Source organism: Henckelia pumila, chromosome 4 (assembly GCF_033568475.1).
Source record: "Henckelia pumila isolate YLH828 chromosome 4, ASM3356847v2, whole genome shotgun sequence".
Taxonomy (NCBI): Eukaryota; Viridiplantae; Streptophyta; class Magnoliopsida; order Lamiales; family Gesneriaceae; genus Henckelia; species Henckelia pumila.
The window spans coordinates 30741130-30801220 of record NC_133123.1 but is presented as its reverse complement, the minus strand read 5'-3'; the positions used below and the strand labels follow the sequence as shown (position 1 = coordinate 30801220).

The 60091-nt window shown below is 31.4% G+C and overlaps 5 protein-coding genes and 2 long non-coding RNA genes across 9 annotated transcripts; 1 reads left to right on the top strand and 6 right to left on the bottom strand.

Annotated features, from left to right (window-relative positions):
* Window positions 1–10668: 10668 nt before the first annotated feature.
* LOC140860772 (peroxidase 10-like) lies at window positions 10669–12161 on the bottom strand. The gene is made up of 4 exons (XM_073263781.1): window positions 11952–12161; window positions 11612–11803; window positions 11367–11532; window positions 10669–11078 (listed from the first exon to the last, which is right to left on the bottom strand). The coding sequence occupies exons 1-4, from the start codon at window positions 12159–12161 to the stop codon at window positions 10669–10671; spliced, it is 978 nt and encodes a 325-aa protein (XP_073119882.1).
* Window positions 12162–14906: 2745 nt separating this feature from the next.
* LOC140867719 (uncharacterized) lies at window positions 14907–15808 on the bottom strand. The gene is made up of 2 exons (XR_012145242.1): window positions 15355–15808; window positions 14907–15281 (listed from the first exon to the last, which is right to left on the bottom strand). It is a non-coding gene; the product is annotated as an uncharacterized lncRNA (long non-coding RNA).
* A 4864-nt stretch (window positions 15809–20672) lies between these two features.
* LOC140863755 (mitogen-activated protein kinase kinase kinase 5) lies at window positions 20673–26479 on the bottom strand. Of its 3 annotated transcripts, none has more exons than XM_073267393.1 (11): window positions 25907–26479; window positions 24528–25271; window positions 24367–24454; window positions 23735–23797; window positions 23483–23646; window positions 23071–23146; window positions 22717–22776; window positions 22512–22637; window positions 22033–22236; window positions 21652–21749; window positions 20673–21517 (listed from the first exon to the last, which is right to left on the bottom strand). In XM_073267393.1, exons 1-11 carry the CDS (start codon window positions 26350–26352, stop codon window positions 21337–21339), a joined length of 2250 nt encoding a protein of 749 aa, XP_073123494.1. In that variant the 5' UTR covers window positions 26353–26479; the 3' UTR covers window positions 20673–21336. The 3 variants fall into 3 exon arrangements, with proteins under 3 accessions (XP_073123494.1, XP_073123495.1, XP_073123496.1); XM_073267394.1 differs by having other exon boundaries at window positions 24528–25268; XM_073267395.1 differs by having other exon boundaries at window positions 21376–21549.
* A 9052-nt stretch (window positions 26480–35531) lies between these two features.
* On the top strand, window positions 35532–37411 carry LOC140866487 (phosphoglycerate mutase-like protein 4). Its single transcript, XM_073271485.1, has 6 exons — window positions 35532–35787; window positions 35924–35974; window positions 36103–36213; window positions 36314–36445; window positions 36630–36705; window positions 36941–37411. Exons 1-6 carry the CDS (start codon window positions 35692–35694, stop codon window positions 37141–37143), a joined length of 669 nt encoding a protein of 222 aa, XP_073127586.1. The 5' UTR covers window positions 35532–35691; the 3' UTR covers window positions 37144–37411.
* Window positions 37412–50135: 12724 nt separating this feature from the next.
* On the bottom strand, window positions 50136–52577 carry LOC140860771 (transcription factor HHO6-like). The gene is made up of 5 exons (XM_073263780.1): window positions 52333–52577; window positions 51990–52225; window positions 50912–51191; window positions 50436–50512; window positions 50136–50213 (listed from the first exon to the last, which is right to left on the bottom strand). Exons 1-5 carry the CDS (start codon window positions 52547–52549, stop codon window positions 50136–50138), a joined length of 888 nt encoding a protein of 295 aa, XP_073119881.1. The 5' UTR covers window positions 52550–52577.
* Window positions 52578–55158: 2581 nt separating this feature from the next.
* On the bottom strand, window positions 55159–56097 carry LOC140860240 (uncharacterized). Its single transcript, XR_012143633.1, has 3 exons — window positions 56004–56097; window positions 55552–55628; window positions 55159–55246 (listed from the first exon to the last, which is right to left on the bottom strand). It is a non-coding gene; the product is annotated as an uncharacterized lncRNA (long non-coding RNA).
* A 107-nt stretch (window positions 56098–56204) lies between these two features.
* Window positions 56205–57596, bottom strand: LOC140860770 (transcription factor HHO5-like). Its single transcript, XM_073263779.1, has 3 exons — window positions 57337–57596; window positions 56991–57171; window positions 56205–56277 (listed from the first exon to the last, which is right to left on the bottom strand). Exons 1-3 carry the CDS (start codon window positions 57548–57550, stop codon window positions 56205–56207), a joined length of 468 nt encoding a protein of 155 aa, XP_073119880.1. The 5' UTR covers window positions 57551–57596.
* Between the last annotated feature and the right edge of the window lie 2495 nt (window positions 57597–60091).

Genomic DNA, 60091 nt, shown 5'->3' with positions numbered 1-60091 from the left:
ATATAATACAAAAATAGCTTATACTACAAGGAGATATTTCGTGAGATTTTCTCACGAAAATATATAGTGTGACGGTTGGACCTAATCTACATTTACAATGAAAACATTAAAGAATATGCGTTGGGTTATGTACTTAATTATGTGTTATTGTCTTATTGCTCATATGATTATTTAAACATTAAAAAATATTGAGTTTGTTTGGAGCAGCTATGGAATTAAAAAACACTCTTTTAAAAAATACTTATAAAAATGTTTTTTAGAATCTATAACTTCTAGTTTTGGATTTTGTTTCTAGTTATATTTAAAAATAAAAACAAAAATTCTTTTCAATTATATTAATCTAACTGTTAAATCAATTATTTTTTTTATTGAAAAAAAAACTTATAAAACCGAAGTTTTTAAAGTATTCTTCTTATATTACAACTTCTGCATCCAAATTAGCTCAAAAATTAATAAAACAAAAATAATCAGAATTAATATGGTGGTTATACTCATTTTTAATTATTATTTTTTTACTCAAAATCAATCTAAAAAAATTTATTACTTGTTTCATACACCAAAATTTAGGACAAAGTTATCTTATCTTCTCATCTCATCTCATCTCATCTCATCTCATCACGTAATTTATCAGGCAATCATAATAATAAAAATACATATTATTTCCAATATCCGTTTCTCATTGTTTTACTATATTATAATTGTATTTTATTTTTCTTTCTTATCATTTAAATTAAAAAAAGTAATAACTTTTATATTAAAATTTTGTTACCTCAATCATTGTGTACTTTTACAAATCACACAGATGGCGTGGACCAAAATAATCGTATACATAAGTAACATAACATGGTATGATTCCTTAAATGATACTTCATCTTCATGGGTCTTCATCAAATCTCCACATCAAAAGAATATTTCATAGTATTCTCTATTTTTGCATATATTTTATAATTTATTTTTATTATATAAATTAATGTGGTAAATTTAACTAAAATTTATAAAATTTCGTTATATTATGTAATTTTTTTATAAAATTTTAATTATCCTATCTTAATTTTTTTTTATCATATATGCCACAAATTATTTTAAAAGTATTATGTAAAATATTATTAATGTTTTTAAAAAACAAATAATATAAAGATTTTAAAAAACGCAAAAAAAAACGAAAATAATGATAATATAAACAAATAAAACATAAAATAACAAAACAAAAAGAAATAATTTTTTTTAAAAAAATATTTATACCGTTGTTGAAGAGTGCAACTCCAAATTTCACAACTTCAAAAAATTAAACAGCATTTTGCAGTTAATTATTGGAGCAAATTTTTGCCTTAATTTCCAGAAGCACGCTATTTTTGTGTGCTGCTAAATGGTCTGAACAGTTGGACTGGATTAAAACGCACATGGCATGGGAAAGGTAAAAGGCTGCAAAAGGTCAAGGTCATTAACGTACGAGCATGGAAAGGTAAAAGGTGGGAGCACAGGCATTAATATTTTTTTTCTTTTTTTCGAATCCAGTACATGCATTAATAAAAAAAAAATTGATTTTGAAGGGAATCTTATTTCACATGAGTTAGAGACACATTGACTCATACGAGAGTTAAATCGAGTAATGTGTATGAGTGGTAGGGACCTGAGGGAGGAAGCAATATAGTCAACCCCCAGAGAACATGACCCCCGCAATATTTCAATAGAAAATATTCTCCACGTACATGAGGATCGAACCTGTAACGCTAAATTTTTTTTTCCCACATTCAAGAAACAATATATATGGAATCATAAAATGTATTGGAGGTATTTGAATTACGTAATACAATTATGGGAAAACGATTTGATTGTATTAATCAAAGCATGTAATCTCAAAGATGTAGTTAAAAATAAATAATAAAAAAATCTCAAAGATGTAGTGAATTAGTGATGAAATATAAATGTATCCCTCAACATTATTTTTACTTTTTCATATATAATTTAAATAAAATATTTGTATCATAAAATTGACTTATAAAACCGTCTCAAATGAATTTTTATAATGAAATAATACCTTTATTTTGGCATAAATAAATCCTAAAAATCCTGTGCATAAAAAAAATCTAAAAATTATAAAGAAAGTTCAATATTGTAACAAAAATATTGTGACAAGCTTCACAAAGATTCCCATGAAACATGCATGTTAATTTTATAAGAAAATATATGAGTAGAGATCGTTTTACAAAAGACGTATTTTTATGTTTATACATGAGTGAAAGTTTAAATAGAAAGTTTCAGGATTTGAGTTTCTACGAGAGCGAAAAATATATAATTTTTTTGAAGACAATTTTAAAATTTATATTTAAAAATGAATCCTTAAGATGAATGTGATTCCTGAAAAACTGAATTTTTAAATAAGTAATTTAAACACCATAAACAAAAAGACGTCAAGTTAATTAATTGTATATATAGTCGCTTATAAACTATTGATTACGTTTTTTTTTTTTTGAAATGATCCTCGCGAATCCGTGAGATTAATTAATCTTGTTTATATTTACATAAAAAATAACATTTTTTATATGTGACTCAATTAAGTGATACATTTTACAAAATTTATCTGACCAACGCTAAGAAATAAGTAATTTGATTTTATTTCTTTTTTTTTTTGCCCACTTTTTTCAAGAAATGTTGGATATTTGAATTCACTAATAATTTTTCTTTAGAAATTAAAATCAAAGATTTACCAAATGTCTAATATCCCAATATAATTATATGTATGTTCTCTAAAGTTGAAAAATAAAACTAGTATTTTGACTTAAAATAAATATTGAAAATAAAAAACGTGAAATGTTGATTTTTTGTTTTTTGGAAAGGACGTAAATGTAATGTTTTATTTGCCGTAAAATTTGAAATTTAAATTCCTCGTTTTAGAAAAATATAGCATGATATTGCATATGAGAAAAGGAAATTTCTATATATCCTTATTTAAGTAAAGAAGGAAAATACAATATCATCAAACGACACGTGACGCTATATAATTTTTTTTTTTAAAAAAAAATCCTCAAGTTTTGTTCTGGGCTTCCATAGATCCCCAATTCCGAGCTCTCCATCTGAAAACTCCGAAGCCCGCTCCAAATTTCAAAGAGTCGGGATACAATGTCATGTTGGCGTACCAAACCACTACTACGCCTACCATGAATCCTCCCGCCGATGTCGTGTGGCAGTTCACGAGTTTGTTGAATGGAGAGCCGCCCGAACCTATTCAATGACGTTAGAATGTTCAATATATAGGCGTAAATCATCTTGGTAGCTAGCTAGTTTCATGGGTTGTTATGTTATTTTACCTTTTTTTCTTTTTTATGGAATTATATTGAATGGTATGTTTGTGGGTGAGCACAATTTTCTTTGTCAAACATTGCTCTAACTTTTTTTCTCTTGGTTCAAAATTCAAAATCTAACTGTGATTTTTGCGAAACAAAAGGTTAGCATGAAACTTAAAAGTAAGTTAAAATCAAAGTCTCATATTTTAACAAGTTATAATATTGAAATATAATAATCATATAAACAAAACATTACAACGGTTGAATTTCTCCAAAAAAAAAAAAAAATAACTGATAATGCAATGTTCAATCTAACTTTAATATGTGAAAAGTAATTAAAAAAATCCTCGAAATTAAGAAATTAAGCAATTAAAATAGCTAGATTAGAATAATTATTGACTTTGTTTATGCGTAGAAAATTTTTGACTTGTATAAGATGTAATATAATCGGGAGATCTATTGGCGGATTCTCGAACTCCAATAATTTTATCTATATGTATACTTGCAGATAAACTATTATACTGTGAGCTTGGACCAACAATATAATAAATAGAGGTTCATTAGTCTTTGATTTTATTTTAACTTTTTCTTTTCAAGAATTGCAGAATATTTGATTTCATTAATATATTTTTTCTTAAAAAAGAAGTACTGCATACCCAGTGAAAGGGCCCGTGTACTGATTAACATTTAATTATCAATCAATCAAGATTACTTAATGTAAACAGCGAAAACGAGTTAAAAATTTTCGATTAGGCCTACAAAATTTTCGACATGACCTATCTATAATTAGGACATCCCAAAACCTGTACAACATAACTACACTCGAAAATAGAGTCACGCGATCAATTTACAACCTATAGCCGCACTAGCCAGGACTAAATACATGCACAACCGATAAGGCTCAATCACACCAACATTAATTCAAAACAAAATTCAAACCATCAATACAGATACACGGGACATCTCCCCGGAACATGTAAAACTCCTTAATTTAACATATACATATATCTGGGAACTCACGCTACATCAACTCACTGGGTATCACTAGACGCTCCACCAGACGCATCAAATCCCCTGAACAACCTGCTATGGAATCACAAGCAACCACAACATAAAAAGAAAATAGGGGTCGGACCCCAGTACGACGAACTAGAAAAATTACGACAAATATAACTGACATGAATAAAATCAAGTAAAATGCAATGCAATGAGATGTAATGCAATACGTGACAGGTATCAATGAAATAAGGGATACCAAATGAAGTTCAAATAATTGTATCACAATAATATCAGTGGCCACCCGTGCCAGGAACGCAGCAGACCTCGAATCATTACTGCTAATCCACACACGTAGCATCAGAGAGTGACAGGAGCGACCCGTCCAGCCTCATGCTGTCATCAGAAGTGTCGTACGTAGCATCGAGAGCACAGTTGCTACCTGCTCGGTCTCGTGCTAACTCAGGAGTGCACTAAATAATGTCACTCGCTCCATCAATGACTCAATACATCTCAAGAGATCAATATCAATAGCAATCAAAAAAGTCAAGGCTCAACGTGCTATGAAAAACTGTTAACATGCTTATTTGACGAATATCCCTTAATATTTTCCAATAAAAATGTATTTTATTTTATTAAAAGAAATAGGGATTATTCTCAATTCTGCACATTAACAATCAATGTAAATGAGTGAATGCAATCATATAACTCACATAAGCACATAAAGCACGTTATCACTCATTACAAAATACTTAATATCATTACATGTCATTATATGCATCGTAATATAAACAACTCATACGTACCTTAACCAAGAAAGTACCAATGAATTAAATCCTCGGAATATGTCTGATAATATCAACTCAAACAGATCACCTCGAATCAATTGTAAGTTCATGATATCAGTAACCTATTGTTAAACAACAGAAATCGGTCTTTCTAATGTAATTTCAATTTTATTAATCAAATTCAAATCACTAACTTAACCAATGATTACTAAGTTATTACTAGACAAATAACCATGTACCATGAGATTAATCTGACTCTTTGTTAACTGAACAATTTGAAAATATCATTTAATATTTTCTCACATGATTTCACATCTATCTCATGCTAAATTCGATTATATGATAATATATCGTGTTTGGAGCAACCTCATGTTACTAATTTTAAATTGCACAGTCAGAAAAACTTAAGAACTCACCGTAATTTAGAGCTTACCAATTAAGATTAATTGTTCATTCCTTAAACAAGCTGTTAGCTAGGCTCAAGTCTTGAAGGAAACCGAAGAAAATGTAGCTTCAAGTTTTTTTTTTTTCCTTCTTCGACCTAGCTGAGACGTGTGTCTAAGTGTTTGGCTAAACTTATTAAAAAGAACTTATAAGTTCTTAAAGCTTAAAAGTTCTTTTACGAGCTTATAAGCTATTAGAACTTATTTTAAAAATAAGCTGTTAAAGTGTTTGGGTAAACTTATTTTAAACAACTTAAAGATGTTGATATGTTTGGTATTATAAGATCTTTTTATTGTCAAAATTATCAAAAAGGGTATAATTCTATGAAAATAATATTTCGAGTTATATATATACGAAAGTAGTTTTAAAATAGACCTATATTAAAAAATAAAATTGTTTTAATATTTTACTTTTAAAAAAATTTATGTGATTTGTAATTTTTTTAAAATAATGTTTAATATATAATGAGTGGAGGATAAGATGGAGATTTATTAAAATATTCAAGGATATTTTAAAGAGATAGAATATTAAAATAAGATCTTTTTTTAAAAAGTACCTCCCCTTACTTTTTTAAAAACAACTTATAAGCTGTCAAACAACTTATTTTGACAGCTTATAAGCTGTTTTTTAAAAAAATTTACCAAACACATTTTTAGAGCTTAAAAACTCTAAAACAGCTTATAAGCGGTTTGAAAGAGATTTTAAGCTCTGCCAAACATCCAAGTATATGCTAATGACTGAGATTTATCAGATGCCACGTATTTGTAATATATCCTAATATATATTAAGGCGGTTTGCACTCCTATATATATATATATATATATATATATATAAAATAAAAACATATCTATTCTTTTATAATTAGCATTTACCCACCATGGTGAAATTGCTATAATATATTAATCCACGTACGTATCTGATCAAATCAATCATTACATTTCAATTTTTTGTTGTCACACTTCACCTGATATACATGTCTCACACACACACACATACATATAGACTAATATCACATGATTTAATTACGTGGATTAATAATTTTACATCAACACTTCCAAATATATATTTCTTATATCTTATCAATTAATTATAAAATTAATATCGGATCCTTAAATGTCTAACACCCAAATCGAGACTTCAAACTTAAATTTTAAGGTCTAAAATTATATGTATGATATGTTCCGTAAAATTGCAAAATAAAATTATATTTGCTACTTAAATGAATATCGAAAATTAAAAAATTTGCAATTTAAAAACCTCATTTTAGAAAAATAGCATGATATTGCATTTGAGATAAGGAAATTTCTATTTATTCATTTAGATTTTTTTTAAATGATAAACAAGAAAATATAATATTTCTAAGAAGAAATATGGTATTTTGGGCAAACAATAAATGAAAGATAAGTGGGTATATCAATAGTATGTGACACCTCTGGGCTGAGACTCTGAAATAGGGGAGGGGCTATCACCCGGTGCACCATCCACCATTTATGGGGTTTGACTGTGTGTGATCTTCATCCGGTAGAGCATAGTCCTATCCTTAAAAGTGTGTCCATACTTCTATAATATCAGCCACCCTCTTGTTACAACTTACACGCATTGTGTGTTGAATAGTTTGTTTTTTAATAAAATTATATTTTAATTAAAGCTGTCAAATAAAAAGAGTTTTTTATATATTAAATACAAAAATTAGAGAGAAAAAAAAATAGTTAAATGAAAAAAAATAAGAAAAAAAATCATAATTGAGTAAAAAAATTGAGACAATAGAGAAAAGAGGTTTTGTGTGTGTGTTTGTTTTTCAATTTATATTTTATTTTTTAGGCGTATCAAGAGACCGAATTAAGGAGTTCTTATATAATAGATAGCAATAGATTATGGACAATGCTATGTGTACATAGAGTTGTATATAGAGGGTTATATGTCAATTAAATTAGAAAAGTATCTTAAATTTTTTTTTCTCTTCAACCTACAATTTTTTGTCCTCTAAAACCTTTCTCTAAAATATTATTATTTTTATTCTATTACTTACTTTTAGAATTAATTTACTGAGTTCAACAAAAATAATTATTTTATAATATTTAAAAAAATTATTATGAAAATATATATAACTTTTTACTGAGTTCAACAAAAATAATAATTGTTTATTTTTTTAGTAAATATATTTTATAATTTTTAAAATTTAACTTTCAAATTTAAATCATATATAAACAATATTTTATTATTATGTATTTAAATTAAAATATATTTATTATTATTATTATGTGTAATAGTTAATATTTTGTTAAAAAAACAAAATCAAAACTCAAACATGTAGGTTTGAATTGATCGAGTTAGTCGAGTTCGGATCGGTCGCTATTGATTTATTCGGGTTTGGTTTGAGAAATTTTTAAAAAATTTTTGTACTTACTTATAGATTAATTAAGAAGTATTTACTATATTTTTATATATTATATGTTTGAAAAACATTTATTATATATTATCATAGATTTTCCACATGTAATAATTATTTTTTAAAACATTAATTTTTAAAATTAATTTTTATTTTGTGTAGCAAGTATATTTTAAATTTTGTACAATTAAACTTTCAATTTAAATTATATAAAACTATATAAGTGAGATTTTGTTATTACGTATTTAAATTAATATATTGATTATTATTATTATGTGTATTTAATTATTTTGTTAAAAATAAAAAAAATCAAATATTTCAGGTCAACCCAAATCCCAAAACCTCAAAACCTTAATCCGATAATTTTCTGGTCAGCTCGGGTCGGGTTCAATTTTGACACCCCTAAAACTCACAATAAATAATAAAATAAAAAATAATAATATTTTCGTTAATAGTTTTTTTGAGCAAGACATACTATTGAAAATAAAGTTATTTTAAAATATTTTTGATATACTTTTCTAATTTATAGGACGTGTAACCCTCTATATACAATTCTATGTACACATAGCATTATCCATAGATTATTAACCCACCGTACCCCACACAACACAAGGGAGATCATCAATTTTTTTTAATTTTTATTATTAAATATGATGTATTTGATCATTTGTAAATTTTTATTTTTATTTTTATTTTTTTAATTATTAAATATTATTTATTTTAGTTTTTGACCATTGAATATTTTGTATTCCTTGTTTTGAGTTCTATACATTTTCAATCATTTCTTAAAAAATATATATAAATTTCAACTAATAAAAATTATATTTATTTTTATTAAGTTTATTAGTGAATACTTAAAATAAATCCATGATAAATTACGTATACAGAAATTTATAAAATATATAAATTGATAGTGTGAGTTAATAGAGAGTCTCACTAAATAATTGTTGAGACATTTGAATTGAGTGTGATGTCCATAAAAAAATTGTTATATATTTTATTATAGTAGAGAGTTGAATGATGTTTTTTTTTTATATGACATTGCTGTTGCGAAATGTATACACCCCATGATTCAACAAAAATACATTCTTATAAAACCAACTACCGAAAGAAGTAAATAAAAATATATTATTATACAACCAGATATTTTGATGGAACAGAAGAACAAAGAACGACACACCTTTGAACAAATTTCGAAAAATTGTTGGAATAACCGATAAGTTCAACCTAATCTTGCCAAAATCCCAACAAAACGACATAGGTTCGTAAGAAAATCTCAAGCACGACAAAAAGGACACGATAAGATCGATGCAAGTACATTTAAGTGATCCATGTCCACCTCGTTGAGTGTCAAGAAAAAATAATTAATCGGCAATATAAAAAATATATAATTAATTCATATATATCTTTCACATTTGAAATAAATTTCAAAATCCCTAACCTTTTAATTTACTTCAATATTTTTATCATCTATGTTTTTGATTAAAAATCTCACAAAAGTAGTTGTCTTTTTAATTTTTTTATTTAACTATATAATTTTTTGTTTTACTTGAACAATGTAAATTTCAAAAATATATTATTATTATTATTATTTATCGTGTTTTAACTATTTTACTGTTCACCATTAAATTTTACTTTTTTTTATGTATTTGTTATATACATATATATATATATATATTTAAATAAAAAACTTTATAACATAATCATAATTATATAAATAAATATTTCTATGTAATTAATTTTCAAATCTCCACAAATAAATTATAAATTTATATTCTATATATTTTCAAATAAGTTTTTTTTGAATTAATTATAAAAATATTATAATATTAATCATTATAGTTTTAACTAATTTTACATAAATATTTTTTATGAATATTGAAAAAAAATATATTACACCATATTTTGTTGAATATAAGTTGACAATAAATTTATAACTAAAAATTGACGGGTTGGTCCGTCCCGCACCATCAAATAGGCGGGTTGCAAGGGTTGATAATTTTTCAATTCATCTAAATGGTGGGCCGCCCCGCCCTGCCAAGCCTTGCTCCGCAATCGATGGGTTTTGGTGGGTTGTGGGTTGGGCCGCGCCATAATCTGTTTTGACAGCTCTAATCGCGAAAGAAAGAAAAATGGTTATATAAAGAAAGAAAAGACCGTGTCATTTAATTAAGATTTAGATTAATTTCTCAACTGTCTCGGTTCTGCTCGAAAACCACCGGATCGGTTCTAGCGTTATTAGCCACTGCTTCCATATCTTCCATATCCATGCTGAAGAAACTAAAGTATTTATCAATATATAAATTAAATTTCATACTAGGATTTTGAATTTATCATATCTATTACACCACTTGTTTTTGTTTTTGTTTTCCCGCAGCTCATACTCATGTGATAACCGATAATTTTTTGGAAATCGCCAGCAACCAAAGCGGAAGAAGCCTTTTCTAGGACATCCTCGATTCAAAAGTCTTTCAACTGGAAAGCCGACTACATATTATCTGAGCAGTAATAAAAATGCATATCAGTTGTCTCAACATCCATTCGGGTACGTACGCATGAGCGTATCCTTTAAATTTGCAACATCCAAAACCCAACATTTTCCCTGTTCCAGGCATTCTGTTGTGTCTCAATAACATATATTTTTTAGTAAGATCTGTTACGTTGTTGAATAAAATTTTTATTCCATATATATATATATATCACAAAGTTGAATTCCACTATGAATTTGGCATTAAATTGTTAGTGGAATCCAAAGAAAGCCAAATCACTAATTCACCACTCTACAATTTTTCCTTATTTGACCATCCTGGCCGGTAAGAACACCAATATTACCCATCTTTATCATTGAAACCCCAAAATCCTTGAAGAACACAAAAGGGTATTTACTATAATTCAACACCAAGGCAACAGTCTTATTGTCGCTCATCAGAACTTGATCCGACTGTAAGACACCGGAGCTGTTCGCCAGATTCTTGAAGTAGCTGTTGTCGAACTTGCTAGAAGTAGCCGAATCTAAAGGAACCAAATTGGTGTTAGAATCATCTTGATTCGGGCAAACACCCCGTAAAATGGTCAGTAGCGATTCATCCAGAATCGGATCCGGGTTACCGGCTCCGTCAAAGTTGAAGAGCCTCGATTTGAACGTGAAACATTGAGCAAATCCAATGGTGTGGCCACCTGCATGGATTGACATATCTACTAACACATGGAGGAATATTCATTGACCAATATAATGGATATATATTTGCATGTAATAGATCGTGTATTAATTCTTAGGAAATTTGTAAAATAGCAATTTGTATTATCTTTTTCCATCCTGACGTGGCGTTGATGTTGTACCGCTAATGTGATGCTGACATAACTCTGAAGTGACGCTCAGGTTGTAGTGTCATATTAACAATCTCGATGAAAAAAGACTAAAACATCAAAAATTGAAATATAATTGAAGATATTAGGATTTTTCACCTGACAGCACAACCACGTCTTTCGAATCAAGACCCTTGGAGATGAACTTTGCGGTGATATTCACCAAGGACTCAAAAGGCGATGGGAGGTCTGTGTTAGCTGCGGTCTCATTCGCTGTCAAGCCGTCTCGACGGCCCAAGGGCACCGGCCAAAAAGGCCCGCCGGTCTGATGAAACAATACACAAAATCAGCTTTTTCATATATAAAGTGTTTCGATGCTAGAATAGTTGAGAGTTTTTAATTACCAGAGACACAGCATCTCTGGCAGCAAGTGTCAATATATCCGAGCAAGAAACCGTGGACGGGCAAGCTTTTTCAACGTCCGCTTTTATTGCGTCGATGACTTCAAATCCATGGACTGAATTCCGGTTAGGAAACGCATTCTTCTCCCCCTTGAAATCGCTGCCCTCATCAAGCAAGATAGATCCTTCACAACCCTATATTATATATGCGTCAAAAAGGTAAACAATCAAAAAACAAACCCTTGCACTTAAATGAATATTTATCTTTTATCCTTTTTTTCAATGCAAGAGAAACTCTTGTGACTGAAAGAAAAGTTGCATGGGAGCTATATATAGTCATTACATTAACAAAACAGTCATGAAAATGCAGGCGCAAAATAGACGCGGCGATCCTGGTTTCGTTAGCTATAGCCGACCAAACTCCTCGCCTGACAATCTTAGTCAAGTTTGGACATGTAGCGTCATAAAATTTGTAATCAAGTTGACCACAGCCAACAGAAAGCAAAAGAAAAAGGCAAAGAATAGCTGAAAATGCAGTAGCAATGTGACCCATATTTTGAATGGAAACCAAAAGTTTCAAATATTTGAAGCATGAGCGGAGTAGACATGAGGATCAGAAATTTATAAGAGAAAACAATTATGTCAGTTTGTTCCTTTCACAAGCTGAGAGTGACAAAGCCACTCAACATGTCCCTTTCACTTGGAAGTTTGGTGAAATTCCTCAAGTTCTCATCAGTGGGTAGAGAAACCAACCAAATCCACGTACACTAGCAAAATTTAGAATTCTAATTAAATCCTCCAATAAGCGATGCATATATATTCAATTTTAAAGATTATGAAATGATATGGTAGACGCATGTTGACTTACTTGACTGTATGGGACAATTCTGGAAGAAATGGGATTCGGACTGTTGTTAAGGGTGTTCAACGGTTAGTTAATTTATTATTTTTGTTTTTCAACTTTAAAAATATATAATCCGATCTTTTGAAAAACGTTTGTTTCAATTCGATTCGATTCGGTTTTCTACTAAAGGGTTCCGGTTGGACAATTATTACACCAATAATTAAATTATATTTTAATAGTCACTTAGTCAGTACTAAAAATTAACAAAAGTGGCCCCATATCAACTTCGGTTTTAACATTTGTATCCAAAATAAAAATTTTGGTTTTTGTTTGGTCTCCTGTTATTTCGGTTTGGATTTTAAAAAAATTAAAGTTTGAATACCCTAGCTAAGTGCCATTTTACTTTTGGTTTACATATTTCAAATTTCAACTCCTCGTGCGAAGGGACCCAAAACTTTAAACTAAAGGAAAATTATAATTTTGGGGAATATAATTTTTTTCTTACAATTCTGGTCATCCAAGTTGTAAAATTCCATTTTTTTGTCTGCTATCTTTGTTTTTTGATAAATTTATTTATTTTTCAAACATGACACTGATTTGTGTATTATTACGTTAGCACTATAAATGAAAAAATAACTAAATTTACACACACACACAAAAAAATGCAATACCAAAACTTAAATTTGACGATATAGATTATAGAGTACCAAAACTTAAATTTCTTGCAACATACATGCATGATGCATTGCAATATTCCCTATGTATGTAATATATTTTTTTTTTCTTTTTTGCAATTATTTTAGTCATTTACGTTGTCGAAATGAAAACTTAGTCGATCCAGCATGTATCTTTCAATTTTGAGATATTTTTAGTTTTTTTTTAATCGGTAGTTCTGTTGATATGCATGTTTCACTGCACATTATTGCTGCATTTTCATATATTCAGACTCTTGCTGAATATATCATAGTTTAATTATATACATATAGAAGGCAAGCCAATTCAAATAATCCCACTAAAGCGAAATGATAACTATGTCCAAATAAAATAACTCAGTTTAGTTTGATGGTCATAAGTCAAAAGAGTAAGCGGAAAAAGAGAGCATTAATACTAAGTTAAAACAGTGCAAAATGAGGTCAGCCACTAGCTAGCAAATAAGTACTTGGTTTATAAATCAAAAGTTTAAGCCACCCAGTGGAAATTTATCACCCACTTGCATGTGGGATGTTAATTTAGGTTTTAAGTTTGTGTTTGTTGTGTTAATAATTTTGATGTGCTGTTGGAATCAAAAAATAATAATGTGACATGAAAAATTATTATTTTGACATTAAAAATCATGATTTAGCGTCGAAAAATATTGACTTAAATTTGTTATCAAGTTAATAATTAGATCAAAATAATCGAAAATTGAAAGTTGATAACTTCAACGTCTTCTGAATAATTTAAAATATTTGCATAAATATGAACGGAGGTATATATATATACTTCTGATATTGTAAACTTTACAAAATTATTTTTGAATTGAAACACGCTCATAAAAAAATTAATTATCCATATATTCACTTTATATAATCGATGATGATGTTGGATAGAGTCGATGGATTATTTCCCTATTTCTAGATGGGGTTCAATTTTGTAAATATCGTGAGATATTTAGGTTGAGACTTGAGAAAACAAGATTGATGGTTTTCTCAAATTAATTTAAAATGTTTCTAATATATATATATAAAATATATATAATAATGCTATACAAACAATATTTTTTGGTCAGCCCTAGCCACATAAAATAATTAATTTTGATATCTCTTGATGTGGACAAAAATATACCATTAGAAGCACAAGAGAGATTAGGAAGAAGTGTATAACGATGAATCATTTGATTTTTACTATTTATTATCTCACATTTTATATAATTTATTTCATAACTTATCTCTTTCTCTGAAAAAATGGCCATAAATATTTAAATTTCATTTAACATGTAATGTCATATATGTACTTTATATAATAAATTTAACATCAAAAGACGTTTAAAAAAAATCACATGTATCAAGATGGACACGTAATATATATGGGTAGACATGTACTCAAAATAAGTTAAGCCCGCTCCAACATATAAAATCGATGGATTTGGTTGATAATTTAACATTCCCATCACATTTATTTTAAAAAATAACCTACTGTTGCTAAAAACATCATTCTCCAAATTTTTTTCCGGATATACAAATTATGTTCTTCAATATTTGTTAGTCTTCTACCTCATGAAAAAAAAGTATAATTAATACGAAACTCTCGTGGTCCAGCATTGATTGAGATGGGTCTCAATTAAATCTCTTAGGTCCTTTATTAGTCATATTCATATTACGTGCAGATGTGTCTAAGTTAATTACCAGCAAAAATAATAATAAAAATAAAAAAATGAGTCAAGTATCACAAAACCAACGATTAAACAAATCAAACTATAACAAATTTATCGACTCAAATGCCATTACGTGAAGGGACTAAGTAAATAAATAAACTAAATATTTTAAACAAAATGAATAAATAGAATGGACGTGACAAAACAGATCAAGAAACAGAAACAATAACGTTGTATAATTATAATAATGACAAACTCCAGAATACAAGCAGCTAGTAGTTAAATAACTCGGATTCAATCTCACATGCACTGAAAATTCACAGGAAACTAACGGCGAGACGAAGGTTATTTGGTTAAATATTTTTCGGGTTTATGCACGAAGAACACTTCCCCTGCATCGAATTCTTGGTAGCTAACAGAAGTCGCAGAACAAGAAGTCGAGGCAGTTTTCCATACAGCTGTAGCAGCAAGAGCAACTGCAGCATATTCAAGATTTCATGAGAATGGTGTAATTATTTGTTCAAAAGAAGAAGTTGAAAGAAATATTACCAATCATCGACGATTTTGTCTCGTTCATCTTTCTGCGGAGGATAGTTGATGCTGCCGGAGGTGTCGATGGATTGAAGCGGCGGCGGATCCATTGTTTTCTTGGGATTGATCTGATGTGAGATTTTGGAGTGGCTCTAAAAAGATGATCGGATTTCTTGAATCACTTGCTTTTTTGACTTGTGCTTGACCCACCACTCGTCGAGCATATTAGGTGAATCGGCCACTGACGCGTTAAATTTTTTTAGCTAATTGACGTCATTTTTGGGGCTAATTGTATTTATTTAAGGCTAATTGCATTAATCTCTCACATAAAATACATAAAACCATCTAAGGATTGCTACAAGATAATCGAACCTACACAATAATACTAGCGAATTAATCTTACACAAGATTTGTTGGCTTTGTCATGTGGCAAGATCTCTCGACTCTTATCGTAAAGGTGACAAGGGTGGCATCGAATTAACAACTTTGGGCTTCTCGCAGAACAAAAGGTTTAATTGATAAGAACAATTTAATATATTGTAAGACGTAGTTTTATTTTATTTTTCCAAAAAGATTTTTTGTTGAGAATGATTATCATGGTGGCTTTATCAAATGGATATACTGTAAAATATATAATATATTAATTTGTATGTATTATTGTGATTGTAAATCATGATGTGAAACACATCTTTATTGAAGGCGGCCACATTTTATAAGTTGTGAAACACAACATTTATTGCTAGAAGATTATATGAACGGATGGAATTTAAGCATAGCTAGTGTTTGTCTTCTTTCATTTATTACTTTCATGCTTGTTGAATTTGTAGTGTTCATGTTTGAATTGTAATCATCAATTGCCTATAAAAGGCAATACTCAGTATGAAGAATGCATCGTGCAGAATAAAAATCATTTCCTCCATTCTTTTTCTGACTCATTCTTTCGCATATTTTTTGCTCAGTGTTCATATTAAATCAAAAGCTTCCAATATCATATTAATTGCTCGTTAACATCCCACATACCACCATATATATTACTGGTACCCAAAAAAATTATGGTATCAAAGCCACGTCCGATTTCTCATTTGCAAAAATATTGTAAAGACAAAAAATGTCTAAAGATTCATTAACTACACCCATTCCCGTATTTGATGGGGAAAGTTATGAATTTTGGAGAGTCCAGATGAAAACTCTATTTATCTCTCAAGATCTTTGGGAGATAGTAGAGAATGGTATACCCAGAACCAGCAGATGCCGAAATCTTGGCCACGTGGACTCAAGCAAAGCAAAAGGAGTACCGGAAAAATATCAGGAGAGATGCCAAAGCCTTATTGTTCATTCAACAAGGCGTAAATCGATCCATTTTTACCAGAATCATGGGTGCCGAAAATTGCAAAAAAGCCTGGGATATTCTAAAAATGGAGTTTCAAGGGTCCGAGAAAGTTATCTCCATCAAACTTCAATCTTTATGGCGAGATTTTGATAATTTAGCCATGAAAGATAACGAAGAAATCCGTACATTTATTTCACGTGTAGTTGAAATAATAAATCAAATAAAAAGTTACGGAGATACCGTTGAAGACAAAAAAATTGTTGAAAAAGTCCTACGGAGCTTACCACAAAAATTTGAACATGTTGTGGCTGCAATTGAAGAATCAAAAGATTTGTCAAAACTCACGATGGTGGAGTTAATGGGTTCTTTAGAAGCCCATGAAAAAAGGATGAGTAAATTCGTTAGACCTTCCATTGAGCAAGCCTTTGAGTCCAAGCTCAAAATAGCGGAGAAGAAAAAATATGAAGGTGGAGAATCAAGCACATCCCAACAATTTCAACAAAGAGGAGGATTCAAAAATTATCGATACCATGGACGAGGAAGAGGAAAACCATGCTTCAACAACAATCAAAGAGGCAGTGGTAATATCAATTCTAACTCTTCTTGTTTTGTTTGCAAGAAACCGGGTCATGAATCAAAAAATTGTTGGGATAGATGCAAAACTTGTAAAATTCCAAACCACTCTTATAAAGACTGTTGGCACAGACAAAAAAAATGAAGGAAACGAAGCCAACTTCATGGAGGAGAACGATCAAAAAATTATGTTTTATTCATGTATGAACATGACCAATAATTCCTTGAATATGTGGTACTTGGATAGTGGTTGCAGTAATCACATGACAGGACACAAGGATTACTTCATCAAATTTGATGAAAGTTTCTCATCGGAAGTCAAGATGGGAGACGGAAAAATGCAACCTGTTGAAGGCAAAAGAACTGTAGTCGTAAGGACAAAGGGATGTAACACAAAATTTATTGAAAATGTCCTATATGTCCCTGATCTTACTTCAAATTTACTGAGTGTTGGACAATTAATTCAAAATGGTTACTCAGTTAATTTTGAAAAAAGTGAATGCAAAATAAGGGACAAAGATAAGAAACTGATTACGGAAATTAAAATGGCTCCGAACAAAGTATTTCCGTTGACAATGCCACTGGATAATAATATCTCATTAAATGTTAAAAAATCTAAAGAATCACTTTTATGGCATTTGAGATATGGGCATTTGAACTACCATGGACTGAGATTGTTGAAACAGAAAAACATGGTGATTGGACTCCCTAATATTGAACTTTTGGACCAAACATGTGAAGGATGTATATATGGTAAAATGCACTGATTACCTTTTCCTAAGACTGCTTGGAGAGTAAGACAACCACTTGAACTGATACATGCAGACATTTGTGGACCAACAAGGACATCATCATTTCAAAACAAAAAATATTTTCTTCTTTTTGTTGATGATTTTAGCAGGATGATGTGGGTGTACTTCTTGGAGCAAAAATTAGAAGCTTTTGCAGTATTTGTCCGATTCAAGAAGATGGTTGAAAGAGAGAGCAATCTTCAGCTCAAGACACTCAGAACTGATCGTGGTGGGGAATTCTTGTCTAAAGAATTCTCAAATTATTGCAGTCAAGAAGGAATCCGAAGGCAGTTGACAGCTCGCTACACACAACAAAATGGTGTAGCTGAAAGAAAAAATCGAACAATTGTCGAAATGGCCAGAAGTATGTTGAAAGCAAAAGGTCTTCCCAACACCTTTTGGGCGGAAGCTGTCCATACTGCTGTGTACATCCTCAACAAATCACCTACCAAGGCCAATCCAAATAAAACTCCTTACGAAGTTTGGCACAAGCGCAAATCAGAAATCAGACATTTTCGAGTTTTTGGATGTCTGGCTCATTCTCTCATTCCTTCACAACGACGAGAGAAATTCGACGAAAATGGTGAAAAATATATTTTTATTGGCTACAGTGATGAGTCAAAAGCCTATCATTTGTTTAATCCAAAAACAAACGAGTTGATAATTTCAAGATATGTACACTTTGATGAAATGAAAGCATGGGACTAGAAAAACAAAAATCTCATTGAATCAAAACAAACAGAAGATTCTGGTGCAAGTTCTTCAGTGGATCCAGTACACGGCCAAAATATATTTGACTCAGATTTTGATTCAGAATCCCCTGTGAGAAAGGTACGTTCACTAAGAGAAATTTATGATTTATCAAATGTTGCATTTTTCTTTTGTGAACCACAGAATTTTGAAGAGGCCGTGAAAAAAAAAAATCTGGCAAAAAGCCATGAATGATGAAATGACCACTATTATGAAAAATCAAACCTGGAGCTTGGTTGATCTCCCAAAAAATAAAGATGTGGTCGGATTAAAGTGGATCTACAAAAACAAATTCAATGAAGATGGATCAATCCAAAAACATAAAGCTCGACTTGTTGCAAAATGCTACTTACAACAGCCTGGGATTGACTTTAATGAAACATTTGCACCTGTTGCAAGAATGGAAACAATTCGCATTGTTCTTGCTATTGCTGCACAAAAGGAGCTGTCAGTCTATCAACTTGATGTCAAATCAGCTTTCCTAAATGGAGAATTGCAGGAAAAAGTCTACGTAGAACAACCAGATGGCTATGTAGTGAAAGGAAAAGAAAACATGGTTTATCGTCTTCACAAAGCACTTTATGGCTTGAAACAAGTGAGTCATCTCTTTATGTCAAAAAAGGAGGTACAAATGAATTTTTTATCGTGTGTCTTTATGTTGATGATTTGATATATACTGGCACTAACCATGTGATGCTAGAGGAATTCAAAAAGGCCATGATGAAAGAATACGAGATGACAGATTTGGGCTTTATGAAATATTTTCTTGGCATCCAAGTGCAACAGAAGAAAGGAGAAATATTTATTTCTCAAGAAAAATACACAGAAGATTTGCTGAAAAAATTCAATATGTCTATGTGTAATCCTATCACAACTCCAATGACCTTAAATGAAAAATTGCAGCAAAATGATGGAGCAAAAAAGGTCAACGCAACAATTTATCGAAGTTTAGTGGGTTCTTTAATGTACCTCACTAACACCAGACCAGATATTGTTCATTTTGTGAACATGATATCCAGATTCATGAGTGACCTAAGTCAAATTCATTTTTCCGCTGCCAAAAGAATACTGCGATATTTGCAAGGAACAAAAAATCATGGTATAAAATATACCAGAGAAGATGACAATAGCCTAATTGGTTACACTGACAGTGACTGGGCTGGATCAATTGATGACAGGAAAAACACATCTGGATATGTATTTTGTATTGGTACAAAACCAATTTCTTGGTCTTCAAAAAAACAGAAGACAGTTGCACTTTCATCTGCCGAAGCTGAATAAATTGCTGCTACTGATGCTGCTTGTGAAGCAATATGGCTACGAAGAATTCTCAAAAATTTACAACAAGAGTCAAAAAGTCCTACGAAAATATTTTGTGACAATATGCCTACTATTGCTATGACGAAAAATCCTGTTTTTCATGTCAGATCAAAACACATAGAACTTCGTCATCATTTCATCAGGAATCTCGTCAATGACGGAGAAATTCAGCTAACTTTTGTTAGCACTGAAGAACAAATAGCAGATCCATTCACAAAGGCAGTATCTTCAGAAAAATTGGAACATTTTAAAAATCGCATATGCATTACAAATTAAGGAGGAGTGTAAAATATATAATATATTAATTTGTATGTATTATTGTGATTGTAAATCATGATGTGAAACACATCATTATTGAAGGCGGCCACATTTTATAAGTTGTGAAACACAACATTTATTGCTAGAGGACTACATGAACGGATGAAATTTAAGCATAGCTAGTGTTTGTCTTCTTTTATTTATTACTTTGCATGCGTGTTGAATTTGTAGTGTTCATGTTTGAATTGTAATCATCAATTGCCTATAAAATGCAATACTCAGTATGAAGAATGCATCGTGCAGAATAAAAATCATTTCCTCCATTCTTTCTCTGATTCATTCTTTCGCATATTTTTTGCTCAGTGTTCATATTAAATCAAAAGCTTCCAATATCATATTAATTGCTCGTTAACATCCCACATACCACCATATATATTACCGGTACCCAACATATACTACTTGCTGAGTATCAATGCAGATTTTGGCCATCACTAACTTCAAAAGTACAACCCTTTTTTTGTTACCAACTTTATAACAATGTTTGTCCAAAAAATCATATCCTGATAACTACTTTCTTTTAAATAGCGATCAGGTTACAAGGAGGTACATTGTGATTGTACCAAAACCTAAAGCAATAAACAATACAACTTGATTCATTTCGATTCCTATATCTAACTTGCCGAACCAATTTGAATGGCGTAAACACAGGTGCGCACGGGTCAATCTCTCTTCAGATAACCAAGACACTGCAGCAGCTCCATATTCCCCAATGTACCCAAACCCTACAGCTAAAATCTCTACTCGAGGGACGGAAGCAGGTCCCCGTCTCGAGTTGTCATTGACACGGTAAAAAAATACCGGCTCAAACTCCCTAAGCTGCACGCTATACCTAAAAATAGTTGACTAAGACAATCATGGGTCAGGCACTTGGGAGGGGACACCAAATGAAAAAGACGTGGCAATTCCCTTGTTTTATGATCATATACCAGCACCCTGCTTAATAGAACCAGGAAGATTTGCTGTAGTGGTGCGACTGTTTGAATATTGTCCCATGCTTGGTGGTGATAATGTAGGAAGAGACTCAAGCGTTGAACGAGGAGAAACGAGGGGGACAACAGCTAATTGGGGTGTTTGGTGATGACTTCGCTGGCCAGTCATGCTGGAGAAAAAGAATTACGCATGAAGCTGGAGCTGGAGACATAGTAAGTCAAATGCCAATAAAGAATTTGCATGCATATGGTTCAAATGCAAGATACGGAACCAGGGGGTAAAGAGTGAAGGAACAAGTCTTACTTATTCGACAGTTTTGCCATCTTGATCTGTGAGTCAAATGAAACAGGCACCGAATCAGATTTCTGATTCAGTCGCTCTCTTATGAATTGCATATCATCCTGTTCAATCATGCACTTAATTTCAAAAATCATTGTTACATAAAATGCTCGATTAATCTAACAAAATAAGAAGGGTAGTTGGCTACGTTTCTGTTTGGATTGGGAATTGATTTGAGTGGAGATATTAGATTAGAGGATTAGGTTCCGAATGATACTACTAGTTTATTTGAAATCCATCACATTTGTTGATATAAGAGCTTTGAGGAAGGATGAATTTGGAATTCATGGTTAGAAAGTTTGATTTCAAACAGCTAGATCCATTAACACTCTTGAAGGAATTTACCATCAAGTTTCTCTCTTTCCGTGTCTGGGAGCAAGCTTCAGGCTGCTGTGAATAGTTCACAAATGGATGATCCAGTAACTTGCTAGCAGTTGGCCTGTCAGCTGGATTTCTACGAAAGCAGCGCCGCAAGAAATCCTTGCCATCTGCTGACAGTGTTTCAGGTATTGGAGGAGTCTCCTTTATAGCCTTGAATAATGCTGCAGCCTGAAAAAAGAAAAGGACAAAATCCCTTCATAAAAAGTCTAGGAACCCCATCCGCGCTCGGTCTAAATATAGCTAAAGATGAACAAATTGACGTGCGGATACAACACACCAGCGTGCAAGAATGCAAAAGACAAGCTAGAGAACTTGCACATTGTCTAAACATAATTGCAGAGTTCAAGTGTAATCTGATCAATTAGTAAGTTCATAATAAAAGATTTTTTTCTCGAGGTGAAAGCCAAGCAAAATGAGCCTGCTTACAGATATTTGGTGCTTACCCCTTCATACTCACTCCAAGGGGGCTTTCCATTCAGCATCTCAATTATGGTACAGCCCAAACTCCATATATCAACTGCTAAAGCAAGATCAGAATTAGCATCCTTTTGCATCCCAAAATTCAAGAGCTGCATAAAAATATGTAAATTAGTATATTCTGGCAACGGTTGCTAGGATAGATAACATAAGGTTGAAAAACATACAAACCTCTGGAGCCATCCAATATGGACTACCCCTCATTGACAGATTAGCTGCCTGCCCACTCAGCTGCAAATGAAAAAGAAAATGGAAAATGATAGCCCATTTTAGCAGTGACTTTGGAAATTGAATAATACAAGCACAACACACAACATAAAACACAATAAGAAAACTTTTCTGGACAAAGCAGTAACTAAGCGGATTTTATTGCTCGTGGACAGCAAGTATCTGATAGACATGCAATCTTGTTTTAAATATTGCTCATTCCATCAAAAGCTAATTAGTCAATATCCTCCAGAGTAACTATCTTCCAAATACAGAAATTGAAAATAATCATTTTTTTAAGAGAAATCATAAACTCACATGCTTAGCCATCCCAAAATCAGCAAGTTTGACAACTCCATATGCATCAACAAGTAAATTAGCACCTTTAATGTCCCTACAAAAGCCCCGATAGCCAACCAAGTCACATAAGAGTTGATGCTCTAAATATATTTAAAACAATTCTAAAACTACATACATGGTTCCTCAAGTTGCAGAATATGAATCAAAATAACTAAATATATATCAACATTATCTACAAATAGGATACCAATATAATATAAAATTAGCTACATACATTATACATTTCCCTCCACCCAAGATGTGCTGAGAACCTCTGTTGCCGACACACTAATGTTACCATCCATTATCAATTGACATATGTTCAAACATTGAACAATTGGAAAAGAAATTCTTCTGCATTATCATGACAGTAAGACAGTATAAAAATTACCTATGTATGGTTTTTTTACTGTGCAAATAGGCCAACCCACAGAGAATGTGACGAGTAAAATTGCGAACCACAGCTTCTGTTATAGCCCCACAATGATCATGGATGAACTTATTGATTGAACCAGGATGGACATACTCCAGGTATATGTAAAACTTTTCTCCGACCTACATGAAGATGAAGTGCCATTTAACTTGAGCATCTTACAGGAAGACACGATAAATATGGTTGGTAGTAGTGAAGAAAATCACTCACTATTTCACTACCAAAATACTGAACGATATTCGGATGCTTCAGATGGCTAAGAACTTTAATTTCCTGAAAGCATTTGGAAATATTAAGTGTCCAGTCCAGTTGCTGATAAAATAAATGTAGCAAGAAGAATATGCAAATCGTGCATGAAAGTCTCGGGTAAGAAATCACTACATAGAACAGCCTACAAAAAAGAAGATAATTATATTTCATCATCAATGAGGTTGATTTCACAAGACTCAGAAAATCAAAGGACAATTAACAAAATGTCCATGGGATGGAATGAGAGATTTAGACCTTTTAAACTCTTAATGAATATTATTTCTGATTAACTACCAATATTTTTTTTCAATCTCCTTCCTTGTTGTACAATACTATTACCTTGTTCTGCCATTTCTAGTATGAATAAAATGCGAAAGTATGGAAGTAAGCAATCACATTCATTGATATCTCTGATTTCACGTATAACTTATAAGTCAATTCAAAGATAGGAAATAAAAAATTTAAACAGTGGCATTTGGATGCCAAAAGTACAGAAGGGAGTCTAGTATCATCTACACTTGAAGAGAGATTATCAAGAATCTAAAAAACCAAAACATCGCAAGCAAATAAAGTGAAAAAAAAAAAAAAAAAACCTGCTCCAGCTGTCTTATACACTCGGCAGATTTTGCATCATCCGGTAAAATTTCAACTTCTTTCATTGCACATAAGGCTCCAGTCTCTCTGTTGCCAGAAAGAAAATAGTAACTAAAGGGAGTGATAATAAAAATTGGAAGTAGTGTTCAACACAACATACCTGTTGGAAGCCACATACACACTTCCAAATGTCCCCCTCCCTATAAGCTTTCCTTTTTGCCACTGCTGTTTGATGGGTACCAATTCAGGTTTAGCTACAAGTGGAACCGGAGAGGGCCATGAAGGGATGACAGCTACTGAAACTTCAGGTTTTATTGCAAGTGGGGAGATTGGAGTGGGATATGAAGGCATGGAAGCTCCTGAAAAATCAGATTTAGCTGCTGCAACTGGGGACAGTGATGCAGGATGTGAAAAATTGACAGCCCCTGGGGGAAGTGGTAAGGGATGTACAGTGGCCTGAGCATTACTTTCCCAAGGTGCCAATGAGGTTTCATGGGCCATTTTGGTAGGATATGGTGATGTTGTCATAGGAGGACTTGTTCCATAGACATGAGAACTTACTCTTGGACTTTGAAGCGGAGAGTTATCCACACTTGATGCAGCTTTCTCGATAGCCAGTTGAGGATAGAAACCTAGACCTAGATTCCCATCCGTATGAGGGATCTCTGGGGCAGACCAAACTTGGAAAATACCAGGGGGAGTTAAATAATGATTTGCGAACATATCACTTCTAGGGGGACTCAGCACAGGGCTTGAATATGGACTGGTTGGAGCACTTATAGGGATACTAATACTGTAGATATTAGATGATCTATCTTTGACTTTTAGCTTCTGAGGCGACTTCCTGGACGACCGAATATCAGAAAGTATGGAATTTGCTCTTGTATCTTGGCCTGCTAGTCTGCTGGCATGAGAATAAACAAGTACACGACATAGAAACAACATTGAGTAATGTTTAAATAAAAAAATCTTGATAGCTAAATGAATGGAACCTAATATACTAGTTCCATAATAATATTTAGCAACTTGATTCAAGAAATAACACTATAAAGCTGCAATCACAGCAAGAAAATTTGAAGCATTAAATAAAATTAAAGCAACACCTGTCGTTAAAAAATTGCATGAAAATTGACCGGAAGAAGCTAAACTGGTCAAATTCAGAATAGAAAGAAAGTTTATAGGTTCATAAAATTGTTCCTAACCAGTTGAGACCAAAGGTAAAAAACATCAACTTGAAATGAGAAGAAACCAGTTATCTATGTCAAACACAGGAGGTGCTGATTCAGGATTGCTTGCATGCCTAAGCCAATTGCAGTGTGTTAGGGGACGTCATTACCAACATCATTAGAGTTAAAAAGAAATGAATAAAATGCACATAAATATATAAACGATTTGATGATGACAACCAATGCCACAAAACATATGCATTCAATAAAACGAGGTGTTGTATTATATTTTTTTTCCCAAAGTACGATATTGAATCACAATTCAATCAAAATGATTTCCATTCTGTAGCAATCGATTCCATTTTCCCCATACCTCTTAAGACCATTGAGTCCATCAATGGCTTCGGCATCCAATCCCTCCGCTGCCTCCCTTTCTCTACTTCTTCCAACCTCCTTCTCCTCGCCTCCTCTTTGATTCTGAATCACATCTCGCGGCGAGGGCAGGGGAACGCCGTTGGAGCTGGATGAGGCGAACTTGGGGTCACGCCTTAAAAGCACCTGCAATTCCGGCAAAGGGAGCGGCTGAGGTGACGCGGATGGGGTCCTTGAATGGATACTGTGGCTAGGAGACCGCCACATTTGGACGTCGTTCTCCGCAGCCTGCCGCAATTTCCTCGCGCGCGCGAGGTGGCGGCTCCGCCCCGAGGAGAAAAAGCTAGGTTTCAAGGAGTACCTGCTATCCGGACCTCCGACGATGACGCTATCATCGTCGGAATGCGATTTCGACGCCGACGTAAAGGCGCCTTGCCACCAGTGCATGGCTATAGGCAACCGCGATTCCTCGTCACAGATTTGGGTCTCCGGATAGGAAATTGCATTGGTATGACGACTGGATTTCGTTCAGCAGAAGAAAATGGGGAATCTTTCCTCCGAGGATGAAGATGAAAACCCTGGGGTGGAGATGTTTGATGCTCCAAAATCAATTCAAATTTGCTATAAATAGTGTGCTTCATATTTCGTACGGAGAATAGGGGTAAAACGGGAAAGAGATTAATTACGCCTTCAATCTAGTTTCGTTTTTTATATTATTATTATTATTGAAAAATTATTATTATTTGAATTTCAACCAAATGCTAGTTAGTTTCAATATCATTCTATTAAATAGTATAATCACTTAAATTAATTATATGTGCGAGTATTATAATATAAGTTGTGAGAAATTATTTCAATAATGGATCCCGATAAATTTTAATTTTTGATAATTTTTAGATCTAGTGTATTTTATATATATGTGAGTGTTTTTATTTTTTTGGATATTTATTTATAAAAAAATAAATTCATTTTTTATTTTTATTTCACATTTTTTTCGGTGAAAAAAATCGGATTGTACGTTTAATCACGTAATGGATGCATTCGAATATTAGTATACACTCGATCAATAATTATGTGGGAAGCTGCAACTCCTATTATTTATTTAAAAAATAATAATTAAAAATAAAACTGATTCAAGAGTTTAAAAAAGTTAAAAGAAAATTGATTTGTAATGGGGACAAATTTATAAAACTACCACAAGCACCAACGTCATTGTGTAAAAAACATTTATGTGTCAAGAATTACATAAAGTTCTTAATTGATTACTTAACAAAAGCTATGTACACAAAATGAGGGCATTACAGATGTCAAAAACAAACTAGTAGAACGGATCGTCGGTCTTTTAGATGAATTGAGAAAACACCAACTCATCCAACTTATTTTAAGTGGCGGGCGGCCAACCCAACGATTTTATATGTCATTTCGCAGGTGGGATAAACCGTATCATCATTTGGTTTGGTGGGTTGAGATATTCTCAATCGAAATAACCTAATTTATATAAGCGAGACAGGCCAACTCCATCGTGATGCATGTGTGTGTATGTAAGTATATATATATATATATATATATATATATATATATAATTAAAAAAATTTGTTTTTAATTAGTTATATAAAATATTTTTTCTTTAATATTAGTGGATCTCACGACCAAATATTTAAATAGAAAAAGAAAATCGAGGTCCAACTACATAGGCATGCTTACGATTCATTCCCTCCGTCAAAAGCACTTGTGCATTAAATATCAATTCTTAAGCTGAATATATTTTCCACTCTGTTGAATCGTGATGTTATATTTAATTTATATATATGAATCTCACTTATTTAATATAAAAGCTCCTAACATGTAAATATACGTCCCCATCCATATTATTGTAATTTAATTATTATAAGTCAATTTTCTTGAAAGGGGATAGGGTGTAATTTTCCGGGTCAAGAATTTTAGTTCGTAGTATCACCATGTATGTAATTCAAAATTTGGAATTTTGATTGGGTATTTGGTCGTATACATTGTCATATACTCAATTCTATTCTCATTATACACAAATAATTAACTCAAATTGGTAAACAAATATATAGTTTTCCGACTGAAACACATAAAATTTCGTAAAGTAGTACTTAATTTGTAAATGACGGATGATTGATTATAAGAAGTTATTATATTTTAATTATTTTTCCCCATTTTCAGTTTATATAATTAATTAATTCGTTGAAATCTAGATTTGGTTAGTTGGAAGTGTATACTTGCATAGAGTGCGTGATGACTGAAACGTTCAAAAATTAACCGAGCCTATGATTGAGTAAGTGTTTGGGTAGGTTTCTAAGAAGTACTTCTCAGCTGATCTTCACTCATAAAATTTTACCAAATTTCAAAATTTTATGAAATAGATGCTGAGAAGTGTTTTTTAAAAGCTCTTCCAAACAGTACCTAGCATCTAGCTAGGCTTTTTTCCATTTGTCTTACATCTTGGCTTTGGAAGGAAAAAGAGCTCCAGGGAGTTTATTTTTTTTGTTTTGTTTTTATTTTTTGATGTTTTATTACAATTGGTTTTAGCCGATAGCACTTCATTTCAAATTCAATATTTTGATGTCAGATAAATTATAAGCTTTTGACGTAGTGTTTATTAATTTATAGTTATTAGGAATATTATTGCAATGAGTTTTCGATAATTTAAATATTCGATCCTATGTTAAACCTTTAAGTGTATTGTTTTCTTTGGATACATGTGTATTGTGATTGGAAACCTGCAAGTGCTATCTGTTGGGTACTCGGGTTGATCTATAAATAACGGATATACTGCATTATATTAGTTTAGTACGACAGAATCGATAGAGAAAAGGTTTGGTGAGGAAATCAAACCGTGACCATTTGATTTTACGTTTATCTACTCTATCAACTCAGAAACCTTCTTAACTCAGAAACCTTCTTAATTTATATATATATATATATAAAAAGAAGAAGGCACTTGATATTTATTTGTATAGTTTGTGGTTTTCTTCGATTTTGCACGCAATTCGAGGGATATTTTAAGACGACCTTTTACAAAATAAATGAGATGGGTGATATAGTAATAAAAGGGTATTGGAGTGATTTGTGCTGGAATCTAGGGCGTGTGTGTGGTAGACCTGTCCATGGTCCGGGTCGGATCGGATCGGCGGGTCTGGGTTAACAAAACCGGACCTTTACCCAGCTCGTCCATGGCCATTTATGGTCCGGGTTTGGTTTGCTATCGGTTCCGGGTTAAAATTCACCCCTTAATTTTATTTTTTTAAGAAAAGATAGATTACAAATCTACGCGAGCTTTCCCCTCTCCTCCTCTTGATTTGGTACGGGAGATTTGAGTGTAGCACATCTCCCCAAAGTAGGAGAGACCATTGAATCATTTTGTAACTTGGCATCAAGTGTGTTGTAATATTTGTATCAATCATGAATTCATGACAAATAATCCACCGATTTTGTTGGGTTCTTTATGCGTTTAATATTGGACTTTCCGGGCACTTTTAAGAATATTTCAAACGATCAGAAGTCCGTTGAATTATTGGGCTTGAGATTTAGCCTAATCCAGGATAAATTTCAACTGTAAATCATGAGAACCACTTTCAATCTAGTCAAATAATGAAATACTACTGCTCTGAACGTCAAATCTGTATAGTTTGAACAGTTACTGTACATGATTTAGATAAAGATGAGATTGAAAAATTGTAAAAAATAATAATTTAATAAATTATTTCAGCGGAAAAAACTTTTCATCAATAAAGTTATATAATGAGGATATACATGTAATTTTAAATAAGACTTTTAACAAATTAATTAGAAGTTAATTGGTATACGAACAATTAGTTTAAATAGTGATCGGCAAATGCGAATGCGATGTATGCGTTCGGGCAATTTTTTGGTTTCTGGAAAAACGATTTTTCAAAATCATATAATATTTGTTCATCTATATTAACTAGTGGAAGTAGCAAACCCGTTATATATGTGATATAACATATGAAAAAAATGTAATATTTATTTATTTTTTTAAAAATAATAGTTTTTTAAAAAAGTTTTTATTTGGTTTTTCGTATGATAATTAATTTTAAAAAATAATAATTTTTACTAGAAATTTTTTTATATTATTTTTTTAATCAAACAACTAAGAGATACTTTCTCTTTTTAGGTGGCCATACAGAGAAAGAGAATTGGAGTTATGCTGGAGCTCTTGCAGTAGATATTAACCGATTGCTGGGACCAGCTGTTACTAGTTCACTCAGAAAAAATAAGAGAATTTCCTCTTCTTTAGTATGATTTTTTCCTCCAGCTTTTTGGGTGATATATATATTAGTTTAGTTAAATTAAAAGGAATAAAAATGTAATTTATATAGACGTTATATTGTCGAATCAAGTTGGTTAGTTTATATGGATCAAGTTTTAATAATAGTATAGATTTATTATTATTGTTAAAGATCGATAATATTACAGTCGCATGTGTGGACACACAAAAATACATATACACATATATTATAATATGAATAAAAAAATCGAAATTTGACAACATGACAAAAATGACATATATACAATCAAAAGTGCAATTTAATTTGCCTTAAATTTAATATCGAAATGATAATTAAAATCGTGTGCAATTTTGCCTTAAAAAATGTTTTATAACTTTTATTTATCATTTCACCTAAAAATTGGGTGCAAGTCTCAATCAAGTACTCGAGATCAAACAAATTTAAAACGTATAAAATTTCAAGCCTGATTCCGAACCTAAAGCCAGCGATTCACATGCAATAATATTTCGACACCTGCGCATGAATTATTAATAAAATTTTCTCCTAATTAATAATGATATGGCTCATGAAGAAATGGACACATCGTTTCCTATTTTCAGAACGTGTCAATATAATTATTTGGTCAAACACTCATCGATCTCAAAGGTCATTTTCTTGAGACGGATATTTAATATGAGTTATTCATTTAAAAGTATTATATTTTATGCCAAAAATATTATTTATTATTATAAATATGAGTAGGATTGACCCGTCTCATTTTTGAAACCGTCTCACAAAAGTGTTACTCAATTATTTGCTAATTTGGTCCGCAAATGGAACTATTTTTTTGTGATATATCTTGTCAGACTAAATAATTATAACAACCTCTTTTAAAATAAAATAATAATACATTAAGTAATGACTTGAAATAAAGTAAATTACTTATTTCTAATTTTGGAGAAATTTTTTTAATGCATGTTCAAAGTAGAATTCTCAACAATTAATTAACAGATAGACGAAAAAATTATGAGCAAAATCGATTAATTCGATAATCGAGCTAACGAGAAAAAACAATCTTTTTACACCAACTAATTACAATATTACTCCATGTTAAATCATAGGGGTGATCATGGTGTGGTTTTGCGGTTTTTTTTTTTAAAAAACTTTAAATCGAATTTTCCTTTGCGGTTTGGTTATACTTTATTTTTTTTAATTGTGGTTTAACATATAAAATTGATTTCGCGGTTTTAAGCGGTTTAGCGGTTGTGGTCGGTTTGCGGTTTTTTTAATGATACGTAAAATTTAAACAAAAAAAATCTCAAATTATTTAAAACAATAATTAAAAAATAATAAACAACATATTTAAAGATAATATAACTACAAATAGTACAAAGTATAATTAGATAAAATATATAGCATCAAAATAAAGCATCAAAATAAAGTTAAAATAGATAAATAGGATGATTTAAGTTTCATTTTTAGTCATGATTATAAAATAATTTTGAAGAATATATGTTGTTCTAAGAAAGAAATAAGAGAAAATATTGAAGAAATGTTGCGATAAAAAGTGATAGTGTGCAATTAGAAATAAGAAATATATTATATATTAAGGTATTGTTAATAAAATTATTTAAAACAACTATATAAGGCAAAGCGGTGCGGTGCGGGTGATGTTGGGTTAAAAAAAAATAACCGCACCATGAAGGCGGTGCGGTTTCATGATTTAAAAAAACTGCGGTTATTTATAAAAAATGAAAAAAACGGTGCGGTGTGGAGCGATGCGATCGGTTCGGGCGGTTATTGAAAATTTTGATGAGCCATATTAAATCATATATAATCACAATAGTTAATTATATATTATATCGAAAGAAATATATATTCTGTATGACATATCTATCTATCTATCTATATTATTATTATTATTATTATTATTATTATTATTATTATTTTATTTATTTATTTTTTTATAAATATGTGAGTTTGAATTGTGAAATTACTATTTTGACCTCTTAGTTGTTCATTGTATATAAAGTTATTTATGTCATTTTTTATGTTAGCTTAGAAGACTCATTAATAATATACTTAATACTAGATATCCAAAGATCATTTTTCATGTGTCTCCGTTGTATTCTAATTGCAAGATTTTTGTATAAAGTAATATTTTGTTTAATTATTTTTTTATTTAATAATCATGATTCCTTTCCGTTCTATTTCTAATGTTAAATGTTAGAAAAGTTAATTGATTTTTAATTATTTTTTATTTAATAATCATAATTCATTTTCGTTCTATTTATGATGTTAAATGTTAGAAAAGTTAAATTGGTTTTTAATTATCTATCTATTCTATATCTATATATCTATATTATAAATATGTGAATTTGAATTGTGAGATTAATTACTATTTTGACCTTTTAGTTGTTCATAAGGTTATTTATGTCTTTCTCTATGTTAGCTTAGAAGAGTCATTAATAATATACTTAATATTAGGTATCCCAAAGATCATTTTTCATGTTTCTCCGTTGGATTCCAATTGCAAGATTTTTGTATAAAGTAATATTTTTTTTAATTATTATTTTTATTTAATAATCATAATTTCCGTTCTAATGTTAAATATTATAAAAGTTAATTGGTTTTTAATTAATTAGCAAAAATAATTGTATACTAATATAAAAATGATATTATTTTACTTAAACTAATTTTTTTTATTAATTACCATCTATATATTATAGCAAAATTATTGTATACTATTATAACAATGATATTATTTTACTTAAACTAAAATTTTCTTTATCAAATTTGTTTTTTAATTTTTTCTTATTATTTCTGAAAAATATTTGCATAAAAATGTTGTGAAATGTTTAAAAAATATTAGTGACAGAGAATATTTACAAAAAAAAAAACTATTTTATTTCTATTTCTATTTCTCACCAAATATATTTATAATACAAAGTAACTCATTCAGTTTACACGTAATTTTAGTAGTTATATTAAATTAATTTTTATTGAAAGAAAATAATTTATTGACCTTGGTCGTGGTGGTGGTCACAACAATGTTGGAAGCATCGTGTTTAATTATTAGGTTGAATTAACTAAACATGTTAAAAAAAATACCCTAATATGAAACTTTATTAAATTTTTAATTTTAAAAATTATGTTTTTTAATTAATGTCTCATTCAGTATGCAAAGCTTAATTACAATACTTTCCCACAAGTTCACTTGAACAACTTCAATAAATGTCCTTTATTTTTTAGGAAAAATTACAATTTTGTCATGTAATTTTGTCACTATGCGATTTTTTCCATCTATGTTGTCAAATTTCACATTTATTTCTATAATTTTTCTTATAATTTTAGTCATTTTTAATTGGGAGTGCTGAGGTGGTACAATAAAGATCAGCATGACATCATCATTGTACTGGTTCCATGTCAGCTTTCAATAAAAAAAAAGACTAAAATTTCAACAGCAAAAAAAAGATAGCGGACTACACCAGATATTGATAACATAGAAGACCAAAATTGCAAAAAACAAACAAACAAACAAACATAAGATCAAAAACAATTTTCTCTCTCTATTTTTTTTACAGTGCCTATTCAACGAAACCGAGCATTGAGAATATGAATTTTAAGTACTCTTTTGTAATTTTTTTTATTTTTATTTACATTATATAATTTAATTAATTTTATTTACTTTCAATTTTATTCATAAAAAAAAAATTAACGAGACATTTAAAAAAATAGATGAAATATTACTATCCAGAACTTTTAATATATGAGATAATTTTTATAATAAATATGAATTATAGAGATAATTTATTAGCATTATTAGAGATTAATTTTTTACTTATGATTATTTTATCTTTAAAAAAACACATATAGATTATTTAGTGTATTATCTTTTATAAATATGTGTTTTAGTACACTTATTTATTTGATTCATAACATGTTCAATGGAAATTAATATTCGTTAATATTAATTTACAAAAGAAATATTTTTATTCAAAATTAACTATATAGAATATATAATTATAAAACACAAATAGAGATAGATAAACAAATAAGAGGTTATAAATTTAGCAAAAACATTAATGATATTTAATTCAACAACATTTTAGCGATATATTTTAACATTTGTATTAGCATATTTCATAATCATGTTTTCATCCGATAGTCACCCACATGCAGTGCACGTGCGCCTTCCTAATGTGTATATATATATATATATACACACACGATCATATATAGGTTTTGCACAAAGAAAATTATATTTTTGTCCTTATAATTTGTACGCTTTTAATTTCTATTAATGTTATTAGCCAATTTATAATTTTATTCCATTAACTTGCATTTTTTTTATTTTTATTTTTATTTTTCATTTTTTACTCATTTTTACCATAGTGCTAACATATGGTCCCATCAGTAATTTTCAGTGACACGTGCCATTATTTTCTGGTGCCACGGATCGTCTCCAGATGTCATGTCAATATTCCATTGAAAAAGGACTAAAATAGGAAAAAAAAAGTTCAAATTAATGGACTTAGGCATAGTTTGGTACATAGGATAGGATAAGTATAGGATATATAATATAAATATAAATTAAGGATAAGTAAAATGGTAGGATACTATATTAAATGTTTGGTATGATTTTAATAAGATTGATTAAATTTATATATTCGATTTTAGTGACAAAATTAACACTACCGTAATGTGGAGGAGAATGAGGCGTGTTTAGAATTTAGATGATTTTATATGTGGAGGGTAATCATGTCTTTTGTAGTATTTTTTTTGTTGTATTAAATTTATCACACCAAATGAAAGGGATACATAGTCCCCTTGTCAAAACATTTATCAAGGGCTCATTGACTTATCATGGACTTTTTAAAAATATATCAAGCATGAGATGGAGGAGTATAATTTATTAATCACTCCCTTATCATTTGTACCAAATTATGCCTTAGACGACTGTCAATCAACCGACCACATATCAAAAATGAAAACCCATTATAAGACCAACATTATAATTATGATCTTCCCGTTTCACAAGAACTTAACATATAACTTCTAAATGTCCTAAACATCTAAAATTGAATACTCACATGGATCATCACATTGTGAGTTCCGTAATACGAACCTTATCACAAAGGCAGGTAATTAGAAAAAGTAAATATAAAAAAAAAACATCGGCCTAATTTAATACATTTAACCAATTTTATAGTTTGAACATCGCTAAAAAATAGTAAAAAGGACGAAGGCATGTTGTTAGGCAAGGCACATGAATATCAATAATAATTGGTGTTGATGGGGCCTAATATCACATAATTTTGATGTAATAATTGAGATGGAGGTGGGGTGGGTGGGTGGTCGAATACCCCTCCACCATGCATGTTCTTGCCCCTCTGTGGCTCTCTCGGAGTAGCATAAAATCTCCTCTCCGTTGCTCTTCTTCTCCGCCATAAACGAAAATCGTCTTCGATATATATATACATATACACATATATATATTGAAGCTGTAATTAGCTACTATTCATATAATCTGATGGCTTACAACTCCATCAACGATGGCTCCAAATACGCTGAGATTATCGTGATTCGTCACGGCGAAACCGAATGGAATGTTGATGGCAGACTCCAGGTAATTTTCATTATATATATATATATATCATCATTTGATTTACTGCATTATATATGCCCGATATCCATTCATGTTAATTTTGTTTATATTTGTAACGTTCTTATATATGTATGAATATGCATGACAAAATGTATAGGGGCAATTGGATGTGGAATTGAATGAGACTGGGAGACAGCAAGCCTTTCTGGTAATTAATTAATTATATATATGAATATTACTCATCCTTTTAATTTGTTTGTTTCAGGCGTTATGTAATCAATATATGGATATATCGATCATATTATATATTTGTATATGTATATTGTATTGTTAAAGGTGGCTGAGCGACTTTCAAAGGAGCCCAAAATCTCCGCTGTGTATTCTTCTGACTTGAAACGAGCTTCTTACACTGCCCAGTTGATAGCCAAGAACTGTGGGGTGCATCAGGTATGTATATATATTCACACACACAATGAATGGGAATGATGAGGATCGGAGTTAAATAATTAATGGAAGTACTGTTGTTTTGGCTTTATGTAAATAAAAGGTTAACAAAGATCCAAAGTTGCGGGAAAGACACGTTGGAGTCCTCCAAGGTGTCATTGCTCGTGAAACAGCCATATCTCATCCTGAGGCCCACAAAGCTTTTGTCTCTACCCGAAGGGACCAAGAGATTCCTGTATATACATACACACCCTTTATCTCTATGTCTATCTCTACTTAATTTTACGCTAGGCATCGTCTATTGTCAGACATCTCAACGTAACATCTTATCTTTGGAGACGCCCCCTCTTGTATATTTATGTGCGTGTGTGTGTTATAGTCGATATGTATTGATTAAAATATATAAAATTATGGTGCAGGGTGGTGGAGAGAGCTTGAATCAGCTCTATGAACGAAGCACATCGGCATTGCAAAGAATTGCAAATAAACACCAAGGTCCTTATTCTAGAAATATTATGAATTAATATAAATAATTATTTTAAATGGGAAAATCTGACGTCACGTTAAGGACTACATTGGCAAAAGAAGCAAAGTTATTGCACTGATAATGAAATGTGACTAATTAATTACATAACTTTCGCTCGAGATTTTAAAATTAGGGACATCACATGTTATGAAAGAATTAATGGTAATTAATTAATTGGGAACAAATGCATTTGTGTATGTATAGGTGAAAGGATAGTTGTGGTGTCTCATGATGTTACCATAAGAGCACTTCACAGGAAGGTTTTCCCGCACGGGAAGCCCATCGGGAAGGTTATAAACACTTCTCTCAATGTGTTTCTCATATCCGATAAGGGCGATTGGATCGTTAAAACTTGGGGAGACGTGAACCACCTCTTGAACAATACCGCCGGATTCATTCTCGAGTAGGGGTTTCAAAATCCATCGAAACAAATGAAAAATTTGCCCCAGTGTGCACCGAAGGGGATCGCGATTGAAGAAATTAGGGAATTTTTATATGATATATTGCTGGATTATTATGCATTTCTATGCTTATGTGGTGAATTAATATGTATGTATGAGGCCATTGGCATCTGTCTTTGATTGTACTTGCATGTTTGGTTTTTATCTTATATATTATTGTGTAATATCTGATCATTTGATTCTATTCAATAATGATGATTTATTTCGCATGTTATATGGTTGTGGTACTATTAAAGTAATGGTAATTACTTGTTTTCGCTTTTGTTCAATAATAAAAATTATTATTATAAATCTTAAATGGCACCAAAATTTTTTAACCGATCGAAGCAACACATTTTCCATTAATGATGACACACACACACACTCATATTAAGTAATATTTTTCTTGAGAAAAAGAAATCAAATATCCGGCCCACATAAGGGTGGTTTTTCGGTATACCGTGACAAAAATATCGGTATGAAAAAAATTCATACCAGTATCGATAACGAAATTTCGAAATTTTAATATGAAAAAAATCCATATTGATACCGTATAAATGCCGAAAAAAATTCGATATACCGAAAAATGATTGTATATCGAAAAAATTTCGGTACATTATCAATATAATTCGATATTTTTGTACGGTACGTCAGCCTCAGCACAATAGACTACTCGTCTAACTTTACATGTTAAACGATTTCCAAACAAGTTAATTTGATGAACATCTCGCATTTTAATTAGTCAACAAAAAAATCTCGCATTTTAATTTGAATCCTTTCGAATGAAAAAATTTACTTATGCCCATTCAATTACGATAGGACTCGATTTAATATTAATTTAACTATGACTTGCGAAAGTTATTTATTCTTAAAATAGGTGCAACTAATAAATTTTATGTATATTTTTAAATTTAAAAAATCACATACATTAAAATTTTCTTGTATTCATATATTAAATTACATATCCTCCTCAAGTACTTTGAATATCCTCCACTTACATTATTGATTGCGTGGGCCACGTATTATGTCATGCGTTTACATTTTAGCTGAAATTATTAGGATTGATCGATAATTGAGAAATTCGCAATTATTGAATCCCAATAATTCTCAGTATAATATAATCTAATATATATATAAATCCTCCCCGAGACTATGGAAAAAAATTGAGTATATTCCTTTCCACACAGACGTCGCGTCACAAGTAGGACCCTAAGCAATATTCAGAAAATTTTTCTTATATATAAAACAAAAAAAATTTTAATTAGAAATATTAAGAATTTTAATAAAAAAAGTTATATAAAATGTTTCAAATATTCATTAAAGTTGTGCTTGGATGAAAGTATTTCAAATTCATGGGTTTTGATTACCATTTTAGTGTTAACGATTAAACATATTGAAATCTTAAATCCATAACTTAGTTATTTAACATGTTTGTTAGATGAATTAAAATGAATTTCAAATTACCACTTTATTAGATAAACTTAAAATACATTCTAATTATCATGAATTACTATGTAAACACAAAAAAATTATTGGATTTGATGTTTATGGTGTTACTTCTCTAAATAACAAAAATACATTTGGATTTGAAATACTTTCTTCCAAACGCAACATAACGCTATTCTGATAATGAGATTCATATATATAATTTGGTTTTCATAATTTGTTCATATATTAATCGATAATTAGTATAGAGATTTATTTCAAAATAAACATATTTTACAAATATATACTCACAAAAACATCACATTCATTTCCACAAATAAATTTGGATTAATTTGATTAAATTCTCTGTAAACCGATTTCTATTATGCTTCATTTGGATTGGGTTATTTGATTTCAAATGATCCATAGTAAGAATTTGAATTCTATCATTGTAATAAAAAAACGACTATAAATAAAATAATGTTTAAAGGATTTCAAATCTATATTTATAAATTAAACAAACAAGTTAATTGGGGTTGTTTGAATGATTTGAAATTCTTTCAAGTTAAATCTCTCAATTCTTAGTGCAATCTTTTAGTAAGATGTTTTCAGGTTTCGTGTGCAACACATGTGCAATTCGCTATTAAGTTTTCATATCAAGCAATTTTTCAAACATGTGCGACACACGTGCAACTTTGTTAGTAAATTTCAACATAAAACAAGCATGTCAAAATTCAAATCAATTGGTGGTAGTGGTACCTCATGCTTAGTAGCTCAGGATGAAACTGGAAGTCTGGATCACGTCCATTTGTTTTTCATGGTGGCAGTACTCTGCTACTAGTTTGATATCCTTCACAACTGTGAAAAATAAAAAGAAAAATTGTGATTTTGTTATGTTATATATTTTTAAATTTTAATAACTAGTTTGATATAATTCATAACCGTGATGTGTTGGTTTCAATACATGGATTGATTTAAAGTAGTCGGAAATATATTATTTTATATATATTACTAGCAAGTCACATGTGTTTTGCACGTGAAGATTTGCTTTATAAGGAAACTTACTAGCAAGTCGCGCATGTGTCGCACTTGTAGACTTGGTTTATATGGAAACTTACTCCTCCAAGCACATGAAAATATATTTTATATATATGGAAGTTACAGCCTACAACAGGTTTCATTGGATTAAGAGATTTAAATGAAGAATTTTAAATAATTAGTTCAAAGAAACCCACTTAATTAAATTGTTTGTTTAATTTCTTAAATCTATAAATTTGAAATCATTTAGCCATTATTCCTCGTATTTTTTTTATTGCAATTGTGGGATTTCAAATTCTTACTATGAACTCGTTTGAAATTCATGATTTGAAATGAAATCATCCATATATAGTTCTAATTGAATCAAATCCAAATTTATTAGTGGAAATGCATGTTAATTTTTTTTTTTTTGTAAAATGTATTCATTTTGAAATAAACCTCAACATTAATTTTTGAAAAAAATATGAATAAATTATCAAAACTACGGGCATAAGGGCGATGCAATCTATATAACAGCAACAACAACTGGCTACACTACATATGCAAGTACCGCCCTTGCGGCCTGCGGGGTTGACCGAATCTTATCGAACATTTCCCACGTAATAGCAAAACTAATCACGAAATTTTATTATTACTTATTAGTACTGTAAATTATTAATCAAGCCTTCAAACTAACCCATCAAACAAATACTTCAGACATGGAAAAACTTCAGTAGAAAATAAAACCTCTCTTTGGGTGTCATTGTTACTTTGTCTTTAATTACAATATTTTATATATTAATTCACTATGAAACTCAAAATTTAAAATTAATCATTCAAATCAGACCAAATCGAAATTTATGATTTGGCTAGAAATTTCATGAAACCGATATAATATGGTATGTGGTTCGAATTTCTATCTAAACCGAACCAAACCATAATCCTTATATATATATATATATTTTTTGAAAGATCATGTTGTGCACATGTCTTTTAAATTATTTCCTTATTACATTCGATTTCTATCTTTGGAGTTTTGCCTTTCTTAGACAAGTGTTAAAGTTGGTAATATTGATTAAATCTGATACGAAATATTCAATATCTAATGATATTTTGTTTTCCTGATATGTAGGTTCTTATTTATGGAAAAAAATTTGAAGTTCTATTTAAATGAGTGCATAGGATCGATCAAAGAAGACAATCAAGAGAGAAGAGAGTGAAACGTAGAGAGCAAAATACATAGAGAAAGTACTGCAGAAATTCTAGAGTATTGAAGTTCGATCATTGAAGAATTTCTGAAGAGATACTACTGCTACGTTGTGTTGCCGAGTAATGTTGGAAACACTGAAGAACACATGAGTGAAGTGTTGTTCAGAAAGTGTTTCTTTGGTTTTTGTTTTTCGGCTTAGTACTTCCTATTGATGTTTTATTCTAGTTCTTACTAGTTTTTAGGAAATTTTTTATTTTCTCAATTTGTTGAGAAAAATAGTTTTTCATAAAACAATCACTAGTTGGTTTTTGTAGACGGATTTTATTTTTCTAATGATTATTTCGCCATGAGGCATCGCGCAAGTACTTGATACTTGTGCATAATTATCTGTGTTATTGTTTACTTTTGCTATTAGTTAAATAATCTGCTGCATAGTGTTATCGTGAAGTGTTGACAACACTAACAGATAACACTCACTCAAAAAGTTTTCTGGTATTTCTGTGATTTTAGACTGTCCAAACCTAACAAGTGGCGTCAGAGACATTCACTTGACGATACTAAGTGTGATTCTATTTTTGTGTTTGACAGGACATCACAATGGAAATACCTTATTCATGAACTGCTCAACGTCCTCCAACCTTGGATGGATCCAACTATGCTATCTGGAAAGTCAGGATGCGTATTTACATCAAATCGATTGATGAAAGGGCATGGCAATGTGTGCTACAAGGCTGGAATCCACCAAGAAGAACTGATGGAGAAGGAGACTTTCCACTCAAACCAGAAACGGAATGGAATGCCGAAGAAACTGCTGCTTCGAATATGAACAACAAAGCCCTTAATGCTATTTTCACTGCTCTTGATTCTAATATGTTTTCTCTGGTCACTAATTGTGTTTGTGCTAAACAGGCCTGGGAAAAACTTCAAATGCACTGTGAAGGATCCGATAGTGTGCGTCGAACCAAAAGAAGGATTCTCACTACTCAGTTTGAAAATCTGAGAGTGGAAGAAAGTGAGACGATTGATAATTATGAACGCCTCTTGAGGAAGATTGAAAATGAGGCAATTGATCTTGGTGATGCTATTTCGAATGAACGACTTGTGAGCAAAGTGTTGAGATCACTGCCTGAAAGATTTCAAATGAAGATTTGTGCAATTGATGAATCAAAAGACACATCAATTCTGGGATTGGATGAATTGATGAGTTCACTACGAACATATGAGTTGGAGATGAATGTAGGGAAAAAGGACAAAGGTAAGTCTATTGCACTTCAAGTTTCTAACGACTCATATAATGATTTTGTTAATTTGACACAGGGAGTAAACGAGTCTGATCTAGGAGATGATTCCATTGCCTTTCTTACCAAACAATTTGGTACCTATTTGAAAAGGATGAGAGATTCAAAGAAACCTGGTCAGAAGCCCAAAGTTTTAAATACTCCTGCTGTTGGAAAACCCTTAAGAATCGGTGGACCAGAACAGAATATCATCCCATCAAAGAGTCAAAATCGATTTCAGAATGAAGGAAAAACCTTGAATAACTCAAAGAGGTTTGAGTCTGTAAAGTGTCATGAGTGCACTGGCTTCGGTCACTTTGCTAATGAGTGTCCAACCAGACTTTGCAAAGGAATGAGTGCTTCCCTAAATGATGATGAAGATAAGGAGGGTACAGAACAAGGAGATGATGAGACTCACAATGCACTGTTAGTTTTGGTACAACAGAAAAACAGTGTTGTCACAGGTGTCCCAACACTTGGTCACAACACTGACCAAAAGTTATTCTGTCTGAATGCATCTGTTTCTGGAGACTCAAATCAGGAAGCTGGTGAAGTAGAACTTTCTTGGGATAATACTCAGAAGATGTATGAAGAATTGTATAATGATTGGATAGTAAGGAATAAGTCAAATTCTGCTTTAACAAAGGAGAACAGTGAACTAAAAGCTTCAGTGGCTAGACTTGAAGTTGTTCTGAGCAAGAAGGATTTAGAACTTGGCAAGGTTAAAGAAGAGCTTGGAAGAGCCAATGCAACTCTTGCAAAGTTTAATTCGAGCAAGACCAAGCTGGATTCAATTCTGATGATGGAAAAAGATGATAGAGCTGGTCTAGGCTTTTATAATAGCAAGTTTGAAGAAGGGGAGTCATCAAAAACTATTTTTGTCAAGGAGAACAATAACTCTGTTAAGAATCCAACTGTAATTCCAAAAGAAAAACCAATTCCTTTGAAGACACAAGCTCCTGTTCAGAGGAAAAATCAAAGAAAGCGTAGGTTTGTTTGTCATTACTGTCACAAGCAAGGTCACATCAAGCCTTACTGTTTCAAACTCAGGTATGACTATATGTACTGGAATTCCAGGCAAGAGCTGTCATCAGTATTGCCAACACTGAACCAGAACACTGCCAGGAGGAAAAATACTGAGAAAAAGGTTTGGGTACCAAAAGCTAAATCCAGTTGTAATATTGTTTATACTTCCTTGAAAACTAATGTTGCAGGTCATTGGTACTTCGACAGTGGCAGTTCACACCACATGACAGGATTGAAGAAGTATCTTTCTGACTATGTTGAACAGGATAAAGGAAAAGTGACTTATGGATGAGGAGCTAATGGAAAGATTGTTGGAAAAGGCACATTGAATGTAGAAGGACTGCCTAAGCTTCACAATGTTCTACATGTTGAAGGATTAAATGCTAATATTATTAGCATTAGTCAACTTTGTGATGATGATCTTTATGTTAAATTTGATAAGAATCTATGTCAAGTATTTGATAAAAGTAACTCTTGTGTTTTGACAGGAACTAGATCATCGGACAACTGTTATCAACTTGGAGAAGAAATTGTTTGTAAATTCTCCAAGGTTGATGATTTGAATTTATGACATCAAAAGTTGGGACATGCCAACTTCAAAGCATTGAAGAAACTGAGCCAGTATGATGTTGTACGTGGGATGCCAAATTTAACTTCTGGAGTTCCATATGTGTGTGGAGACTGTCAAAAAGGTAAGCAAACTCGTGTGTCATATCCAGTGTTACAACACTGTGGGACAACACGATGTCTTGAACTCCTACACATGGACTTAATGGGACCTATGGAGGTTGAAAGCTGTGGAGATCTGAAGGGAAAAACAATTGAGGACAATATTGATGATCTGTTGGATACTGTTGCACCCCAGACTGATTCCAGTGTTGTCAATAGTATTGTCCCACCTGAAAAATCACCCAGCACAACACTGAGTCCAACACTGACTATGGATGAACAAAATACAGAAGATCAGGATGATTTTGAAGATGAAATACAAGATGCTGGACATGATGTACCTAGAAAAATTCAGAAAAACCATCCTACTTCACAAATCATAGGAGATGCACAAGGAAGGATGCAGACCCGAAGAAAGGAAAAAGTTGATTATCGAAAGATGAGTGGGTTAGTGTGCATGACTTCCGCATACTCTCAGGTAAGACATTCTTGCTTTGTGTCTAGTATTGAATCAAAAATTGTTGGTAAGGCTTTAAACGACGAGTTTTGGGTCAATGCTATGCATGATGAACTTGAACAATTTGTTAGGAATGATGTGTGGATGTTAGTTCCTCCACCTGATCATAGTAATATCATTGGAACAAAGTGGATTTTTAAGAACAAAACTGATGAATCAGGAAATATTGTAAGGAACAAGGCTAGGTTGGTAGCTCAAGGGTATACACAAGTTGAGGGAGTGGACTTTGATGAAACCTTTGCACCTGTAGCCCGTATAGAATCTGTTAGATTATTGTTGGCTATTGCATGTCACATGAAAATGAAACTTTTTCAAATGGATGTAAAAAGCGCATTTTTGAATGAAATTTTGAGTGAAGAAGTTTATGTAAGACAGCCTAAGGGATTCGAAGATCCACATCATCTTGATCATGTTTATAAATTGAAGAAGGCCTTATATGGATTGAAACAAGCACCTCGTTCTTGGTATGGAAGGCTCACGGAGTATTTGCTTGACATTGGATTCAAAAGAGGTGAGGTAGATAAAACACTTTTTGTTCAAAAAGTACAAGGTAACATTTTTATCTGTCAAATCTATGTTGATGACATAATTTTATGTGTTTCATCTCAAAAACATGTAAATGATTTTGTTGAAAGCATGACTGCTACCTTTGAAATGAGCATGGTAGGTGAGTTGAATTATTTTCTAGGATTACAAGTGAAACAAATGAGTGATGGAATCTTCTTGTGTCAAAGCAAATATGCTAGAAACTTTATAAAGAGGTTTTGTACTGATCATGTTAGACATATGAAAACACCAATGGGAACTAATGAAAAACTGTGCAAAGACAGTGTTGCTGACAGTGTTGACAACACTTTGTACAGAAGCATAATTGGAAGTTTGCTATATTTGAGTGCAATTCGACCTGATATTATGTTCAGTATGTGTTTGTATGCCGTATATCAATCTGATCCTAAAGTCACACATATGAAGGCTGTAAAACGAATTTTGAAGTATGTTGCAGGAACTTTAGACTTGGGGATATGGTACTCTAACGAAACAAATACTAATTTGGTAGGCTATAATGATGCTGATTGGGCAGGAGATGTTGATGAAAGAAAAAGCACCACGGGTGGTTGTTTTTATTTGGGTAACAACTTGGTGTCATGGTATAGTAGGAAACAGAACTGTGTGTCACTTTCCACTGCTGAATCCGAATATGTAGCAGCGGGAAGTTGCTGTTCCCAATTAATTTGGATGAATCAAATGCTGCAAGACTGTGGTCTTAAAAGTAAAACACCAATTGTGTACTGTGATAACTCAAGTACTATAGATATATCAAAAAACCCAGTACAACACTCTCGAACTAAACACATTGACATAAGACATCACTTCATTCGAGATTTAGTTGAGAAGGACATGATCCAAATGGAGTTTGTCGGGACCAATAATCAACTGGCCGATATTTTTACAAAAGCATTAAACTTTGAGAGATTCTTCAGTTTAAAGAAATCTCTCAACATGTGTTCTTTATAAGCACTCACAGTTGCTGTCCTGAAGTGTTGCCAACACTGAAGGACAACACCAATCATGCATGTGCATTTTTAGGACTTCAGGCATACTGCATATTCATAATGTTCTATGTTTTGCACTGTTTGATAATACTGACTAACACTTTGTAGTTCTTCTGCCAAAGTTATTTTCAGATCACACTTGCCATGAAAAAGTGCTTTAAACCACGAAGTAGTTGAGGGATGTTCGTGTATTCCATGATCTTGTCCCATGTGAAAAGTGGTTTTAAAAATTAAAAAGCATGGTTTGATAAAATTTCAGTGACCAATGTCTTGAAAATCAAACAAAAATCGAAAGAAAATTGGAAAAAGCTACCTAAAAGAGTCCAATGAAGACCGTTCTTTTAGTGTGCATGCTACCACTTCTGAATCAAAATAAAAAAAAGAAAAACATGGCTCTGGAAGTGTGAAAAAGTTCAAAATATTTTGAAAACTAAAGTGTTGTTGGAAGGTGTTGCCAACACTAGTGCTTAACACATACTGCACACACTTTGCATATATTTTTTATCTAATCTCATTACATTCTGTTTAGACATAAATTAGATCATGTATTTTGGATTTTTTTGATCATATCGAGCTCAGGGTTAAAAGTTCAAAGACGAACAAAAATTGAAAAAATTGCCCAACTTGCTGAAAATTGAAATTGTTTGTGATTGAACATGTTTCAGTGGTGTTAAAACTCGATGTTGAGTTATTTATTTTGGGAAATTATTGATATTTTCTTAAGTGAGAGTTTTCAGAGTTTCCTTAATTAATCAAATTGAATTTCCTTAATTAAGAGATTTTTACCCGTTGAGGATTATTACTGTTAGGGGGAGAATCCTAGTCTGATTTGAGGGATAGGGGCGTTTGTTTGTTTGTTTTTTTTACCGTTTGAACCTCGTATCCCTATATATTTCTATTACTGTAGAAATTGCTTTTATCGTTTTCAACCTTCTCTAATTTTCTCTCTGCTAAAATTTTTTGAAACCCTTACTTTCTAAATTGTGTATAATGGCAGGCAAAACTTTTGATTCGCATGATATACGATCGGAGATGGGATACCAAGAGGAAGACAAACCTTCAGAGGTTCATTCTGAAAACCCCACTCTCGCGATTGTTCCTGCTGCCATTCAACCTACACCTTTGGCAGAAATTGCTCCAGGAGAACCAGGGAACGAAATCGACCTTGAGAATCCTCCTGATTTCTCAGTGTTGAATCGTGTGTTCCCAACACAGCCAATAGCAAGGAGGTCAAAGCGCCAAGCGGGATTCAACCCCGATTTTACTACCACCAAGAGATTTCGTGGAAAGGGGGAGACTTCTCGTCTTATTGTAGATGATCCAGATTTTTCATCTGGAGATGATTCTGCATATCAAGACTTTGAGGTGGTTGCCATACCAAAACCTTCTGTTGCTGCAAAGGCCAACTCAAAGAATGAGGAATCATCAACGAGTGATGATTCATCTAAAGAAGATTCTACTGTTATAGCTTCGAGTGAGAAAGAGCCAACTGCTGCTGTTGTTGATGATACCACAAAGACAACCACAGAGGTTCCAGTGTCTACTGATGAGGAAATTTCACTGGCCACTTTCATGGCGAATATTCGAAAGACCAAGGCTAAACCCGTTGCATCTTCACAGGTTCCATCTGATGATGATGAACTAGATTTTGAAATGATGAAGGAATTTGAGGATAACAGGCCCCATAATTCTGATAGTTCATCCTCTTCAAGTTCTGAAGAAGAAAATTATGAGGATGCTGCTTCTGATGAATCTGGAAGTTCTGAGGAACAAGCTGCTGATGACAGTGTTGCCAACACTGATGACAACACTACAGCCGAATCTGAATCTGAGATTGATCCTGATAAAGCATACAATCTTCAGTTTTATTCAAAAGAGTTTGCTGACGAATGGGAGAGTCTGTCTGGAAAGGACTATTTGGAAGAAAGGAATATTGATGAAGTGTCCTTCGAAAAGCAGAATTTGGTGACATTCTTGAAACAGCAGAATTTATATTCTACTGTCACCACTGCTGGACCTTTTTCCAGGAAAGCTGTTTTAGAATTTTACTGCAACCTGAACATCAAAACTGGAGATGAAGAATCATTCAAGTTTGGAAGAGTATACATCAGGGGAAAGGTGTATGATTTTACTCATGTTTTGATCAATGAGCACTACAATACTGCTGATTTCGAAGATGATGCAGTTACTGAAGACATTGATCAAGTGACAAAGGTGATCACTGGTGGCATGGTTCACAAATTTCCACTGCACCCAGACAGGTTGTCAGCTGCAAAGCTTACCTCTTTCTTTTCTGTGCTTCACAAGATTGCAATCAGGAATTGGACGTCATCGACCAATACAACCGTGGTAACTAAGCCACAAGCACTTGCATTGTTTGCTATTGGAACTCAAGCACCTTTGGACTTTTGAAATTTGGTGTTTGAAAATATTATGACCTTTAGAGAAGGTGGTTGGAAAGCAACAAAGTTTCCGTTTCCTTCTTTGATCTATGGTATGCTGGAATCTCAAGGTTTCAAACCAGAGGATGCTGAATAATTGATCGGAGGAGAAGAGCTTATCAAGATTGCACCTGGACTGTTGAAGGGAAATAGGAAGCTTGATCTACCATGGACTGGTGTTGTACCCAGTTTTGCCAACACTGAGTCAGTTCCACCTATGACCGTTCATAACACTGCTCAGATTATGTTGAATGCTACTGCTATTCGCTCTCAAATGGCTCATGTTGAACAGAAAATTGCTCAAGCCAAAGCTGATCTCGAGTATTATGAAGCCTTAATGGCTGAGTACATGCTTAAACTTGGACTACCAGGGCCCTCTGGACAAAAAAAGGGAGTAGGATCAAGTGCTGATCAAGCTGAAGAGAAAGTTGTTTAGATATTTGGTTTTAAGATTTTTCTTATCCTTATCTATTAGTTTGTTATTTTGCTTTAAGTTCGAAAATATTTATTAATCTCTGATATGCTAATGCACTATCTGATACTCTGATCTTGTGTATTGAGAGTCGGTGTTGACAATACAACCACACAACACTGTTTCTGAGATGCTTAAATTAAGGGGGAGCATTAGTTGCATAAAGATAGGGGGAGCTATTTGCACTTTTTGTTTGTTTTGTCCAGAAAGGCAAAAAGGGGGAGTTTGAAAGATCATGTTGTGCACATGTCTTTTAAATTATTTCCTTATTACATTCGATTTCTATCTTTGGAGTTTTGCCTTTCTTAGACAAGTGTTAAAGTTGGTAATATTGATTAAATCTGATACGAAATATTCAATATCTAATGATATTTTGTTTCCCTGATATGTAGGTTCTTATTTATGGAAACAATTTGAAGTTCTATTTAAAGGAGTGCATAGGATCGATCAAAGAAGAAAATCAAGAGAGAAGAGAGTGAAACGTAGAGAGCAAAATACATAGAGAAAGTACTGCAGAAATTCTAGAGTATTGAAGTTCGATCATTGAAGAATTTCTGAAGAGATACTACTGCTACGTTGTGTTGCCGAGTAGTGTTGGAAACACTGAAGAACACACGAGTGAAGTGTTGTTCAGAAAGTGTTTCTTTGGTTTTCGTTTTTCGGCTTAGTACTTCCTATTGATGTTTTATTCTAGTTCTTACTAGTTTTTAGAAAGTCTTTTATTTTCTCAATTTGTTGAGAAAAATAGTTTTTCATAAAACAATCACTAGTTGGTTTTTTTAAACGGATTTTATTTTTCTAGTGATTATTTCGCCATGAGGCATCGCGCAAATACTTGATACTTGTGCATAATTATCTGTGTTATTGTTTAATTTTGCTATTAGTTAAATAATCTGCTGCACAGTGTTATCGTGAAGTGTTGACAACACTAACAGATAACACTCAGTCAAAAAGTTTTCCGGTATTTCTGTGATTTTAGACTGTTCAAACCTAACATATATATATATATATATATATATATATATATATATATATATATATATAAAGTCATCATGTGCAAGTACTGATATAGTAGCATTAGAATTTAGAGCAATAGAAGGCATAATAAGATTATGTGTTCTAATATAATTTTTCTAGGTGTAACCTGGTAAATAATATCTTCAAAAGAGATTATGAAAATAAAGAGAAAAAAAACATTAATTCAAAGAGAGATAATTTGTCGATATAGTTTAACTAAATCAAGAACTCAAGCAATCTACTTGAGGGGGCGGCTTATTTTTTGAACTCCGCCTCAGGCATAACAAAATATAATGTCAGATACGGCTATATATGTCGGGGCAACACAACATTAATTAATTGTCTCTTATCGGCCATGAGTAACAAAGTTTCCGTTCCATTGATGGGAGCTTTTTAATGTAATACCTATATTTCTGAAAACAAAGAATATTGGTAACGTCTCGTCACAAATCACAATATTAAAACGACCAACAAAAGAATTGATATGATAGAATCAAATATATACGTACACATATATATGGTGACCAATTAATAAAATTTATCATAAAATATAACTAGGGACGATATATAATATGGCATGATAAGTCATTCTAATTTCTTCATTCCTCTAACAATAATTTTTCAGAGATATATACCTGCAAATGACTCTTGACTTCATTGTTTGTTAGGCCTTTTACATTCATCGCTTCCCTGATCTGTTTCGGTGTCGCTGCTGTAAAATGAACAAATACGAGATATATATGATATAGAGTCAATACACCTATTTAATTCAGTTTTTTTTTTAAAAGGTTAAGGGAAAAAATTGAATTCTTTATAAACGAACGTCGACAACTATATTTAAAATTTCTAAAAATATTTCAAAATTCAAAATCCCTTTTCATTTATACAATAGATAGTTTCCCTTCTCAAAAAACAAGCATTATTCATTAATATAAAACACAATCTTTGTGCCTTGAAATTGAAAATATATGCTTCAATATCGCCAGCAAAATTTTTTTTATTAAAAACATATCATAAATAAAACTGAAATTAAGTTTCCTATTGAAAAAAAAATGGCATAACAAACAAATAAATAAATAAATAATTTAGTGGAAATGATTAATTTCCTTACTCTCTATGCCACCAAGCTGCTGCAAAGCATCGACGAACTGCTTATGCAACTCCGGAGACCAACATCGTCTTTGTTTCTTTGGAAATGGCTGTGTACACGGCTTTTGCTGTTGTGGATCCTTTCTTTTTACGTTCAAATTATTCGGTGTCGCCTCATATTCAACTGTTGATGAAGAAACAGTATCTTTATTTTTCAAGTTGACACTTTGAATTTGCGTAAACGACCCAACCTTATGATTGAAATCCCTTCCATTCCTACTAACTTGATATCCTTCGTAACTCTGCAAAAGTAAAAAAGGAGAAGGTTTAATTTGTAGTGCCATATTAGGCAATTTTAATGAAAAATTATGTAAATTTTCAGGTCTAAGATCCCATTTTGAAAACATAAATTACCAAATTTTCTGAAAGACAAATTATATGCATGGGATGAAAAAGGCAATTTTCCAAAATAAAAATACACATTAGATATAGTAAGTGGTCGTCATTTGATGCATAAAGGGTCATTTGATGTATAAATTAAGCATTGGATATATAAAATTTTTTATTTCGGTATATCGAATATACCGAATTTTTTTTTTTAAATTTTTCACGGTATCGGTATACCGAATTTTTTTATTTTCGGCACGATATCCGGTATAAAATATCTACATACCGAAAATTCGGTATGGTACCGGTATGAATTTTTTCATACCGGTACGATATACGGTATCGTAATTCGGTACGGTATACGAGCGCTCAATTCTGTAATATATACATTTTGATTTTTTGTTCCTTTGTTTTAAAAAAGAATTTTAAAATCGGTGGATAGGTCGATTGATCAATATCCAATTTCATTACTTAAAATTGTCGAAACAATAAGGAGGGGAGCATGTGTGATATTGAATTTTTTCGAGCCCCACAAATGTGGTGGATTTTTTTTTCTCATTTCGAACCTAATTACAAACAAATTAAATCAAATATTATGTTTTATACTTCTAAAATTATAATTTTTGTTTTTTTTAAAAAATCCAATAAGTAATTAACTTTAACGATTTCTTCATCTATATGCAAAAAAAAAAATAAAATAAAATTAAGCTTACTGATTTACGATGCAACATAGAATCTTTATCTTTTGTGCCAAAATTATTGTCATACTGAACAGGTATGGTACATAGCTGAACGGAACTCATCCATTCCCTCTTCTCATTGATGTTCTTTGACTCATTTGCCCCTGAAAACCCTTCCAAGCAATTCTTCAGTGGCATTAATTCCTCCACAACTGGATTCTTTTCGTTTCTCTTCCATCTCAGGATCTCATGCTTCAATATCTCAATTGCTGTGAATCACCAATAAATTAAATAAACAAAAAAATAATAATAACCCAAAAATTTAAAATATATAAAATTATCATTTATTTTGACCTCTAAATTTTTGTAAACTGACCATCTTCTAAGAAGTGAATGGAAAAATGAAGTGAACGATTGGAGGTGCCAAAAATCCGCCTCATTTCTTCCTGCAATGCTTGGATATGAAATTCCAGGATCATTACTTTCCTTGACAAATCGTCGATCGTTGAAACATCTAAGAGGATTTTTGCTATGGTTTTTGGAACATAAATCGATCCCGACTCTTGATGATTTCCTTTGTAAATTTCAGCCATTTTTAATCCAAAGATAATTAAATATATATGTTATACAAATATTTTGTGTGTACTCGATCTCTCTTTCTAATGTTTTTCCCTGTTGTGCTTTGTGTGCATGGAGTGTGGGGTTTCTCCCATTTATATAGATGTGTGGAGCAAGTAGGGTGCAACGTGTGAAATGTAAATAAGGGGCATTAAAGGAAGAAGAATTTGGGATTCATAGAATCAAAATATTAATTCCTTTGGTTTTGTGTCCTATGGACGCGTAAATTGGTGATTTTTTTTATTTGGTTTGGTAGGACTTTTTATTGGGATTTTTAATTATTTATTAATATTAATGCATTGATTTTATTTTGCATTATCAACTTTTCAAATAATATTTTTACTCATATTATATATATAATATATTTATAAAATTGATTTATGTACATCACACGCGGAATAGCATATTATATATCATGGTGAGAAATTTTGAAATTGGCTAGAAAATCTAATTAGACACGCAAGGAATTTTATTTGGTATTTTTGTCTATTTTGCCCCTAGTCACAGGATTAGTGTAATCTTTGTTTGGATTAAAGTTACAAGAATATTCCTTATATTTTGTATGAAATCTACTTCACAAGATGATCATTATAGACCATTTCTAATAGGAAAACTTAATTAGGGATTGCTCACTTTATTGAATGGGATTATAGCATTTATTCTTGGATTTCAACATTTTCATTATTTCATTCTCATTCATGATTGCTGATTCATTACATATTCAGGAAATATATTTAGAAAAAGAATCAAATTCCTTTTTCCCTTCTTTAAAAGTCGTGTTCCTAGAAATAAATTGCAGATACGCTTAAAAAAATAAGGTATATGCTAATAAAACGAAGTTTCAACCAAAAAAACAATTCGTAAAAAGAAATAATAACAATTAATCGAGTTTTTTTTTTTTTTTTTTGAAAAGAACATATGTACTACGTACGTACAATTATTTTGTTATGCTTGTTGAATATTCATTACATGTCACGTGAATATTACAAATTCCGTCAGCCCTTTAATTAGGTTATGGTGTACGTACGTGATGCTGTCATTATTTTCTATATATGAATCAAAAATCACAAAATGCTTACAAGTTTAGTTCTTATTAAAAGAAATTGTACCTTCTATTTGGAGATAAAACATGAAAGTTACCTATAAGTATTCATTTGCATGGTAAGTTGGTAACATATCTATTATTTCTGCATGAAATGTGGGAGCATATATATTTAGCGGGGTATAGCCGAAAGTATTTTTATCTAGTGGACAAAATTTCGTTTGCTGTATGTATAAATATAAAAGATATATATATATATATATATATATATAATATGTATATATATATATATGTATGTATGATATTATATATATTAAAGTAATTTTTGTTTTCACCTTTTATTCATGCATATACTTTTTTGTGGTTTCTTTAGTTACATCTACATACTTTATGATTAGTACACAACACAAATGTCGAGATCTATTGCATTTTTTTTTTGTGTGTGTCGAATGTTGACCATATATATATGAAGTCCTTTTTATAGAGAGTTAACTCAACCGTTGATCAAATTAAGTTGTTTGATAATTGATAACTAATCGAAATCTATAATATATATATATAGATATTTTGTATATATTTCAAATTAATGAACGTCTCTTAATTATTTCAACAATATTAGAGTTAATTAAAGAGTCGTGCTACTATCGCGCAGCCTGAAAATAAAGTTCGTGCGAGTTTCGTGCACCCAACATTAATTATATATGTTGCTACTCTTTCTTGCAGCAGATTTTTAAACCGTGCCGCGGAGGCTGGTATATAATGTCTAGATCTGAATAACTACATTTATATTTAAAAAAAATCTAAAAGAACTCAGTATTTGTACCTTGCAAATGAAGATATTAAATTCCATATTAAAAATAAAATGGCATTTTAAATAAATTAATTACTAAAAAATATTATTTCCGTACAATCTACTCCTCCAAGCTGTTGCAGTGCATCAACAAACTGCTTATGCAACTCCGGAGACCAACAGTGTCTCTGATTCTTCTCATGTAGTAAGATGAAATTTAATTAAACTGGAGCAACCTCTTTAATTAATTTGTTTTTCATGGTGGCAGTCTTAAATGGAGAACACTTACTACTAAGTGCACGTGCGTCGCACATGTAAATTACTTGCTTTATATGGAAACTAACTATGGAAGTTGCACGTGTGTCGCACATGAAAACATGCTTTATATAAATGTTGTAAACGATTCAAGTTTTGAAACCAACTCATCAAAAATTAGATTTTAAAAAAACGATCAACAGAAAATGAAATCTCTCTCGTGAAGGCTAGAAATCATGACAACAAAAAGACAGCAAATCCGTCATGAAGCATTATTCTGTCTTCATGAATACTCAAACGTTAATGCTGCAAAATTCCTAAGTGCGAACCACCTATCGACGTTCCATGATCCTTTCCAAACCGCACCTTCTGGCTAGGATATCCTTGAATTCCTCCTCTTCCTCCACTCTTTAATTACACGCTTGATCCTCCCTCTGCATGCAAATTAGGGATTTGTGAGATGTTGGAGTATGCAACGTCCACGGGCAACAGTACTGCGGCACCACGTTGGTTGTCTCGTGCTAGCCGCGAGTAACTCAATTGGCGTGCCAAATATGGAAGCTTTTGAAGGTGAAGCTTATATTTCTAAAAACAAATAAATGAAGTACATTAATGGCATTCACAGATATATATGACCAGCAAATGAATTGATCTCATAGAATCAAATATATGCACATATATATATATATACATGATACATGTGACCAATTTAGTCAAATTTATCCCCCAAAAAAAAAAACTATGTGTAAATATATATCACTTTTGTGGTAAATCATTCAAATTCCTTCCTAATTCATTCTTTTTTCTTTTTTTTTTTCAAAAGTAACAAATTTTTTTTAATCATCATCAAGCATTCTTTCCGTCATTCTAATAATATCTTTTAGGGTTACCTGTAAATGGCTTTTGACCTCATCATTGGTTAGGCCTTCGACTTTCATCACTTCTCTAATTTGCTTCGGTGTTGCAGCTATAAAATAAATGATTCCAAGTCAATATACCTATTTCTTTTATTTAAAAAAAATGAAAATCTGGTGAAAATAAATTTGAAATTATTAATAGAGTAACTACAATCATATGTAAATATTTTTTAAAAAAATTATAAAGTCCAAAAACCCTTCTGATCATTTATTAAAATAGATGGTTTCCCTTCTCAAAAATAAGTATTCTTAGTTAAAAACTCAATCTGTCCATCTTGAAAATGAACAAAATAACTTTAATATCACCAACAAATATTTTTCTTGAAAGTTTATGGAAAAAATCCAAATTAAATTTCATACTTTAAACGAAATGGCATGATAAATAAATAAATTAGTATATATAAAAGATTAATATTTCCCCATACACTCTACTCCTCCAAGCAGTTGCAGTGCATCAACAAACTGCTTGTGCAACTCCGGTGTCCAGCAACGTCTCTGCTTCTTCGGTAACGGCTGTGGATTCTCCGTTGTTACATTCAAATCAATCGATTCCACATCGGACTGATCAGCAGAAGAGGAAGAAACTGGATCATTAACGACACTTTTGTTTTTCGCGGTGGATTTCTTTAGTAGCATAGATGCCCCTCCCTCGTGCTTAAATTTCCCTCCGCTGCCACTGGCTTGATCTCCTTGACTACTCTGCAGAATCAAAATTGCACATATAACTTGATAGAAACTGTCTAATTAAACAACTATATTCGAAATCATAAAAGATGATCTTATAACGAATATTAATAGTAAAACTTGATGATATGAAATTTTAATTGGATTTGTATATTGTAAATACCCATCGAAACATCACAGCTTGAAAGTTTTACGGTTTAAAAGATTGGAATTTACTATTACAAACTATTTCTCTTTGTAAAGTAACAAGTGCACGATTTATACACTTTTAAGATTTAGTTTATTTTTTTTCTTGAAACAATAAAGTTTAAAGATTTAGTGTGTAGGAGGAATGAAGAGTTATGCTATGCTGCCCACCTTCTGTGCCCATCTTCATGCCCATCTATGAGGTGTCAATCATCCAATAGATGAGATAATCATATACAAATGGTTCATCCAATGGATGAGTGCCACCTCATAAGTGAGCATGGTGGTGGGCACGAAAAGTGGGCAGCATAACAAAACTGAACGAATGAATATCCAATTCTTCGTTACGTACGTAACATTTAATTCATGTGTGTCCATGAAGTGTCATTTCAAATCTAACCAACAGATTTTTGTGCTTTATATTTTAAAAAAATATAATCATCATTTTTTAGTATCACGTCAGCACTTAAGCAAATAAGAATCTTACTGATTCATGGTGCAAAGTGTTGTCTTGGTTTTTGAAGTTTAAGTTGTTGTCATACTGAACAGGAGTGGTCCAGAGTTGAACAGAACTCATCCATTCCCTCTTATCGTCAATATCTTTTGACTCTTTTACCCTTGAAGACTCTTCCAAGCCACTTTTTAGTGGCATGAGATCCTCTACAACTGGGCATTTTTCACTTTTTTTCCACCTCAGGATCTCCTGTTTTATTATCTCAATTGCTGCGAATCATCAAGCAAAAGTTTAATAAATACAAAAATAATAATAATAATAAATCAATTATTTTTTACATTTCTCAAAACCCAATTCATTAAATCATTTAATTTTCAAAGCAACAAAAGAAAACGAGCCTGGATAATATCTCAACTAAACTTTTGTGAACTGACCATCTTCTAATAAGTGCATGCAATGAGGAAGTTGACGCTTGTATGCGTCAATACGCCTCGCTTCTTCCTCCATTGCCTGGACATGAAATTCTAGGATCATTATTTTCCTCGAAACATCTTCAGTCGTTGAAACGTCTATGAGGATTTGTGCTATGGTTTTTGGAACATAAGTCCATCCCAACTCTCCATGAAATTCTTTGTAAATCTCAGCCATTTTTATTTTTAAGAAGAAAAAAATTTGTATATGTTATACAAATCTTTATGTTGTGTATATATATTCTCTCTTTGTAATGGCTTTGCTGGTGCTTTATATGCATGGAGAGTGTGAGGTTTCTCCCATTTATATAGATGTGTGGAGCAAATAGATAGGGTGTAAAGTGTGAAATGTAAATTAGGGGCAAAAGAGGAAAATTTTTTGGATTCTTAGGATCAAAAGATTCCTTAGTTTTTGTGTGAAGTGTTTCACATTCTGGTGGCCGCGCGCATAAATTGGTGAAAATTTTAAAAATTAATTTGCCCTCATCGTAGGATTTTCTTAATTAAATTTGTTATTTTTAACAATAATTTTTTATACTACAAGTTGTAAAATTTTGTTGGAAACACTTTATAAAATAATACAAATTTATATGACCAAATGCCTCTCAATTCAAATTTAACACATATACCCATATCATATATATATGGCATTCTTTAATTTTACGTACATTACACGCGGGGTGAAATATTATCGTGATGAAAAAATTTTGAAATTGTCTTTAAAAATTGTATTCAATAGACGTTCAATTTTATTTGGTGTGTAAATGTCTATTGCCATTGGTTCGTGGGATTAGCATAACCTTTAATTTGTTTGGATTAAAGGGGCCGGTGAGATTCCTTGTAATTTTGAGGTTCAGTTCTAAGTTCTAACCACCTACTAATTTATATGTAATCAATTTCACAAGATAATCTCTAATATTGGCCATTCTAATCGGAAAACTTTAATAGGGATTATGCTAATTTTATCCTCACTTTTTTGAATGGGATTATAGCATTTTTTCTTGGATTTCAACATCTTCATTCTCATTCATGATTTGATGATTCATTAGATATTGAGGAAAATTTTAGAAATATAATCAAATTTATATATTCATTCTAAAGTTTTAAACGAAAATAAGAATTCGGAAAGAGAAATAGTACCAAATTATCAAATACTATACTACAATATTTATTTTGTTATGATGATTGAACATTCATTAACATGTCTTGTAACTCTTATTAAATTCCACGACGCTTTTAGGTTGTATTGTGAGTAATTATGATGTTATTTTTTATGAATAAAAAATCGAGAATCTCAAAATTATTACAAATTAATGCTTATTAAATTGACAATCTCCTGGTTTATCTTTGTAAAGCATATAAAATTAAAATATGCTACGGAGTGATATTCTAAGTAGTTTAAAATCAACATTTATTTTGTTTATGAAAAAAGACGCATTTACTAATCCAGTTGTGAAAATAGATAAAGTAATGCTACCAATATAACAAAATTGTACAAAAAATTTTCATAGAAAAATTTCAGTAAAAAATTTATTTATCAAATATAATGATATATGAATATAAAATCTCACAATATAATTGTTGCAAATATCGTTAGTAAATATATTGGTTATATCTTTAGTATTATTCAAATAAATATTCTACTGGTGAAAAAAAAATCGCAATTCAGGAATATGTTTCAATGTTACACAAATGTAAATGTTGATTTGCATTGTTTTGGACTAAATCGAATTATTGACACAACATAATTCGTCTCATTCTCGTAAGATTATTTTAAAATGGTACTAGATTGTAAATATATATAATCAGGGACGGAACTAAGATTTTTATGTGAGGGTGGCGAACTTAGTATATGTAATTATTGATTATTAAAAAATTTAATATATATATATATATACATAATAAAATAAAATAATTTTAGATTCATATCATTGAGAAAAGTATATGAAAATTTTGAAAAAAAACACTGAATTTCTTATAATGAAATTTAAAATAAAAGTTAAATATGTGGTTTCATATTAAATAATGTAAAAGTTAAAAATAACTATTTCAAAGTTTTTTAATATTTAAATGCTAAAATTAAAACTTTAATCACTGCAAAAAAAATATTTAACATGCATATTAAAAAGGGAAAATAAGTTTTTTGGTCCAGTAACTTTACCCTCTTTGGGTTTTGGTCCATTAACTTTTCTGATGTGGGTTTTGGTACACCAACTTTGTATTTTCAGTGTTTTTTGGTCCAACTGCATACGTGTCAGCTTCTGATTGATCCACGTCATCATTTTGGATCACTCAGAAGTTGACATGTATGCAGTTGGACCAAAAAACACTCAAAAAACAAAGTTATTGTACCAAAACCCACATCGGAAAAGTTAATGGACCAAAACTAAAACATGGACAAGTTAATTGACCAAAAAAATTATTTTCCCTATTAGAAATTAAAATACTATGTAATTTTTTATTTACATGTATATTATATTTAGATAAATTACAATACTCGATTTTTTTATAAAATTTCAAACTAAGTAGTGATTAAATTTATTATGAAATTTTGAACAAAATATGCATAAGTGTAATATTAACGAATAAATGTTAAAACATTAATCTTAATTCCATATTTAATTACAAATTTAACACCTAAAACTCCACACTCTATGAAATTAAAATTGAAATAGTTAAATTTATCTAATTAATATATCTATGACATACTAACATATAT

What these genes read in the sequence shown, in the direction of transcription:
- LOC140860772 (XM_073263781.1), bottom strand. Translation starts at nt 12,161, where the DNA reads ATGGGTCACATTGCTACTGCATTTTCAGCTATTCTTTGCCTTTTTCTT. An exon ending in TTCATGACTGTTTTGTTAAT is followed by an intron (nt 11,804 to 11,951) that starts GTAATGACTATA and finishes TATATAATATAG; the next exon opens with GGTTGTGAAGGATCTATCTT. An exon ending in CCAGAGATGCTGTGTCTCTG is followed by an intron (nt 11,533 to 11,611) that starts GTAATTAAAAAC and finishes TTGTTTCATCAG; the next exon opens with ACCGGCGGGCCTTTTTGGCC.
- LOC140863755 (XM_073267393.1), bottom strand. Translation starts at nt 26,352, where the DNA reads ATGCACTGGTGGCAAGGCGCCTTTACGTCGGCGTCGAAATCGCATTCC. An exon ending in GTGTATGTGGCTTCCAACAG is followed by an intron (nt 24,455 to 24,527) that starts GTATGTTGTGTT and finishes TTCTGGCAACAG; the next exon opens with AGAGACTGGAGCCTTATGTG. An exon ending in CTTGGAGTGAGTATGAAGGG is followed by an intron (nt 22,237 to 22,511) that starts GTAAGCACCAAA and finishes TTCTTTTTTCAG; the next exon opens with GCTGCAGCATTATTCAAGGC.
- LOC140866487 (XM_073271485.1), top strand. Translation starts at nt 35,692, where the DNA reads ATGGCTTACAACTCCATCAACGATGGCTCCAAATACGCTGAGATTATC. An exon ending in ATGTTGATGGCAGACTCCAG is followed by an intron (nt 35,788 to 35,923) that starts GTAATTTTCATT and finishes CAAAATGTATAG; the next exon opens with GGGCAATTGGATGTGGAATT. An exon ending in GGAGACAGCAAGCCTTTCTG is followed by an intron (nt 35,975 to 36,102) that starts GTAATTAATTAA and finishes GTATTGTTAAAG; the next exon opens with GTGGCTGAGCGACTTTCAAA.
- LOC140860771 (XM_073263780.1), bottom strand. Translation starts at nt 52,549, where the DNA reads ATGGCTGAAATTTACAAAGGAAATCATCAAGAGTCGGGATCGATTTAT. An exon ending in CTATGTTGCATCGTAAATCA is followed by an intron (nt 51,192 to 51,989) that starts GTAAGCTTAATT and finishes TTACTTTTGCAG; the next exon opens with AGTTACGAAGGATATCAAGT. An exon ending in GCAGCTTGGTGGCATAGAGA is followed by an intron (nt 50,513 to 50,911) that starts GTAAGGAAATTA and finishes TTCATTTTACAG; the next exon opens with CAGCGACACCGAAACAGATC.
- LOC140860770 (XM_073263779.1), bottom strand. Translation starts at nt 57,550, where the DNA reads ATGGCTGAGATTTACAAAGAATTTCATGGAGAGTTGGGATGGACTTAT. An exon ending in CATGCACTTATTAGAAGATG is followed by an intron (nt 57,172 to 57,336) that starts GTCAGTTCACAA and finishes GATGATTCGCAG; the next exon opens with CAATTGAGATAATAAAACAG. An exon ending in CTCTGGACCACTCCTGTTCA is followed by an intron (nt 56,278 to 56,990) that starts GTATGACAACAA and finishes TTGATTCTGCAG; the next exon opens with AGTAGTCAAGGAGATCAAGC.